At 40.7% G+C, this 70,719-nt stretch overlaps 4 protein-coding genes across 8 annotated transcripts in view; 3 read left to right on the forward strand and 1 right to left on the reverse strand.

Moving 5' to 3' along the window:
• Positions 1-391: 391 nt before the first annotated feature.
• FBXO9 (F-box protein 9) lies at positions 392-19,622 on the reverse strand. Its single transcript, XM_021551126.3, has 13 exons — positions 19,407-19,622; positions 15,593-15,670; positions 14,440-14,598; positions 13,953-14,010; positions 11,046-11,145; positions 7,850-7,980; positions 6,599-6,713; positions 5,957-6,075; positions 5,592-5,682; positions 4,492-4,587; positions 3,694-3,787; positions 2,844-2,998; positions 392-1,799 (listed from the first exon to the last, which is right to left on the reverse strand). The coding sequence occupies exons 1-13, from the start codon at positions 19,407-19,409 to the stop codon at positions 1,691-1,693; spliced, it is 1,308 nt and encodes a 435-aa protein (XP_021406801.1). The 5' UTR covers positions 19,410-19,622; the 3' UTR covers positions 392-1,690.
• A 202-nt stretch (positions 19,623-19,824) lies between these two features.
• CILK1 (ciliogenesis associated kinase 1) lies at positions 19,825-45,081 on the forward strand. Of its 4 annotated transcripts, XM_077782379.1 has the most exons (15): positions 19,825-20,089; positions 20,187-20,249; positions 25,626-25,809; positions 27,633-27,687; positions 29,154-29,275; positions 30,508-30,587; positions 32,974-33,106; positions 33,552-33,723; positions 34,285-34,452; positions 36,692-36,988; positions 38,057-38,247; positions 38,790-38,944; positions 40,287-40,418; positions 40,974-41,087; positions 41,451-45,081. In XM_077782379.1, the coding sequence occupies exons 3-15, from the start codon at positions 25,709-25,711 to the stop codon at positions 41,603-41,605; spliced, it is 1,875 nt and encodes a 624-aa protein (XP_077638505.1). In that variant the 5' UTR covers positions 19,825-20,089; positions 20,187-20,249; positions 25,626-25,708; the 3' UTR covers positions 41,606-45,081. The 4 variants fall into 4 exon arrangements, with proteins under 4 accessions (XP_077638505.1, XP_077638503.1, XP_077638506.1 ...); XM_077782377.1 differs by having other exon boundaries at positions 19,825-20,249; positions 25,547-25,809; XM_077782380.1 differs by having other exon boundaries at positions 19,825-20,249; positions 25,547-25,809; positions 41,434-41,529.
• A 1,462-nt stretch (positions 45,082-46,543) lies between these two features.
• LOC110482153 (glutathione S-transferase 3) lies at positions 46,544-55,487 on the forward strand. Of its 2 annotated transcripts, XM_021551139.3 has the most exons (8): positions 46,547-46,651; positions 48,422-48,517; positions 48,989-49,095; positions 50,827-50,878; positions 51,619-51,751; positions 52,894-53,035; positions 54,031-54,162; positions 54,730-55,487. In XM_021551139.3, the coding sequence occupies exons 3-8, from the start codon at positions 49,009-49,011 to the stop codon at positions 54,871-54,873; spliced, it is 690 nt and encodes a 229-aa protein (XP_021406814.2). In that variant the 5' UTR covers positions 46,547-46,651; positions 48,422-48,517; positions 48,989-49,008; the 3' UTR covers positions 54,874-55,487. The 2 variants fall into 2 exon arrangements, with proteins under 2 accessions (XP_021406813.2, XP_021406814.2); XM_021551138.2 differs by lacking the exon at positions 48,422-48,517 and having other exon boundaries at positions 46,544-46,651.
• Positions 55,488-64,131: 8,644 nt separating this feature from the next.
• The window catches only part of LOC110482162 (glutathione S-transferase-like), a 10,470-nt gene continuing 3,882 nt past the window's right edge, over positions 64,132-70,719 (forward strand). Inside the window, exons 1-3 of the mRNA XM_077782376.1 lie at positions 64,132-64,245; positions 68,509-68,625; positions 69,299-69,350. Coding sequence (XP_077638502.1) covers positions 68,539-68,625; positions 69,299-69,350 — 139 coding nt within the window. The 5' untranslated portion in view covers positions 64,132-64,245; positions 68,509-68,538. The remainder of the gene's footprint in view (positions 64,246-68,508; positions 68,626-69,298; positions 69,351-70,719) is intronic.

Here is a 70,719-nt window from a genome sequence, read left to right on the forward strand (position 1 = left end):
TGAAGCTGATATTCTAAGCAGTTATTCTCATTGCTTTTCCTTTGAGCAATGAGAACACAACAGACTCCTTATTAAACATACTGTTTATGAAGTGATAAATGAAACTGCAGTCTAAGGATGCAGACCAAAGTCTTGTAGGCGGAGCCTTATTACAGTAGCTAGAAACATCATCAACTTTCAGATATACATATCCTTACTGAGAACCCATGTACCTGAAAACTTCTCTACTTTTCTCAGATAATATGTAAGTAGTGTAATAAATAGTCATTAAGCGGTTAATTCCACCTGTCAATCTTGCCTGGCATGTAGTTTATGCATGGTAGCTCATAACTAATCGCCATTAACTGTATGAAAATAAGATCTTCTTGGGAAAATAAGAAATTGCAAGGGATTGCATGTTCAAAATAATAATTTATTGATGTATTTTTAACCATGTAGCTCCTTGCAAAGATACAGTTTATAAATTATAGAACAAGTATAGTTCTTTCCACAGCTTTCACGTTTTAGTCCTCAAGTCCAGGTCAGTATTTTGAAACAAGATGGTCAATAGTAAATTATGCAAAATGGCTTAAAAAAAAACTACACTAAAAAGCTTCAGTTCTTCCAGGATCCAAGATACACACATAACAAGCAGCATTACAATGTCTGCACTACACCCCCAAGCGATATATGCAGGAGAAGCAGCATACAGTACCTGCACCAGACCTCAAGGAACACTTCATGATTAGCAGTACACAGCACCTGAACATCTACAGCAGCTTCAAAATTTATTTAGTAACAAATGCTCAAAGGGTTTACAGCATGTGTGGCAAGGGTAGATGATGGGTTGCAGCACGTTACAATCATGTCCAAGTGAGCCCTGCTTACCTGTATATTCACACCAGGCCAGTGCACAAGCAGTACACATCACCATTTCAGCCCAGCACTGTGACAGTCCCCAAGCAGGGCCACGTACCTGCAAACTCATCCTACAGTACAAGGGAACAAATCACTGCCTGTATCCCTCTCCCCTCTACGCATATCCTGTGGAGAACGAAGGCTACACTGAACTTCTACCAAGATCAAATTACACTGATGACCAACTGCCACCATTGCATTGGTGGGGATGTACCTCTGCAGTTAAATTTTATATTTTGTGCTTGCTCACCATTGACGGTTTTTCCTTAAGGTTGATGTCAACAAAATGCCAGATCTTAAAGGCAAACAAAATAAGTTTAATTTAAAGAAAACATTTATTTCAAGTTCTTTTAAGTCACAGAGTTTAACAGATGACAACTTTCTCCTTTTTCACATTTCAAGTGTTCAGCAGAGACCATACACACTGTCCCATGGATAGTGAGATTTTCCTATTGATTCCTTTTGAATGGATTGGTGTCTAGGCAAATGAAGATTCACGTTTCAAGCAAACTGATTTAAAAACATTTAAAAAAAAACCCCAACACAATAAATCAAAATTTTGTTATCAAATTCTTACCACAGATAAAAGGTGTTAAACACTCATAAGTTTCTCAAAACAAAAATCAAAATCTCCTAACAAAATCCCAGCCATTCACAATCAAATAGAACATACTGCCTTCAAGAAATTTCCCAGAATTTTAAAATGCTCCAAATATATACACATTTATAACTTAAGTGCTTATTAGCTACAACCTTTTACTCATGCAAAAGTTGTGAGAGGAGAAGGTGTTTCTTAGAGCGGCTTTTCTGAATATGCAGTAAAACTCTTCACTCGTGCAAAGAACAAAGGGGTGTACATTTTGTCAATGTCAAAAGTAGTAACAGCTGTCTCACCAGTCGATCTGCAAAGAGCATTGTAAAAATTAAATTAGACACAAGTTGCTGTTTGAATCCCTCATGCAATCATGTCCCATAGTACAGTGTGTGCATCAAACTACAGTTGGAATAAAGTCTTTTGTAATACCTTGTTCTGAAAGCAATTGACTTTTAACTGAATCACACTATACAGAATCCACTTCTACATTCATACCTAAGAAACCACTTTCCCTTTCCACTCTTATTATGAGCTCCAAGACCTGAGCAGTACAGAAACTTTACACTGAAAAGAATGTCTGCAATATAAATTAGGTATGACATCATTAGCTTTTACAAACACAATTTTTATGTTTATGGACGTTACCTATACTCCCAACCCACAACTAGTTTATTTCCTGCATTTTATATTCTCACAGCTCAATAGCTGAGCTATGTTCCTATAAAAACACTGAATATTAAGAACACTGGAAGACAAGGACTAAATCTACCCTAACTGCCAACACCAGTTCTGGAAAGCCAACTTGCCAGTAATTTGAAGCGTCAGGTGCAAGAACAGTGGTCATGGCTCCTGCCTAGTAAGTGATCAGAACAGCTGGTTACATGCCCATATACTGCACTGCTGAATTATAAAGTTAGTAACATTAAAGTCCTCACATGAAAAGTACAAACATCTTTAGTCTGCACATCTACAGTGGAAAAGATATATATCTTCATGAATACACACTTTCCACACCCCCTCACTAACACCACATTAAGTCATTCAACCCTGATTCAGTTCTGAAATCAAACACTCTGCATAGATCCTTTAAAAAGCAAAAAAAACTATGGTTATATTACTTAGGAAACTTCCTATTATCATTAAAACAGGTTACTAAAATATTGGGATTTCTTTACATAAAAGTTCATTATGTATTTCAAATCAGGACCAGTTACTGCTTTCGTTATATTTTGTTAAAGCCATCTAAGTCTCTGACTCTTCACATTTTATGTACTTAGTACTGGACAAATTAACATCACCTTTAATTCTACAGTTTAGTATCTTTCTTTACTCCTGTTCTCCATTTACTCACCTGCAAGTGATGTGACAAGAATGATGTATCCACACAAGTTTGTTGAACCTCTGGCGCCCACTGGAGCACAACTGTAGTCCTACATGGAAACTGTGATCTGTTTCTTGAGCAGGAACTCGGCGGAAATACCTGTATTTGTGGTAATCAACTGGTTTCTGTACAGAGAAATAAGAAGTTTCATGACCTACAAAGAACACATTATGCAACTATTTATCCTAAGTAACTGTGAGATCAGATTGGTAAAACTCTCATACTTAAAAACAAGTACAACTGTTCCTTCAAAGTACAAAAATGTGTATGTTAATGATGAAAGAAGTTTTCACAGAAAGCAAAAGAAGCATTCAGGACACCATGCAACTGTGCATAGTCACTGTAACACTTCTTACTCTTCACAAGTTTCTCTTGACTAGCACTTTGGTAATCAGAAGAATTTTTAAGTAAGCTGATCAAATAATTCAGAGTTCACTTAACAAATACTGCTTATCTAGTTTTACTAAATGTTGTGGAATATAACTGCACACAGTCAAATCTGTTCTCAGAAAATGAGACTCATCCTTCTTTCCCATTAACAATGCTGACATCTAATAGCACCATAAATGGAAGCTAAGCCTAAGGGGGAGAAAAACTGTTTAAATTTGAACCAGGTATTTATTTGCCTTAATAAATTACTACAGATGTGGGGACAAATGTAAGTGACATTACCATGCTTATTTATTTATATTTTATTTTTAACCATTTAAAAATTAAATTAATTTTTTAATCTTTTGATGTAAGGCAAATCTTTGGGTCCCTTAAAACACTCAGTCTGAGTAAAATCTTGTTAATCTATTTATTCTATTTTCCTACCTACCTCTTCCTTTTTCTTCATTATTACAGCAAATACTTTGGTTTGATTGTCTGTTTCCTGGGAAAGGCGATAATGGCCAAGCAAGATTGCATCCGTTCTGGAAAGTTAAAAAGGAGGATAATGTCAAGGACATAAAAATACTCTGTGTCTCAAAAGTGTGATGTTCTTATAATACAAGTATCATCAATGAAACAAAGACTGACTACACAGCATAATGATACAAACGATTTCTTATTTCCATTCAGTAAAGCCTAATCAATGATATTAAATGATGAAATAATTTTTAAAACTTGCTTCTTATTTTCCCAAACAGGACAGTAAATTTAAGTAGCTGGTTCTACCTAGCCTACTGCTAAATATTTACAGATTTCTGGTGAACAGCTCAAACCTGTTTAAGTTGCAAATGATTTTCGATGTTTTTAGGTCCAAACATCAAGAAGTATTAATTGCAACATATCCCACTGAAATCTTCACTTTCCTTCAGTTGAGGAATTGTGAGAATGCAGGCAGTAACAAAATAGTATCTTTAAAAAGATTGTTCCATCTACTTGCCTTAAAAATTCCAAATCACATAACTCACAAAGGAAATCTAATTACATTATCAGGACCCTAAAATGAAAGGTATCTTTGCATAAAGATCAAAATTTTTTGTAGTTTGTATGAAAGAATTATAAACATATATAATATAACACAAGAGATCTATATCCTAAGAGAGCATATAGATCTGAGACAAAAGTAAATAGTAATTGCTAGGTAAAAGCAAAATGAATACTGTAGAGCCAAATACTTTATTTTAATAACCTTGTGTTTTTAGTCCGTAAGCGAGGAACTATAGATTGAGGATCTTCAGGAGTTGTTAGCATCATAACTTGACCATCTGGAAAGAATCTCAAATACCTGCAAAAACATAATTACACAATGCAAACCTAGAAAATATATCCTTTTCCTGCTTGTTTTCTTTTAAAATCACAGGATGTTACCTAGAAGGATTTAGAACTTAATTGGTAATAACATTTGAAAACACATTTCTTCACACATAACAGAAAAAAAAAAGAGATCAGAAATCAAAAGAGAGTTATGAATAGTGAAAGACAAAGTTATGAAGAGTTATGAAGTTTTGTCACCTCTACCAAAGCAAGGTAGCTACTCTGGGATCAAAACTGACCTCAAGTTTCTCCTTTCCTATCCACTGAGACCAGTGCAACAAAATCTCGATTACAGTATCAGTACAGAATTACTAATGTCGTACAGACATTTTCAGGTTCTGCAACCTGATTGATTTTTTTAGTACTGAAGTACTGTGCTAATGTTTGAGACTACAGCAATAGCCATCAGGTTCAATGGCTTCTATGAACTGTTTCCAGCCTCAGAAAAGACAGCAGAATGAAAGAATAAATGCTGGGAGCAGCAAGGTGAACAACAGCAAAAAATCAGGCTGAGGAAACAAATGGCAAGGCATTTACAGTAAGATAAGGAAGACCAGCCTCTTGATTTTTACAACTGATTATACATACGCTCAATGACTGATCTTGTATAATCACATGTATTCTCTTTGCTGAATTGCATCATGTATTGTATCAGACATGTAAAGCAAAAGTTGTTTAGGGAAAGAAATCTGTAAGTAAGTATTAACTGTTATAAGCCTTCAAACTTTTGCCACATTACATGGTTTAAGTGAGGATGAAACATGTTTCTAAGCTCATTTCTAATTATCATAGAATTCTATTATTAGATCTATTATTAGATTCTATTTCTAAAACCTGTTCTCAAAAAATACACATTGCTTTACACACTGTTGCAGTCCCACTCAGTTTTACAGAATGATTATTGTCTGTGATAGCCAGGGGTGGATTTAAAGAACTTAAGAAACATTTCACTCACTCATTGTACTACAGCTCTACCTGTAATATTCCACTTGGTGCCATGCTCTATAGAAACCATCAAGAGACTGTTCTCCTTGACGTATATATTTTGTCTTGCTGACATATACACCTACAGAAAAGGAAGATACATGAACAAAAACTAAGAACATAAAATATTTCTGATGAAAAAGCCAATATCTAAAACTTTTGAGTATAGTTTTGTTACTTAAATACATGGAAGTTTTATTTTCATTCCTTGCACCTTTCCCTTCTCTTTGCAGATAATCTACAAATTGAAATGCACAAACTAATTCAAATTAGGTCTAACAACATCAAAAATATCAAACCCACCTGACTGTTTCTGTTGTCACACAGTTACAACTATTTCCAAAAGTACAGCTTACCATCAAATCGAACGCGAGGCCTTTCCAAAAACATGTCCCTCCAAGATGCATATGGAACAAGTTTATTGCAGCTCCTGCCCCATATTTTCAAACAGACTTGATGCCAGATTTCAGGATCTCTAGTGAAAACAAGAAAAAAGCAAATCCTGTAACCTCCCTGCAAACCCTGTTTAGCTTATATATATGAGAGTAACACTCTCTTACTTAGTTTGGTTGCAACTAGAAGAAACTTTCTTTAACAAAAATAGCTCGTAATTTAAAACCCTTGACTAATTTGCTTAATCCTGGAGTGTTTGAAAGCCTTTTCCTCTTCCCAGTGAAACTGAAGAACAGAGTGTCATTTTTATCCAAGTACAGAACCACAACACTGCAACACCCTGGCACTTCTTTGTGTGGCTATACGAGCATGACAACAGACCATATTTTGGAGACCTGAAACACTAATTTGCAAACAAGGTAGAGCAAGTAATACTTTCTGCTAGATTTTTATTACAGTAAAGTCATCTATCTCACATACCATTTCGTAGTGTACTCAGAAACTGATTATTACTGTGAGGAGCCTAACATGAAAATGTCCATGGGAAGGAAAAGCAGGACATACTAGTGCAAAAAGTTTCACTCTGGATAAATTATCTACAATACCTGGCACAAATGTAAAATCCTCGACAAACAAGAGATAATTGCTCCAATGATCTTAGATCCAAGTCACTTGAAACCACCCATCGGAAAATGTACATTAGTACTTCCATAGGCAACGCTAAAAAGAGAAAAGAAATCCTTGTTAGATGCAACCTGTAAATCAACAGGTTATTTATAATTCCAGGTTTGGCTTGACTTTCCAGTAAAAAATCCTACTTCCCACATTGTAGAGAGAGAACAAAAAAAAAAAAAAAACTTAAAAGGTTACTATAGATGCATCTTTTTGATCCTTTTCAGACTACCAACTTCTTGAGCCGATGTGATTTTTTTAGAAGTTTTCTTTGTGCTATAAAGAAGTGAATAAAAAAGATCAACACTTCTGCTCAAAGGACACATCTGAGATAATTTTAGAGTAATGTCTGCAACATCTTGTCTTTACTGATAAAAAAAGAAGATACATTTTCTCAAGTGACAATACACCAGTTATTAAAATAAAATAATCTTTAAAATCCTGTTTTCTTTATGTTTTGATTTGCTTCTCTTTATTTTCTTTCCTTGACCAGAACAAAGGAGATCAGGCCAAGATTTCAAAGTGCAACTGATAATTTAGGATGCAAAACAAAGGCATCTGTGTTTAAGAGAGATCACAGCTCATATACAGTTTCTACAATTTAGATCGCATAAGGAAGTCTCAGGATAACTGTCCTAGAACTGAAGCACTGAAAGTCATTAACCTTCAAAAGACTTTCTAGCTTTGTTATATAGTTTGTCTGACCCTGAAAAGACACTTGTTGCAAAAATCTCATACAGAATCAGATAAAATCAAGAAATATAAAGATGCATAGTCTACAAAACAATTGTCTCTTACTCACACTTAAATATTGCAGTACTAATTGTATTTGCAAACAAAACCAAAAGAACTAGAAGAAAAACTGGAATACACTTACTTCAGCAAGTCCATTCCTAGAAGTGGCTACTTTTAAGTATGCCTCTGATCCTGAAAATTCTACTCAGAAATACTACATGGAAAAAGCTTGTGTGATAAAGACAAGATTTTGTATGAGAACAAGATTTGTTTACCTAGTTGATAATTTTTTCTCTTTTGTATCTAACTACAGAAGTAAGTAAAGAGATAATGTATGCACTTCTTCAAAGGTGGCTTTTGAATGAAGGAGATAAATGTTTTGTCTGAATGAAGTGAAACATCTATACAAATTCTGCCTCTCAACTCTTACAATTTATCTTAACTCTTACCTGAGATGTGGGTCTGGCTGACATAAACTTCAGGCTGACAAAGTTTGACTGAAGATTCCTGAAGAGTTAACTGCTGCTGGAAATCCGTCAGGAGATCTGCCATTTTGTCATCCTCTTTGCTATCCTCAACACTAGAAAAGGGGCAATGCCAACACTGTAATATTGGACAAAACATACCAACAGATGTCCTCATCTTGGCATCAATCCAGTGGCATACTCCCATTCAATAGTTGTTTCCTGTACATTTTTAAAGCAATCACATTTCATCATACAATAAAACAACTACTGAACTATGATCAAGGTCATTAAGACATTGCTGGAATGCCTCTGAGAGTAACAACTGGGGCTTTTTCATTAAATTCCCATCCCAGTTTTTTATTTTGTATTTGAGTTTTTTATTTAAGTTACTGACAAATTTCTTGACCTCACGAAAAGAAAAATCTCATCTTTTACTTTGTCTAAGATACGGCATATGCAGGAAATAAAGTGTTGTTAATGAAAGTTGTATTTTGTAATCCTTCTCATGATGTAAGATATTGGAAACAATTAAGGATTATTTTTCACGCTTGTGTTATTCACTAAAGAGTGATCCTTGGTGGGTCTATTCAACAGTAATGAAGGCAAACTACTTTTGTACCTATTCTGTAAACAGGCAGAAATAATACATTTCAGGAGCCAGAACAAGATAGCAGAGCAGAAACAACAAGCTTGCTACTCATCAGTAAATTTGAAGGATTACTAAGTGATAAAAGAACATTACCCGTTAATAAAAGAAATCTAAGTTATATATCATAATATGATCTTCTAATAGCTGCTTGCTTGCTTGCCCCAAATAACCAGAAATGACACAAAACTCATAGCGCACATCACAAACCACTTTTTTACCCCTGACTTGGTATACAAGCTAATTAAGAAATCTTACAGTCACTTTTTAATACTGTTCAATTCTACTCTAAACAAGCTAATAGAATGTGTTGAGAATATAAGCAAGCAACTAGTAGACCAACCAACGGGTTTTGAAGTATCACAGAGAAGACAATTATGTTTGGGCCTGTCCTAAGACTACAGTAAGACGTTGCACTGAACATACCTTCCTTTATTTAGATGAGTATGGTCAGCCCCAGTACCTACAGGTCACACTGTAAATTGTTTTTTTCAAATCTAAATGTGTAATTTGTTTTTTCTCATCAAGGCAGTATGAAACACCTACAACAGTAATTCAGAAAGCACTAACTAAAATCTCTCCCAAAAAATTCATCTGTACAAATACTGCTTTTAAACAGTAGAGTAACAACTGAGACTACTGGTTATTTTTCCCTCACTGACACAAAGTGCTGAAAACAGTACAGCAACATTAAAAAAAACAAATAAAAATCCACAGAATTGTAGAATCATTTAGGTTGGAAAAGACCTCTAAGATCATCAAGCTCAACCATTCACCTGGCATTACACCATGTCCCTAACTGACACATGTACACATCTTTTAAATACCTCCAGGCATGGTGACTCAACCCCTTCCCTGGGCACCCTGTTGAAGTGCTTGACAACTCTTTCTGTGAAGACTTTTTCTTAATTCTCACTCCAAAGCACACCCTGAGGCCATTTCTTCTTGTCCTGCTGTTTGTTATTTGGGAGGAGAGACCAACACCTACCTCAATACAAACTCCTTTCAGGTGGTTGTAGTGAACAGTAAGATCTCCCCTGAGCCTCCTTTTCTCCAGGCTTAACATCCCCAGCTCCTTCAGCTGCTGTGCTGCAGACCTTCCCCAGCTCCATCACCCTCCCCTGGACTCACTCCAGCCCCTCAGTGTCTTTCTCACAGTGAGGGGCCCAGAACTGGACCCAGCATTGGAGGTGTGGCCTCAGCAGTACAGGGGGACAATCCCTGCCCTGGTCCTGCTGGTCACACTGTTGCTGACACAGGCCAGGATGCCACTGGGCTTCTTGGCCACCTGGACACACACTGGCTCACGTTCAGCCAGCTGTCAACCAGGACCCCACAGTCCTTTTCCAACAGGCAGCTTCCCAGCCATCTGCTCCCAGCCTGTAGCTCTGCATGGCGTTGTTGTGACCCAAGCACAGCACCCAGTACTTGGCCTTGCTGAAATTCACACAATTGACCTTGGCTCATTGATCCAGCATGTCCAGATCTCTCTGCAGAGCCTTCCCACCCTCAAGAAGGACCACTCCTGCTTCAGGTCAGAGAGGCTTAATGGAGTAGAGAAACTGATGCTAAAGTAAGAAAAGAATCCTATAAAAAACAAGGTTTTTACATTACTATAGCGCATGATCCAGTAGTTTTCCTAGTGCGCAAATGCACGGCAAAGATTTCATGCCAGCAACACATTCCGATATGAAACTAAAGGATGGAAATAAAGCACTCAGCTCATCTTGAACTCTTATATTAAGTCCACAGCTACACTGGAGCTGTACTGTCCTGGGGCAACAAGGCTGAGCTAGCAACACCACAGGAACACAGTTGTGCTTTCTTTTTTCCTTCTCCATGTTAAAATTCTTGATTTTTTGATGCAGCTATCAGGAGCACTAATCGCTGCTATGAGTAAGCAAGAATTTGGGAAGCTGTTCCATAAGCTTGTCCATGTTATGCTGCGGGGACTGGAACAGAAGTTTTGGCCATCCTTAAACTCAAGTTTTAGGCTCAATGAATTACGGCAGCCCTAAGTCACTGCACATCCCTTGTACTGAGGTTAGGGGTATTCTGATGTGTGTAATGATGAAAGACTAGATCACTCAGAATGCAGTCTCTGAGCTTCTAAATGTATTGCTCTACTGCAAATGCTCTCATTTGCCTGTGTTAGCACAGGAACAGATTATTCCTTTGCTTAATTAAGATGCTTATTTTATTAGTATGAAGCTTTAACTAATTAACCATTTTGCCATCCTATATGATCCTAAATCTGAAAATCAAAAATCAAAATAGTGGCTGATGCTTTTTTTTTTTTAATTAAGCAACAGCATAACTATTTGTAATCCCTCCCCCTGAAATTAGCTAGCTCCAAACAAGCCTGTTACTGTCTTCAAAAAATATCATCTACTCAAGTGAGAGTAGGTAAGTTTTCCAGATACTAAGAGACTTACAAGGGCATGTTACAGCAGAATATCGATATCCTTCAGAAACAAAATGTCATGTGTTTCAGTACTCCTATGCACTTAATTAGTAAAATTTCATACTTACCACCTCTTTCCAACTGCATCACCATCTGGGGACCGTGTATAGGTGATCTTAAACTCTATATCAGGTACAAGCTGCATGGCTAGACGATAAAACTTGATGGCTGAAAATAAAGGTTTGATGTTCACACATCAAGCAAAGACTGTTTTCAGGGAGATGGGTTCAGCTAAAAGCACTAAAAAGGTGGAAAATGCCTTTGCCTAGGAAAGCTTATTTAGTCTAAACTGTTAGGTTTAAATTCAATACAGAAGAGAGGAACATTAAGTACCTGTTTTCAAAACTAAAAACCTCATGTACTTTTTTCAGAATAAAGAGTTATTTCATATGTATTTCAGCTTTTACAGATTTACCTTAATTACTACAAATTCAACTATAGTGTAGAAAATCTTACATTAAAACATTATGAATTCCTGATGTTGTCTAGTGCCTAGCACTTACAAAGATTTCCCAAAAAGCTGTAGAGCTTTTAGACAGTATATCCGTAACTACCCATAAGTTAAATGAAAGAGAAAATGTATGCAGGTACCTTAAGTCCCTGGTATAGCACAGACAGGCTTTCAGACATATACAACACTATAAAGGTGAGAATGATGAATAAAATATAGTTGCAATTTTAAAATTTCAACAACAGATGCAAAATATATCAATTTCTCTATGTAAACCCCTGGGAACTAAAGAAGGCAGAGATGCAAGCCACTCAACACGCCAAGAGTATGGAAAGCAGCCTTGTCACAAAACTATGGGACATGAAGAAACACCTGACAGCTTGGGTTTTGCAGTTTTCTCACACATACAGAAAATTCTTCTGCCATTAGCATTACAAAGATCCTACAAATGCTGAGTAGAGAAAGAGGTTCAGGAAGATCACTGTGGTAACAAACAGTTATTAAGCTGCAGAATGTCCTTCTGAGTCAGCTCTGTGAATCCTTCTTAATTTAAATTAATTCAATTATGCACATTCAATCTATTTCAATAAGAGTAGTAAGCTCAAGTGTGCATGCATACGTTCCTTCATATTCCCACATTGTGATACCAAGATCCGAGGGCAATTCTTCTTCAGCTTGGACTCTTAAAACCAAAACTCAAATAAAACATCAGTGAGTGCAGAGCTCAGAATTTGTATGATGACTCTGAGAAACTCGAGTTTGGGGCTAGTAAATGTTCTTGTTTCCTCGAGTTCATGTCAAGGCCAGTGACTGACAAATAGTATCCCTTGGCTGTTGAGGACTGGAAATACCAGCAGCCAACTAAACAGAGATCAGTCTCAACTTCCACATTTAATCTTGCAGACAAGGCCTCTACTGTACTTAAGCAAGAACAAGCTGTAGGACATAACTGTCTCACAAACATCAGGTATCAGCAGATTTCAGAAGCAGGCTTGGATTCTGGTGACCTGGGCCAGGTCAGCAAATAAAAGCCTGGCCTGCAAACAGATGTCCCAACATGTGCTCAGTAATATATCTGTGTCTGGCGTAGGACCATGCCTCTAAGGTATCATACAGATGTAGAAATAATTCAGTTTAGCTTCTCTAAGTCTCAAATCAAATTCAATTGAAAAAGATGAATTCACATTCATGCAATCCAGATGTCTGAAACACTTTTGTAAATGGAACTATTAGATATTAGTATTTCTTTCCTCCTATGTTTGACATACAAGGAGTGCGCTGAAGCAGATGAAGCCACAGCTTTCATTTAATATAAACAATGTTTAAATAGACTGCTTTCCTCACCTTTTTTTTTTCTAATTTATTCAGATGGAACCTTCACAATCGACTATATGATTTTCTAAATATGTACCAGATTTTTAGTGCTGACATATTTTTTACTGTGCATTTAATCCTTTATCAAACACCCACCATATCTTAGCCTAAAGTAATTTTGCCCTGTAAAAACACATAACAAATTAGAAACTGAGACAACTGATTTTATTAACTACGGGGGACTCATATTTCTCTCAGCTAATATGAGATATGAAACAACCAGAAATCCCTTGAAAATGAAGGAAAATTCCCATGGCGAAGTGGGAATTTTGTATTAAGCAGGTGGTTGAGTTCAGGAGCTTCCAGAGTTCTCTCTCAATTTATTTTGCACCTGCACTTTAAACACGGTGGCCAAACCCTCTGGTGGATGAGCAGGATGGTACACACATTCTGCTTCACTTTCTTTCTCACATGAAAGAAAGAGCAAATTGGTATCTTCACTAACTGACCTACAGGTCTTGGAAGTTAGAACAGACTTCTTGCTCTCTAGACTCTGAAAACTAAATATATGAAAGAAACCTTTGAATTTCCATTTTTACTAGTGCTGATAGCAAGAGTGCAGGTAAGCAAGCTAAATGCCTTAAATATTTTATGACAAACCTCAAAGACTACCGGATCTGAATGTTCACTGCAGAAATTCTTCAAAAAGCTATTTTAGCATGCTGTGTTAGTCAAAAAAAGAAACAAAAACCCCCCAAACCCAAAGAGCCCTCTCCAAAAAAAAAGAGAAAAAAAAGCACCAAAAAAACCCCACAACCAAACAATGAAGCATTAAAGCAGAACATTAGTTCATAGTGGTTTTGTTCATAGTGGAATTATGAGAACTGTGAGCACAGGAAATAGTTTATTGCCTTGATTAATTACTATGCTAATTTCAAGTTGCAGAAGTCACATAAAGAGGCGTTCTAACATTATTTTGCTTGAAAGCTAGAAATTCCTTCCTTGATCTAATTTTTGCTTTACCTCAACCTTAGAACTGTGACATGATGATTCCTTCTATAGCATGTTTGTTTGCTTATCTGAATGATAGAGCTCTCAAACCACGGTTAGCCTGTAGTTTATGTTCACTGGCACCATGAAGATTTGCCCATAAATCACAGATGTTACATTTCTCAACAACAGGGGTGTTCATTGTAGACTTCCATATTACCTTCATAAAGGGCCCCATTTTGTTCTTCTTCCACTGCCTTCAGGAAAAGTTCTTTTGCCTGCACAATAAATTACACAGAGCACTTCTTTAATTCCTTATAAAAATAAGTGCAACGTCACTTGACTTAGAATTATTTTTGATCTCACCTACTGTACCTAGGACAGAGATAACAAAATAAGTCCATAAATAGAGAAGACATATTCATGTGCTACAAGACATAACTGAAAATCCCAGTCAAGGAACTATTGTATTCCTGCTGCTTGCCCCTTACATAGTCTTTCATAAAGCAGATTGTGAAGATGACACCAAGGCAAACATAAAGACTAGAAAAATCAGTGTAGGATTATGTAGACACTAGTATGGAACTAACAAGATAATAAGCTCTGTTGTTTCTCCGGATTTAATTCAGCATTAGCTTACAGAAAAGTTATAGTGGAACAGTAATACAGATAAATAAAACCTCAAAATTATGCATCATTTTCTGTACCTTTTCCTCTTTTGCTATCTCCTGTTTTCCCCTGGCATCAACAGACTTTAGTCCAAGTTCTTTTGATGATGCTCTGCATGGCACAGGTTCCAACCCACTAGAACTCACACCTGGGGCAAGCTCATACATCCACTGAGCTCTGAACATCTGAAGCTCTGCCTAAAAAACATTATTAATTTTACTTAGTAAGACATATTCAGACAGTGAATCTTCTGAGAAAAAATTAAAAAATACAAACACAAAAAAGAATTTCATAACTGTGCTTTACATTTGCAAGTCTTAGATGGCTCCAGTGAATTTAGGCACAGAGAATAAGCAATTGTTTTATAGTAAATGAAAACAAAAAAAGTGCACAAGTACTTGTTCAGTCTCATTCAATAACAAAAGTGCTTTTTTTCTGGACTGTTCACCTCAGAAGAAAAACTGATGTTTCAAGAAGTGGTTGTTAGTACTATGATTATGACCTAAGATTCCATAGAAAAGTGCATGACATGATCGTATTTGCTCTTGTTTATGTAGAATTCTAATAAGCAAGAAGTCAATTAGCTCTTAAAATTAAAATTTAGAAAATCCAGGCTTTCGTACACAAGCATTCTAAGTTATCTAACATTCAAAATAGTAATTTATATAGTATACAAATACGACCTTACTCCTTTCTCTTTTAAAAAGTATGGACTATGTTCTGTGAAATAATATAAGTTACAACTCCTACCATGCCTTTTTTTTCAGCATCTTTGAAGTTACACTTAACACAGCTCTTGCAATCATCACAACTTCTGGTGAGCAACTACACAGAAATCTAGTCTTGTAGAAGAATACACTTTTCTATTACACTCCTTTTATCAGCTTTCTGGTCCAGTAGAGAGTGACAACTTAAACTGGAATTTGATCACAGAAACTGCTGTCTAAGTTCTACAGTTCTTCAAAGAAATTCCAGATCTGTCACAAGCTTTCTTTTCATCACACAGATAGCTGAAGAGACTGAATTTTGACACTTGGAACACAATGGAAAATCTGTCTCATTTCTGGAGGGGCAGGCAGATTAAGCATTTGTCAGATCAACAAATACGTAGTAAACAAATGAGAATAAGTGATGAAGTTTGAATCACAGCAGAACTATGTTTGTAAAAACTCACTAGCATGAGAGACATACCTGAAGATTTGCTTCACCAGATCTTTCACTGTCATCAGTTCTTACCAAATCAGCGTGACAATCTTCTTCAGCTTCTGCCTAGTAGAGAGCAGTCAAATGTGATTACAGGGTCTGCATAAGTCCCTACAGCCCATTCACAAAGAACAACTGTCATGGACACACATTAAAAAAAATTAAGCATACTTCCTTTTTGATGATAAAAATTAATTTTAAGACTAATGAGATCAGTTGTACTTCCATATTAACTAAATGAAAATGGGATTTGCATTTTAGACTTGTTACTCCAACAGATGAGCTGTGTATCACTTGAAGGCTTCCATGCTGCAATACACTGGCATACCTGACTAAATATACTGTGTCTATGTCAAAGCACAGAGCAAATGCTTCAGTATTAAACAAAAATGCGCTTTGTCCAACAAATTAAAATTTGATCACTATCTTCTCATTGTAAAGATAACCAGTAGTTTTAATTTGTTTAATCTTTGCAAGAGCACAAAAGTGCTTTGAATAACAATAGATACTTTACATATACATGTGAAACTAAACAAAAAATGGTATTGGAAGTACTGGAAAATACAATGCTAGCATGAGAGCTTGACAGTTGGTTTTATTTACAGTACAGCTGTGAGACAGGTTAAACAAATAAAACCTGAAATAAGACCTTTGACTAAACCTAACATGGCTCTACATAGGAAGTTAAGCTGGCTAGTTTAAGAGGAAAACTTTAAAATATGCAAATTAATTATCATAGTGAAATATACTGAGATTTATGAAGTCTACACTAAAACTAATTCTGAGCATTACTGACAAGCCATTACAATGACAACAACATGCCAGTAAGGGGGAAAAAACACCCCAAAATCTCAACCAAGATATTTTTTTAAGGCTCTTCCTGCAGCTGAAGCAAACCAGTTTTTCTACCATTCTGCACTGAAATTCACATCTGTAGTTCTGCAAGTAGATAATGCAAAGTAAGATTACAAGAAGGCAAACCTGACATTAAGATTATCACAACTACTTTAAAAAGTTTTATTTCCCACTCCTTCCTATTGTACTCTGTACTCAGAGACTTGAAGTGACATTCTGTCAGTGAGATTCTACCAAGCTCTCAAAAAGAAATCCCTACCTCCTGCACAAAGTGCAGAAATCAAAGCATTCTTGTACTCAGAAAATTTATACCATTTTTAGAGCATCTGGAACTTCTGATCAAACCACGGAATACTAGCAAACATGATGGGAAGGCAACTTTAATCTCTCTGTCTTGGTGACAAGCACCTCCCTGGAATTAGTACGTGTCTTCAGATTCCCCAAAGACAATAAACATATTGGTTTGTCATCTGTAAAAGTGTTTTCACTGATGTTTCAGATAATTTATCATTTACAATTGATAGACATGGTTGGTTGGCTGAAGATAAACAGATATTGCATCTACTTCTACATTCTCATTTTTAATTTTTGTACATTTTTAATTTCCCAGTAGAGGAAACAGGTGAGCCAGAACACTATAAAAGACTAGTGGCATTAAATCTCAGCAAGAAGTAAGTAACTTGGAAATTTCATGGGCTTTGATTCCAGAATTTAATTGCAAGCAGTTAATACCCTATGAGTTGTTACAGTCCTACCACATTACTAGCATCCAGGAATATTTTGTTGGCCAAGCAGGGCCAGTCTAGGAACAAGTTAGCTCTGAAATGGGTATCTGTAAGTGCATTATTATGGCACTGGGCTGACAGAAATATGGCCTAATTCTGTCTGTGCACAGCGCAAGTCTTCTTGCTTGCAGCTGAATTATGTCCAGGTAGCTCTCCAGTCTGGGCAGAATAAGCCTGGCTTTATCTGCAAAATGCAGAAATTAGCAACTTCTAAACTAAATCAACACACTATCTTCTTGTGCATAAAGCCACGCCCATTAAAACCTTTAACTCCTGAAGTCTGTAAACAAACTGATTTAAGCATTGAAACTACTTAGAAGCTTAGGAAGCTGTATTAAGTTTACCTCATTCAAAAATTTTGTATTTCACTAGTCTGTTCAACTCTTGATTTTCAACCCCTTCTCTCTGTTCAGCTGCCCTACTTCTTAATTTCTGAGTCACTGTCAGACATTGTAGTGGACCAACTGTATCCAAAATGTCATTTAATGCTCTTGAAACTTAAATATGCTCTCAACTAAAACCAAAAATACTATGAAAGTATTTCAGGCTAAAAGTTGTCAAAACCCATCATGAAACTGATTACAACCGAAGTGTTGTCATTACTTTCTCTATACTGTATGCATGTGTGATCTGCAACCTCTCATATCAAAGGTCTGTCTCTGGCAATAGTGGCAGCCTAAGTGGCCAGCCCTCTAAACTTACCGGTAAAGGAATTAATTCATTGCTACAGCAGAGGAATGAACTGGAAAAGTGAAGTTTATTAAACCTTTCCACTATTTATTTGACCTGCTGAAACCCTACGATTTTGCTAGGACAAGTGAGTAAACAGAGGTACTGTGAAGCGAAGACCTTCACCAGCAGACAGCTCATGAGATCACACCTAAAGAACTTCACAACGTGTAAAAATTGGCTCTTTGCCCCCACTCTGAGAATACTTGTGTTGTACTTAAGAGTTTCTAAAATTCAGAGAACGCTATGCTCTAACTGCTACTTAGGGGATAAATCTAGATTTTTCATCGTTGTGCTGCTGGCCTTTCCCCTGATACAAGTCAGCTGTCACATGGAACAGTGACTTCATTCAAAGGAAGACATCCTACTGTGTACTGGCTGACTGGCTTGATTAATTTTCCATGAGGAAAGTAGTAGTCTGTCAAGCTACCAAAAGGTAACATGTCAAAAGTAAACATCTGATTTAGGCAGCAACTCATAAAAAATGAAGTCGGCTGAGTAGATTCAGAATAAGTAGCTGATTTGCTTGCAAAGCTTTAGAAACCATTTGCCAAATGCAGAACTAGTTTATTTGCACAGCTCAGTTTTGTTTTGCAATCAATAATTGCATGCTGATTTCCTCAGAGTACATTAACCGCTCACTAAACTGTCTGTAATGTTTAATAGTTCTGATCTCTGTTTCAGCAAAATAAAACCAATATCAGAAACAGTCTGAAGCTCAGCGTCACCAGTTGAACAGTTATGTGTGAACCGTACAGAACTCAGGGAGGAGCAAGCACGGCAAAGCGAAACAGTGACTGCCAGCTAACATTCCTCTTGGTTTTATAAAAAAATGAGAAAGCCACCCTATTTTTCTGTAAATGTTGTAGAAACAACACTGTGTTCAAAAATAAGTGATGAAACATTTTAACAGCTCGTGTGTGATGGAAATGGTTTAACTTTGAATGATCGAGCTCTCATCATGGATACTTGAATCCATGTTGAGGCGCAGTCAATAAAGCAATGCCGGACCAAGGAGTATACCTGATATGTTAAATGACAAACTCAACTCGAGTCCGTGGCCCACGGAGTCCTTTGAATTACTGAGTGACTTTATGCCACCACATTTCTGAGGGAGGAAAGGGAAAGGAAGGGCACGCTCCCCTGTAATGACACAGGGATTTTGTTCACGCGTTCCTACGGAGGGCTGGATCGCTCCAGAACGCGGCAGCCCCACTCATCAAAACCCCCCGCGGGAGGCGGCCGTGCCAAGCCGCGGTGGGGCGGGGTCACGGCCCGATTCCCACCGCCATCGCCCGGTGCCGGGCAGGGCAGGGCAGGGCTGCCAGCCAGCAATTCGGCCAGGGGGCCGCTCCCACGCACACTCCCCTCGTCCTGGTCCCGCCCGCTGTCTCTGCGCGGCAGCCGAGCCCCCGCCGCCCGGGCCCGCTCACCATGCTGCCGACACTCGGGCGGCGCTGTCCCGTCCCGGGGGCTCTGCTCCCCCGCTTGGTCCGTGTGTCCTCCCTGCCCGCGAGGGGCACTTAGCAGAGTTCTCGGTCGGAGAAGCGCACCACGCAGCGGGAGTCCCTGCGGGCCCTGCGGACGGCAGCCATCTTCCCGGCGAGCAGGGCCGGCGGCGGGAGCGGCGGGACACGGCCCGGGCGAACCCGCCAGGTCAGAGCGCCGCCTCCCGCGCGGGCCGCTACGACACGAGACCGCACAGACTCCCCGTCCCAGAGCGCACCGCGGCCCTTGCCGCCTCTGCCGCCAGCGGCGGTGCTGTGCAAGGCCTGCTGGGGAGCGTAGTCCGCGGCGGCACACCAGGGGAAGGGCAGCAGAGCAAAGGCTGCCGGGAGCTGTAGTCTCCGTGAGTGGGAATCCCGGCAGGCGCGATCCCGGGAGCGGGAGCCGAGGTAAACAGGCGATGTCCTGGAGCCGCGATTTCCGCTGTGGCTGCGGTCAGGCCGGGACCTTGGCACAGGCAAATTGCCGACGAGGTAACGGGAGAGCGCTCAGTGCCGCGGCTGCGGAGATAACAGCGGTGCCGAGGCCATTGAGTCTTGTGGCCCTGGTCATTTGCCCGTCCAGTTCAGTGAGGACAGTTATCACCTGCTGTCAGCACACGCCTTGTCAGGTTTTCTAAAATTGGACGAAACCTATTTCTTTAAAGCGTATCAGAGTCTTTTTATTCCAGAAGAAAACCACGTGTATGAATCTGTGAACCTTTGCAGCTGTCTACTGCCTTGAGCGTTTTGAGGAGGATGAGGAGGTGTGTGTCTTCTCTCGAGCGGCAGGTGAGCGCTCAGGCTTGGGCAGCGGGGCGGGAATTGGGGGTGCAAGGGCTGTGGGGGCCGGCATCGGCCGTGGGCTGCAGAGCTGCCCTGTGGAGAGTGAGAGGCAAGGGGCTGCCCGACAAGGCCGGGTGCCGCTTCGGGCAGCCGGAGGTGGTGAGGAGCAGGGGAGCTGGGTGCTGCTGGCGTGCTGCCTTGCTGGGTGAGCAGTGATGACACAGCAAGGCCACCTGAGGCTTTGAGACGGGGTGCTCATGGCTACAATGGTTATCATTAGCGCTGCTTCTCGTTTGAAGTTGGAGTCAAAGCTGATTTTCTCCTACCTGGGTGTGCCTCTTCTTAGATATTAAACATGACATATTAGTAAAAAAAATCCTTTACTATGAGGACAGTGAGGCACAGGTTGCCCTGAGAAGCTGTGGATCCCCCATCCCTGGCAGTGTTCAAGGCCAGTTTGTTGGGGGTCTGAGCAGCCTGGTGTAGCAAAAGGTGTCCCCGCCCGTGGCAGGGGGTTTGAAACTACATGATGTTGAAGGTCACTTCAAATTCAAATAATTCAATTATTCTATTGGGAATGAAAAAGCCTTGCCTGTAACAACAGAAAAACAGTGTTCTGTGGGGGTTGAGTGCTAATATGTGATTGTGCACGTGGGATGTAATATGGGTGGCTTGCAGCAGAAATCTCATGTAAGTATACACTGCTCCTCCTGGCTTCACTGAATCATGCCTGTCTGTTGGAGAGAATTTTAGTCTTTATAATATATTCGTGTAAATATAAAGATTAGCCTCTGACTAGATAGGGTGGGGGAGGCCCCCAGAGCTTTTTTTATCCCCACATCTGTTTTAGCAAATTAATGTCTTGTCCTACGCTGTACTCCTGAATTACAGCACTAGTTCATCCTATATTTCCAAACCCTGGGAATTAATTTGATGCTTTACTTTGAAAACTTAAGGGATGAAGTGTAAAAAGAAGTTGACACTTCCTGAATCACTGTTACAGTCCTGATAATAAATTGTTTTCCTTGTTTTCCTTTTACGGCCCTTCCCATTATGTCTTAGGCTGACCGTGTCAGAGCCAGGGTGAGCTGCTGGTGCTTGGCTGAGGAAGGCACAGGCCCCCACTTAAAATGTTGATATTCTTCCCATTTGTTCACAGCTTGCTATTTCTGCTTTCTAGTTTTGCTGTTTAAACTCCTCTCTGAGATGTGAGAGAGGCCTGTCAGTGTGGGGATCATGTTTGTTCGGCTGGGTTTTGTTTTCACAGAATCACAGAACTGTTAGGGTTGGTAAGGTCCTCTGGAAGTCATCCAGTCCCACCCCCCTGCCAAAGCAGGGTCACTTAGAGCTGGTTACACAGGAACACATCCAAGGTGGTTTTTCAGTGTCTCCGGAGAGGGACGCTACTACTTCCCTGGGCAGTCTGTCCCAGTGCTCTGCCACCCTCAGTGTAAAGAAGTTCTTTCTCACAGTTAATGGAACCTCATGTATTTCAGTTTATGGCTACTGCTCCTCGTCTTGTCACTGGGCACTACTGAAGAGAGTCTGGCACCATGTTTTCGGCACCCACCTTTGAGATATTTCTACGCATTAACGAAATCCCCTCCGTGTCTTCTCCAGACTGAACAGGCTCAGCCCCTGCAGTCTCGTACGAGAGATGCTCCAGAGATAGCTCGGTTTGTTTTACTCTCGTTACCACGCAGCTCAGCGCCCCCTCTGCGAGGGGCCCGGCCCGGCGGCCCCGGCCGCAGTCGTGGGGCGCTGTCCCCCCGCGGGGAGCCCCGGCGGCCGGGCGGGCCCGGGGCGGGGGCCGGGGCCGCGCCATGGGCCGAGCGGGGCCGCGGCTGCTCCGCGGGGCGGCGGGGCCGCCATTGCGGGCCTGTCCGCGGGCCGGGCCCAGCGGGGACACGCGTCCGCCGTGAGTCTTGCCGGGCCCCGGCGCGGAGGGCCGGGACACCTCGGTCCCTACGGCGAGGAGCGGGGCACGCGAGTGCACCGGGGCCGAGGCTGGGGGTCGGACGCCGCCGCAGCACGGAGGCCGGGCAGGAGCCGGGCCCCGGCCTGAGCGGCGGACCCGCCATCGCCCGTCTGTCCCTGCCTGGGTGTGCAGCTCACGGGGCATCCCCAGAGCCCTCTGTGACGAACGTGGCAGCCGCTGGGACCGCGCCCGTGGACACTCGCGGCTTTGAACTGCGCCTTTCTCACTGCTTCCTCCTAGTAATGCCTTCGAGTGATTGCCACAGCGCAGGGCAAGTTAAAAAGGCACATGCTGTTTGTTTACTGTCTGTGTCTCTCAGCTGTGGCAGAGTGAGCTAGTTTCGCTTTCCGTTCTCGGCGCTTCAGCACTTCAAACACGAGTGGATATGTATTTAAAGGGTTCATAAGCGAAATACTAGGTTTGAGTTGTACTTAGTTAGAAAGCACTCTCGATATATTGAATTAGGCTTTCTGTTAAAGATGTTTTGCTGTTCGTTTTCTGCGGGGAGAGAGTGTATAAGTGAGGTAGAATCTGAACGCATTGTTACAACATGGTGGAAGTAAGGGGCTTACATTTTACTCTTTAGTATCAACACAATTTTTACTTCAAGATATTTTTGCAGTTTATATTTACATTCTCTGGCGATGTGAATTTATGTAGATTGAACTTTTAGATGATACGTGTTGTAGCTCTGGAGACTGCAGAGGCTCATGCTCTTTTCAGTAATTTCAGTGGGACTCAGGTGAAACAGTCTGAAAGCCGAGTAAAGCAGATTTTAAAAACAACCTCACTATTAACAAGAAATGATGCTGATTGAGTTAACCAGAGAAGATTTCATTCAGGGTTTGTGAGTGGGTTTTCATACAGGTGGATTTGTGCTTCCAGGGGACCTGGGTTAACTTCTGTGCATCCTGGCATATTTTTGACATTAATTCATCACTGAAATAAGTGTCTTCTGACTAGTTTAGTTTTTTATTGGTTTTGGTTTTGTTGGTGGTTTTTGTTTGTTTGTTTTGGGGGTTTTTGGTTGGTTGGGGGCTTGGGGTTTTTTTTTTGGTTTTTTGGGGGTATTGTTTCATTTGGGTGGGGGTTGGTTTTTGTGTTTTGGTTTTTTGCTTGGCTTTGAATTTGGGGGTTTTTTGTTTTTTGGGGTTTGTTTTTGTATGTTTGGGCTTTGTTTGGGTGTGGGTTTTTTTGTTGGTTTTTGTTTACTCACTTTAGTCCTCAAAAATACTTCATTTAGTCTGTTTTGGTCATGTTTGACAATTGCAAAGATAATTTCATACAAGCTTTTTGAAAATTGGTGGCTGTGGGAAGGAGAGGCACTTAATTTAGTATCCTCATTAAGGAATAAATAGTTAGGTTCACCACATCAAACAATCTATCTAGCCATTGGTGATTATTGCCAGTAGTGTTAAACATCTTTAGTTTTGCTGTGGTTATCAAACATGAGGGAAGGGTGCTCCTCCACTCTTCAGTCACAGTTCCCTGAAAGGGATATGCAAATGGTGAATCAGGGACAGCATAGGAGTCTGTGAATTTTAAGACATCACTGCTGTTAGGATCATGGTTTCAGAACTCTATCAGAATAGTCCACAAGTCCCAACTGTGTTGATTTGAAATTCCTGTATAAAATTGTTTGGATATGAATAAATTTTAGGTTTTCAGACTAGGAGAATGTTCAAGATGATGTCATTGTTTGAAATCTTGTTGCCAAGGATCTGAATAAAGGCTTCTGAGTTGCCATCCAGTCACTGACCAGTTGGAGTAAGCAGGTTAAGGCTTTTTAACCTGGATGCAGACCACTGAACATAGCTTTATGCTATTCAGGTGCACAATCTGAAAACTAGCCAAAAAGGAACTGGTACTCCAAACTGCTGTTACAGACAGGTTCTGTGTTCCTTGACAAGTAGTACAAAATGTGGGATTAGGTCTCTAATGTATGGTGCCCAGTCCTGGTTCTCTGTAGTAGTGAGTGTGTGGAAAGGAACAGGTACTGCTAGAGGGCAGTTCCTCCTGCCTGAGACACTACCCAGTGTCTGAGATAGATTTAGAGACATGCTGCACAATGGCTACATTGTCAAGAGGTCTTCTAACTTAAAATTTCCAGGTCTTTATTCCTGTATCAGTATTAGTAGGGCTAGTAGGCTTAGAAGATGGAAAATAAAGGATATTCACAACATCTTGCAGCTACAGGATTGTGGCTTTGCATTGATGTCAGTTCAGAGTTCCAGTAACATAATCCCATTACTTCTAAAATCATAATACAGCTTTGTGAAATAAGGGAGATATAAGGCTACTACAAAAATTGTGAAAATGTAGTTAAAATACACATTACAGAAGGCAAAAGTCACAAGCCATGAATACTGTTGTCTTTTTAATAGGTGAAGAATAAGAGAATGCAGTGACCAAACTTTCATTGTTGGGGAATTCTATTTTGTTTCAAATGTATGGTTAATTTACATAGACTAGACTACATTTTTTTTTAAACTGTAGTGAAGGAAATATGAGCAACAATTACATTAAACTAGAAACAAGAAGATTTTTGCTTCATATCCAGCAGAGATTCCATGGATGCCCCATCCCTGGAAGGATTCAAGGCCAGACTGAGTCAGGCTTTGCGCAGCCAGGATACTGGAAGGTGTCTCAGTCCAGGGCACAGGGATTGGAACTAGATGATTTTTAAGGTGCCTTCCAACCCAGACTGTTCTATGGGATTTTTTTTTTGTTCATGCAGTGTCACAACAAAAGATTAGATAAATAATCTGATGTAGCCACTACTTCTAGAGACTGATTCATGCTTGGAGTTACTGTAGTAAAATACATTTAGTCTTGCCTCACGTTAATGTAATATTCTTCCTCTGCACACTTTGTTTAAAGACTATGCTCCTTCACATAGGACCATATGGGAAATTTAGGATATTGGTTTAATTGATGGCAGTGTGACATATAAGGTGGTGACTTACATGCCTAAAAATCTGGCTAGGACAGATTCCCTCCTATTGTATTGTAAAGCTTCATTTTTTTCTGCTAGCAGATGGTTTTCTCCAGGCCGTGAGACTTTATCCTATTACTTTAGTAGTAGTGTCTCCCATCAGGGCTGCCTACAAGCTTTCTGTAAGGTACCTTTAGCTTTAGCATGGGACTGGCTTTGGAGATTATACCTAGTTACATGCAGATACAGGCTGGCCCTTTCTGGTGAGAGACTAGGATGTGTGTTTGTTTATGACTGACGGGGACTGTTCTCTTGGAGGAGAGTGGAGTTTGCAAACAAGCAATTTCAGAAGGGTACAGAAATGAAATGGATTATATTCTGTGCTTTCAGACCAAAGGCTAAGTCTTGAAAACATGATTCCTGCAACTGTTCACACTGTCCTGAGTGCTCTGTATTTATGCTGCCACAGAAAGAAACTGGTTACACTTGGAGGAGAAAAAACACAGGAAACGCCTAGGACTGAAATGCGCTTGCAGCTGAAGTATCCGCATCATGAATAGGTACAAAACTATCAGACAGCTTGGTGATGGGACCTACGGCTCTGTTCTCCTAGGGAGAAGCATTGAATCTGGAGAGCTAATAGCTATTAAAAAGTAAGTGTTCTCATACATTACTTAAGAATGCATAGTCCAGGTTTTTCCTTTCTAGGTCTGCATCAACTTGGTCATGCTGGTTTGAGTGCTTCACGTTCCATGCAGCTTTTTAATATGGAGCTGTCTTTAGCCAGCATGAAAAATTCCTTGTATCCCCCAAAGCCTCAGCGGGAGATAGAGGGTGAGATGTATAGGCTTATGTGTAACAGCACTCTGCTGATATGTGCAGTCAAATGTGTTTTATGTATTAAGAGTATTCTGCAATGCTGCTTTGGAACCTTCAACCCTTTTGCTGCTGCTTACATGGAACATATATTTTGTAGTCTAATTTTCAATGGAATATTAATACTGCAGTGATAATTAACACAACTAATCTCATTGTCTATTGTCTGTATATTTTATGCTATGACATATTGTCTTTTCAACTTAAGATTTTCTTGAAATCAGTTGAGAAATTCACTTGATTTTCTCTTCTGTTTTGGCGTTGACTTTAATTTGTAAATGGCTTATTTGTCCTAGCTATGGTAAGAGACAGCTGTAAAGCATTGCAGGCACCTTCCTGAAATACCGACCATGACCATGACAAAGGACAGGCTTGTCAGAAGAGCTTTTAGCACAATGCTGTTTTGTATGAGCAATCAATAGCTGGCTTTATCAACTTTCTAAATCCCCACTGCTAAGGATATTTTGCCTGTATCAGACCTTGCTTAGAAGGTTTTGCTTTAATTTTCAGTTTGCAACATGGGAAAAACTCAGAAAAAACAGAACAAGCTAGAAGTATTCTCTTACTTAGGTGTTAATGCCAGTCCTTTGTTAAAAACAGAAGTGGCCCAGTAACTGAGTGCACAAGACAGTAACTGCAAAAACACTGCTAAAAAAAATCCAGACCCCCTTCATAACATGAAGGGCTTGTAGTTCTTAAGCTATTCTAATTGTGAGAGCCAATTTCAGACTGGAAACTTTCTACAATAATAAGTAGTACTGAATTACTAAAGGCAAAGCCTCAGATCTTCAGAGAGTGCCTAGTTCCCTCTGAAATCCAGACTCTACACAGTTGAGTATTTTTGTAAGTTTTAATATGTGATCTTATGTTTGCATGTATGTGTGAGCCTTCATCCTTTTGGTCCTAGAGCATAGAGTTACGTCTCAAAGAACTGAGTGGTAATCAGAATGTGTATGAACACACAGGCTGGCTTAGGAGAAAACTGCCACACAGTTTGTTTCTGTTAGAGCAGAGTTGCTTATAAGCTTGAAGGGGAAAGCAGAATTTGAAAAGTAGTTGTCATGATAGGTGGACCTTGCAAGGGAAGGAGAAATGTGTAGTGAACAAAGGAAAATGTGGAAAATACTAAATGGCAAAATGGCAAAATACTAAAGTCACAGAGAAATCAAAAATAGAGAAGAGGGGCAAGGAGAATATGATAAAATTTGAGACCCAGTGAAGTGATTGGATCTTCACTTGATTTGTTTCAAAACTACCCTTGTTCTTTTCTACAGTTAGACTCTTCCACATTGTTGTCTCAGAAAGAAAAATAGCGTGCCTGAGCTTGTTGTAGACTCTGAATTATTTTCAACAAGATATATATATATAGAAAAATGCAATCCCGTGTAATAGTAACTGTTATTTGACTGTTATTCTATTTGAGTGTGTATTCTAGTAAATGAACTATACCTTGTCTAGAGATGTAAAGTTTTTTGACAGGAGCTAGCACCTTACGTTCTGATGGAAGAACTGAATTGTTAAGACACAGTGAGGCTTTTGGTTCTAAGAACAACTGATGTTTTCAATGCATTAGTCATTCTTTTCTTCTCTACTTTTGTAGAATGAAGAGAAAATTTTATTCCTGGGAGGAGTGCATGAACCTTCGAGAGGTTAAGGTACTTGTTTTTTCAATAGTTGACTTCAAATTAGACGATCACTGTCACATTTGGGGGTAACATCAAATTCTTTATGACTCTTGTGTCAAAACACCACTCCCAAAGTAAGCTGTAGCATATGACATTACAGTTCTGTTTCCTCACTCTGCATTGGAAGGGAGTGTCGGTAGTCTTACAAAAATGCCTATTGAAATTCTGTAGTCTTACAGAAATTATTTGGTTGTAGAGAACTGCTTCCTTCCTGCAGTGAGGAGTGTGTGAATGAGAGCTTTCCTGTTACAACACCTGGAGTTGCATGGTGTTTGTTTTTCAGAGCTTGAGAACACGTCCTTTGTTTGCACAGCATTAACTCTTGTGCGTGTAATTGTTTCTCTATAGTTGGCTTGGGGACAGACATACAGCATGAAATTCTTATGCCGATGAAACATTGGGGGTAGGCTCTAGGGGTCTTCTTAATTTATAGTCAGCACTGAAAATATGCAGAAAACCTAGGTCATTTTTCTTACAGTACCATGTAAAAATGGACATCAAAAACACTGAAAATCTAAAAAGAGAAGGAAGACCCAAATTTGCTAGTTTTAGCTAGGGTAGAGTTTGTTTTCTTTGTAGCAGCTTCTGTGGGTCTTTGACAACACAGGCACGTTGTAGTTATTGTTGAGCAGTGCTTTCACAACCTCAGGCCCTCTCTGTTTTTCATGCTTTCTTGTCAGTGACTAGGCTGAAGGTGGGCAAAAGGCTGGGAGGGGACACAGCCAAGACAGCTGACCAAAGGGGCATACCATGTGACATGGTGCTGAGCAACAAAAGCTGGGGAAAGGAAGAGGAAGCAGGAGACCTTCAGAGTGATGGCATTTGATTCCCAAGTAACCATTATATGTGATAGAGCCCTGCTGTACTGGAGGGCTGAGCACCTGCTTGCCCATGGGAAGCAATGAATTAATTCCTTAGTTTGCTTTGCTTGCATGCTTGACTTTTGCTTTACTCATTAAACTCTGTAGCTCAGCCTATGAGTTGTCTCATTTTCTGCTCTTCTGATTATTTTTCCTATCACATTTGGAGGGCTGAACAAGCTCAGCTGCCTGCAAAAATTAATCCACAGAACCAAGGAAGACTTTTCCAGGGTTGTTTTTAGTCTTGACTCTAACCTGACTGTTGCCAGTGCAGGTGCAAGAAGAGTGTGAATTCTGTCATTAGGAAGGTTCCTACAGAGAGTATGCAATTGTTTTGGTGTTTATGGTGATAGGAGATAGCTGGCTTTTGAATGACCAGCACATTAAATTGCTGCATAGACTGTATATGTATATGGTAATACTTGGAGATCTGGTCTTTGTTCTCAGAGCTGTCTGATTATTTAAGACACCAAAGAGTTTTTGAATCCTTCTGCAACAGTGAAGTAAGTTGGGGTTTTTTTCTCCTTCACTATATTAAGACCCTTGTAAAATCCTGTTTGTATTTTCCATTTCTAGTCTTTGAAGAAATTAAACCATGCCAATGTGGTAAAACTGAAAGAAGTTATCAGGGAAAATGATCATCTGTATTTTGTGTTTGAATACATGAAGGAAAATCTTTATCAGTTAATGAAAGAGAGGTATGTAACAGCATCACCCATTCCTGATATAAATTAATTAGTTGTGTAATGTGCTTTTAACACCCCTGGAACTGTTCGAAGGACTTTGGATTATTTGTTTAGGCTTGGACCACTATAGCTTAAAGCTGCAGGCTGCAGTAGGAGCTGTGACTGTCACCTTCATGTTTGAACATATCCCAGCCAGTCTAGTGAGAGTTTCCAGTGTCTTGTCCCAGATTAGTGTGTGAGAGGGGAGTAGGTAGGAACTGTGGGCTTTTAACAGTGCTCACACTGAGGAGGCCTTGGACCTAGAACTTCTGATTTCTATGTAAGTACTCCAGTGGTGCTTTTTTATGAGAGAGTGGTATCACCAGCTCTTCTTTTATGGCTTCCTCAAATAAATGAACAAATAAAAAGTAGTTGGAACAGTAATCAAGAGGTGTCAAATTTTGGATTGCTTCCAGGAATTGCAATTTTTCCTTGCAATTTGAACTGACATGACTGAAGACTGCTTGTTTAATTTGTCAGCATTCTGAATAAAATCTAGCTTTTTGATATTTGCTGGAGCATTAAGAAGTCTTAATTTTAGACTTTGGGGCATGATAACACTCATCAGAGGATAACGGGTCCAAATTTCCTGCTTTGAATTGTTTCTCTCTATGGACCATAGTATCAGCCTGATAGATGATTGATTTAACAAAGTAAGATATTATTATAATATATCTATGTGAATGCCACATGAAATATTTTTTTATGCATAAAAACACTGTGCATGCACAGGCATAGAAACTGTAATTTAATTTGGCACATATATGATATAATATGAAATAATGAACTTTGAAGAAATGGTTCAAGTCTATAACAGAAACCAATTATCTTTGGGAATTTCATAGAAATGCTTGATATCCTACCTTCTTATCAAAACAAAAAGCCCAGATGTCTTTAAAAGCATGCTTTGCATCATACTGTCTACAGTTTAGCTAGGCCATGGACTTGTTAAACATTGTGTAAGTCAGACCTTTAAGAATGCGATTTATTTCCTTAATTCATAGTTAAATTGCTGGTTTTATGCCAAGGGACTGTAGAGGAAATAAAAATTTCTTCTGCAACAAGAAAAGAAAGTAGACAAATAATGAAAAGCTGACTAGCAGTTTTATTTGTCACTGCTACCTTTTATCTTTGATTCATTGTATAACATAAGTTAATGTATGAATTTAGTAATTAATATTTGTTTCTTCTCTTTTATTCCACAGAAACAAGCTATTCCCTGAGTCTACAGTTAGGAATATTATGTATCAGATCCTGCAAGGGCTTGCATTTATTCATAAGCATGGTAGGTTATGTTTTAGCTATGAACCTTCTGAATTAGAGACAGATAATGTTTGTGTAAGTTTTTGGATTAATACACAAGCAATTACATTAATGACTTTAGTAGAAGGAATGATCAAAAGAATAGCTTTGTATGAGACATTCAGATGACTGAAAACACCTCTATTTTATAGTTGCCTAATACTTCATTCTGGAGGTCTTAGTTCCTTTTCTATAGGTTTCCACTTACACAGTCTGGCAGCTGGCCACTCTCAAACTTGTTGGATGTTAATGAACACATTCCTTGATAGATTTAAAGATCCTCTGAGACTGAGAATAAAGAAGAAATTACTCTTTTCTCAAGGTACACGCAGATACCTGAATAAAACACACATTTTCTGTAAGATACATTTAATGCAATAAAGTCCGAGTGACAAGTAGCTTTTGTTGCATGGGCTTCCAACTAATATATATGACAATGGTAAAAGCTAAAGCTGATGTACCAGCCAGTAGTAACAAGGCCCACTTAACTAGTAAAAAAAAAATCTCAAAACAAACACCTTATTTTAACAGAAGCTTTCTAACTTTTTTGCTGACCTTGGCAATTCTGTCTGCTAGATACACTGAAGGGTCTGTTGCTGGCCAGCTCTCTGGCTTATCAGAAGAGAACTGACATTGGTGGCTAGAGTCCTGGAAGCAAAATTCTTACAAGCATTACAGTTCACTTGAAAAACACATTTAACTGTGTTTTGCAGAATACTTTCCAGCTAATGACTTTATTCACTCTTCAGATGGCTACTCATCTGAAACCTAATCATAAATTCTAGTCTGCTTCAGTAATGTACCTAATATGTAAACACAGAAAAATACTATGATTGATTTGCAAAAATCTAAGCCAGCTTTTTTCAATGAATTGTCAAATAGATCATAGCCTTTCAGAACAGCTTTTATTGCTATTTAACTTACTATAGCTGTTAAGACTGAAAATGTTGAAATTATATTTTTCATTGACTTGTTACAGTGGACTTGTATTTCTGCCATGATGATGCAAATTTGTGTTTAAGGAACACCTAGAAATGTTTGGCAAGCCCAACAGAATGGTTCTAATGATATTGTGGCTCACAGTATAAGAATGAGTGTCCTAAGATTCTCTCCACAACAGTTCTGGAAAAAAAATCACATGAGCATTTTTTTTCCCCTCTCTCTGTTTCTCTGTTCTGCTCCTGTGTGGCATAGAAACGCTTGTCATGTAAACGTCTTACATTCTTTGTCCATCCAAACTCTTAAGCATCTTTTTATATTTGAATGCACAACAAATTGGTCTTTCTACAAATTTGTCATGAAATAAATTGCCTCACAAGCATTCTGTTAGTGCATGTCTGTGCAGCAAAATACAGAAGTGATTATGCTAAATGCTAAGAACAGCCTTGATTGTGTTGCCTTGTACCTTTCACAAAGAAGCAGTAATTCAGGCTGGCATCAGAATATGAGGTCAACATCCCTAGGAAGGATGCGGTCTCCTGGTTAGTATATACCTACAGCACTATGTCTTCAGTGCTGTTATACATTCATCTAATGAACAAAAGCTAATCTAGTTATACTGGACAATGTAGAAATCCCCTATGTCAATGTTTAGTCCAGTCTCTGGGAATATATTCAAAGCCATGGAAAAAGTAATCATATTGGAGTCTCTGAAAAGGTGCTCAGAGAGCTTCAGTTAGGGTACAACAGAGGGAGCTGTGTCTCGGAACGTTTGTTCAGACACTTGCGAAAAAGAAGCATAAGAACAAGATTTCTGGGCTAATGGTGGAAGCAAATTTCAGAGACAATACTCGTGATACACCAGTCCTTTTCTCTCATTTATATTAAAAGAGCTCTTTCCAAATATTCATTCATGATCAGTTTTTGCTGAATGCAGGGTGCACTAAAAAAATACACTGAGATCCTCTTTCATGGTGTTGAGTAGCTCAGTGCTTGCAGAGTATGTTCTCAGACTTAAAAAGAAGTTTGAAGTGCAAAAAACCCCTTGTTTAAATTTATATTCTGTTTAAAATAACATTTTATGTAATTGATTGTTAACTTCATTGGACAGTTTCCAGTTAGGATGAAACTAGCATTAAAATGGTGGAAATTTTTTAATGTTAGAGAAGTGTCACTTGAAAGAGAGCTGTCTGAATAAATGCTTTGAATTGTTACAAGATAGCAAACTTGTGTATACTGTTCTTCACAACCTGACTGAACAACACTGTACTGATCAGCTCTGCTGATCACATCTGACTTTGATATCTGTGTGGTGCTATTTCAGCTTCAATGCTAAGAACTAAAGCAAAACAATCCAGTTGGAAAATAAAGGATGCAGCTGTGAGTGAAGTGACATTGCAATCCACATCAGTATTTCATTTGAATTTCAGGGTTCTTTCACAGGGACTTGAAACCTGAAAACCTGCTTTGCATGGGACCAGAACTTGTGAAAATTGCAGATTTTGGCTTAGCCCGAGAAATCCGATCTCGACCTCCTTACACCGATTATGTATCCACAAGATGGTAAGTGCTAGTACTCAGCTTCATTGTAGGAACTTGCAATCAACACTTGAATGTAGTACGGTACTGAATTCATGCTGATTGTCATGCTACTTTTGATGCCTCTTCAGTATGAAACTTCTATTTAAGCTTGGTGTGATTTAAAAACCTTCAATTAGTGCAAGATAGTTTATAGATAGCAACAGCAAAGGAGCAGAGTGGGAGTGTAGTAAGAGGTGGGAACATGCTAGGATTACTGTGTGTCAGGAAGGTGTGAGAGAGTTTACAGAAGATTATATAGTTTTAATACTAAAAAATTTATTACATTCAATTCCTCTCCTATGTACAGGAGAGGAGAGGAGGTTTTTAAAGAATGTTTGCTCTTAATAGCAAAGAATGAAGAGGTGAGTGATTTCTTGTATGTTTGAATTGTGTTGATTGTTGGGATTTCCTTTTCTTTCTTCTACAGGTATAGGGCTCCTGAAGTACTTCTGAGATCCACCTGCTATAGCTCTCCAATAGATATTTGGGCTGTTGGTTGCATAATGGCAGAAGTTTACACGCTGAGGCCTCTCTTCCCTGGTGCCAGTGAAATTGATACTATATTCAAAATTTGCCAAGTCTTAGGGACGCCAAAAAAGGTAACTGAAGTGATATTCCAGACTGCAGTATTCCTGGAGCTGTTCTGCAATACACAATAGCATGGTAGCAGTAAGCATAAAATAATAAATTTTCCTCCTTACTGTTAATTTATGGTATTGTTCTCAGATATAATAGACTAAATTAAAACTTATTTTCTGTGCAGTAAGCATTTCTGTGCAATAATTATGCTATACCTGACACAGAGGAGGAGAAATAGACCCCTGCATAGCAAACAAGTCCTTAGACTGTGATTTCATTAGGTGGGAATTTAATTTTCTCTTGTGTACTTGCATAAAAACCTATGGTTTAAGAGGGTAAAAATTGGGATAATGGAAAGATTACTATTTCCTGATTCCATTTGTGCTCTTGAAGATGTCAGATGCACAGCAGGACTTGCCTCTCACCAGAGGGGTTTGGGGTGAAGTTTTGTAGTGAAATTTTCAACATAAGACCAGAGTAAGCTGGATACGGTCTGTTATGGGTAGAATATGTGCTAGTGTGCTTAGGCACTGATACTTTACAGCTGAACTTTTTTGTGTTTGAAAATCTCATTCTTCCAGAACGACTGGCCTGAAGGCTACCAACTTTCAGCTTCCATGAATTTTCGCTGGCCTCAGTGTGTACCTAACAACCTAAAAACTCTAATACCTAATGCTAGCAGTGAAGCAGTGCAGCTCATGAGAGACATGCTGCAGTGGGATCCCAAAAAGCGGCCAACAGCTAGTCAGGTTTGATTTTATTTTCTTTTTGTCTGCTTGTGATTTTTTTTCTTTTACTGCAAGGAACAGTCATTTAGCAGTTGCTGAGGGATGCCTTCTTAGAAGGGAGAAGAATCCAAGAACAATTTGGAAGACAAAGGAGGGTAATTAAGAGAGAGAAATTAATCTTTTGCATGAAACATCAGCTGCTTGGGGTATGTGCTCAATAATGAAAGGTGTGACTGCAGTATGTAAACACACTTGAATTAAATGTAATCCAGTCACTGTGAATAGCAGCAGAGATAAGGTAGGATGTATGGCTGAAGACTGTGATGCTGTTCTTTCATTGTGGTGTGCCACAGAATGACTGGGATCTGGTTCAGTCACCTTGCCCTAGGCAGCTTGTGCCAGTGCTCAGTTACTCTCAGAGTAAAAACGTGTTTGATGTTCAGAAGGAGCTTCCTGTGTTTCAGTTTGTGCCCATTGTCACAGGGCACACCTGAAAAGAGACTCACTCAACCTCCTTTGCATTTTCCCTTACGGTTTTTTTGCATACTTTGACAAGATGCTCAAGAACCTTCTCTTCTTCAGGCTGAACAGTCCCAGTTCTCTGTCTTTTCTCATATGTGAGATGCTGCAGTCCCTTAATCACCTTTGTGGCCCTTTGCTGGACTCTCTCTACTATGTCCATCTCTTTCTTTTTTTAGGGAGGCCAAAACTGGACACAGCAGTCCAGGCATGGCCTCACCTGTGCTGAATAGAGGGGAAGGATCACTGCTCTTGAGCTGCTGGCAGCACTCCTGCTCAGGCAGCCCAGGACTTAGTCTTAATTGCAGCAAGGGCACATTTGGTGCCATTCCATGTTCAACTTGGTGTCTACCAGGTCCTTCCCTGCAAAGCTGCTTTCCAGTGGTTGACCCTAGCATGTACTGGTGCATGTGGTTATTCCTTTCCAGGACGTGGTACTTATCTTTATTAAATTGGTGAGGTTCCTGTCAGCTGGTTTCCTCAGCCTGCCAAAGTCCTGCAGGGTGACAGCACAACCGACCAGTGTGTCAGCCCCTCCTTTTACTTGTGTCATCAGCAGATTTGCTGAGGGTGCAGCAACATCATTAATGGAGGTGTTGGAACAGTATTTGCCAGTAATGCCCTCTGGGGACACAGATACTTCCTGGCCTCCAACAAAGACTGCCACCCTTTGGGCCTGACCTTTCAGCCAGCTGCTAGTCCACCTTGCTCTCTGTTCCTCCAGCCCAGTGTTGCCTGCGTAAGGCTTGCTTTTGCTGGGCAGCCTCAGCTCAAATGCATTGCAGATATGTTCCAACATCCTGTGCATAAGCATTGCCCAAATCATCAGTATTGCACATACAGGTGGTGGTAGCTGCTGGTTTTGGGTAGTACTCAACTAATACAATGAACAGGGCACCTTCTGGAAAACAGATGGGATTCTTGACACTTTACTTCAAGGGCCATAGCTGAACCTTTTGATTTAATTCAGCCTTTAGTACAAATTGCAAGTAAAAGCTTGTATTAATGAAAACAGTTAAATAGATTAAGAACTCTCAAAGGTAATGAAGAACAAAAAACACTGACTGTAACAGTATTAAGAGCATTAACAGATGTTTTATAGTAAAGTACAAATAGAGTGAGGAGTCTGAGTTTTTAGAAGCTTTCTGCAGTAAGAAGTCTTTGGAAAGGGAAGATGAGCGTGCTTGAAACAGCAAGGTAGATTAATTGTCTTTACTGACAACTTCCTAATTACATGTAAGGCAGATAACAGTACTTTTACTAACTAACTTTACTAACCTGTCAGAAAAGGTAGAGGCTAATTTCCATAAGGGTTGTCTTTCTTTCACTCAATTCATTCTCAGAAATGGAGAATGCAGGAGATGTCTCTGGGGTCATTGAGTTTGCTGGCCGAATCTGTAATGGTGAGGAGGATGTGTTTCACATGCATGCATGAAGAGACAGCATGTGATGAAACATGCCTTTAGATGCCATATACCTGGTTAACTATCTTAATTCTCTAGAACCTTTCCTTCTGTAGTAGTCCACAGAGGATTTGACAACTCAGTATCTCTTGAAGCTTCTCTACTATTGCGACATTTTTTTGAAGTGGATTGTGCTCACTAGAACCTAGTGTTGAGAGATGGGTCTTCTGCTGTTTCCTACCTCACAAAAAAGAGAAATTAGATTTGTACTGATACATAGGACTGGGGTAAATGACAAACTGTGGTTTTCTAAGCCTAACATCTTTATTACCTTTTAGGCACTTCGATACTCGTACTTCCAGGTTGGGCACGCCCTGGGCATTCAGGATCTGGGAAAACAAAAGGAACTGCATAATAAATTGTCTCTGCATATTAAGCCTGTCCCTCCAGCACAGCCCCCTCTGAAACCTCATGCCCGAATTTCATCAAGGCCTTTTCAACAAAGTCAGTCTTCTCAGCACATGGTGTACACACGTAAGACAGATAACTCTGGGACTGAGCACAGTAACTACTTACAGGAGGACAAGTCTAACCAGGTTCTTCTGCCTGCAATACACAATAAGGTTCCTCAGCAGGTAAAGGTCCATCTAACATCAGCTTTCTCATATACTGCCTGACTTTTTTCCTTGTGTTTCTTTTTCTTATTCTCTTTCAAGGTTCTTGTACCTGGCCAAAAGTACAGCAAGTGGAACTAAAAAATTGTTCCAATGTTCCAACTTTCTGCTAGAAACTGGAATTTCCTCTATTGAAATCTAAATCTGGTTGCTGTAAAGCAAGTCAGTTTCTCATTTTAGAATAATTGTGGTACCCTTTACACCTGCACCATTTACAGGATGACACTGATTTCATATGAATAAAACGGATGTACAGTGTTCAAAATATTAATGAGATTGATGCCAGAGAGAAAAGTATGAAGGTGAATAGTATTGAAATGAGGGAAACTATTGCCTTCATCCATTTAAGGCATCCAGTTTATTGACTGGGAATAATAGTCCCTTTGGTCTTCCAAACTGGACTTTGAAACCAACAGATTCTCTTTGCAGCATGAGAATGTACCCTTTCTGTCTACTAGTGAGGATACTGGATTCATAAAATAGGTCATGAGAGTAGACAGTGTGAATGCTTCTGTGACAGGGTCAGTCATAAGCAGGGTCTGTAGTAACCAGTGTCACACAAAGTCTAAATGTACTGCTGAGTCTGACTGAAGAGACACAAATTTGTGCCTGTACTGTCCTGCAAGAGAAAAAAAAAATTAAATGTCTAGACACAGGCTCATGGAAACATAAGAGTTCATGCAGTTTTATATTCCCCACATGGGTCTAGAAGTAAAACTTGAGCCTAAGGTAATGGTTTAGGAGGTGCATACTGGAACATGAATAGGATTGGAACTGAGATCCAAGAAATTTCTTCTTCTGTCAGTTCAAGACACTTTATTACAGGACAAAATGAAGAAGATATATAATAGTGTCAGCAGGCTACAGATTGTGTTTTTAGCCTGTCTAATGGAAGTTGAAGACTGTGTTGTTACAGCTCGACTACCACTATTGCTCTTTGAGATAGAGGGGAAAAGAAGCCTGTTTGTTCCTGTCACCTAGATTGTGGTCTAAGCATGTGGGTTTGTTTCTTTTCAATCTTTATAACAGAAACCATCTGCTGGGTCTGAGAATACAAATGGTGAACTTAAACCAAAACCTAGGCGAAGATGGGGACATCTTCCCAGGACAATAAAGAATTCTGAAGACTGGGATAATTTGGAAGACCTTGATTTCAGCTCTTCCATCATGAGAATGGACTTGAAAAACAAGAAGAGGCAGAATGATGAAACCCTTTGTAGGTAAGGGGTTTTTTATGTGTATGTGCTATTTGGTCTATTCCTTTGCCCTTTTCCTCTTTAGTAATGTTGCTCTTCATGCTTTCTTTGTATCTAGAAATGTGTATCTATACAATTTTGTGTTCTTTTTTCCCCCCACTGAAAATTATAACTGGCTTAAGTCTCTTGAAGTTAATTTTTGAATATATACTTTTGATTTTACGTGTGGACCATTTTGACATATTCCACGATTCCACTCATATAAACTGTTTTGGGCAAATCTGAGCTGCAGTTTCCGTGGATGGTATAGAGAAGAAAGAAACTTAATGAGTGATTTATAAAAACTTTAAAAGCAGTATATAAGGGAACTAGAAACACAAATCTGATTTTCAGGGGCATTTGCAGGACTTTGGGTTGATAATATTCCCTGTTGCCTGTGTGTTTATGGTGTAGCAAACACATTACAAGGAAATGATTCTTGGAGATGGGATGTAATTGAAAAAGTCAGCTGTGAATAAGCATGTGTTATAAGAATTGGACTATACATAACAATTTTTGAATTACAGATTTGAAAGTATTTTGGACCTGAAGCCTTTGGATGCTGTAGGCTCTGGCAGCAGTGCACGAACTTCCCATGCGGCCTTTTTGCGGCAGGACACTCCTACATTGCGAGTTTCTGCAGCAAAGCAGCACTACTTAAGCCATTCTAGGTATCGACCTGGTTAGTAAAATACTTTCCTTTTCTTCCTGCAATTCCAACAGGAGTATGAAATAGTCATTGGTACATTAGCTCTTATCCTTTGAACTTGTGGAGAAGAGCTACTGCTCAGAGAACATGAGAACAGAAAGAGCTTGTAGTGTAGATGGCCACGACACATACTAAATTCTAGTAGTCTAGCAATACAAACAAGGGGACAGGATTATTTGTACTTCTTCCTCCTCATGGATACTTTTATACTTGGAAGTGCGTTAGAAAATGTCTGTATATGTGCCAAACTACTCCTTGTCTCCCTAAAAAGTGTAAGATTGGTCTTCTAGATTGGAAAAGAAAGTGCCATGTGTTTACTTCATGAGCGTATAGTACCATGAACAACTGGCAAACTAGTAGTGGGAATATGCTTTGCTGTAGTTGGGAGTTAAGTAAAACACAGATATGTTTCTCAATAGAGAATTACATGTCTGTGTTCATAACCTCTGCTATACTGACGCCAGTGCTGAGGCAGGGTGAAGTACAGGAGGCAGACAGCATGTATGCCAATATTTAAAATTAGATGAATATAAGTGCATTCTTTCTCATAATTTCTATTCATAATGGTAGTGTTAGCTGTTTATTCACTTGTAATACTACTTCTTCAAAATTAATTAAGTAAACTAGAAAGTATTGTGAGTGCAAACTCAGTCTTTTTTCCTGAAACAATAATTGACTTTCAGTTTGTCTCAGATAGAGTTTTAGTAGCTAAAACTTGTTTTACTAGAGGAAATTGTAAAACACATTGCTCCCAAGACTGCTTAGCCATATCATAAATTGTGGGTGCCTCCTTGAATGCTAGGTACCCTGCTTAAATACGGGAGCTGTATTAAATAAAAATAATATGTGTCATCTGAACTGTACTGCAAATTATTTGCACAGTCCAAGGTTTCAGTAGAGACACTGAAGAAGAGTACAGTGCTATGAGAAATAGAATTGCCATCATTGCCATCATTGCCTCTCAGGTTATCTTGTTGCTGTTAGGATTTTATTAGAAGCACAGATTTCATGTACATAGCAAGGTTCATTTTTTGCGACATGAGAATATTTGTGGCCTTGATGTAAGGACCCTGTACTGTGATATAAGCAGCCATTGATGCTAGTGGAACTACTTACATTGTGATGTTTGCAGTATTAAGGCCTGTCTCTAGTTCCAGCACTCCTATATTATGAGAGGATGGAGAATGACTCAGAGAGGTAGAGGTTTTGGCTAAGTTGAACCAGACATCTGCTCTAAGATAGTGCATCAGGTGGAATGAATGCAGGCCTGTGTGGGAGATTTTAGTGAAGTAATCTTTATATTTTTGCAATATAGGAATAAGCACCAGGAATAGCATAGTTTCCACTTCAAACAAAGAGTCTGTTCCATCTAATTGCTGGCCCAGTTCTGGTTTGTCTGGGAAAACCTCTGGTTTGGGAGGAAGTACTACCAACGGGATGAATTCAGGTAAGGTGTGCTTAGGACTCTTAAGAAATGATAATAAGTGATGTCTGTGCAATTCCTCACCACTGTATTTTGGAGTCATCCATTTCCAAAATGTTGTTAGCTCTGAAGACACCTGCTTACCCTGTCTGTTCTTTGTGTTAAAATTGGTTATGAGGCTCTTCTTTGGGAGACTGCCTTAAAGTGAAACATAGTAATTTCTTCTAATGAATCCTCACAAGTCTGAAGTACTCCCATAGAAGCCTAGACAGCTTAGGTCTGTTCAACCTGAAATATTTCGTCTTGTTTTCAGTTTCCCTCTTCAGTTTCTTTAAGTCTTATTTTCTTGTTTCCAAACTATTTGTATTCCACTCATTTGTAACACAGTCTGATGCTGATAGTCTCCTGAATGCAGGTGTATATATAGGAGTTCTGGATTTCAAGTGTCTTCAATTAAGTTCTTGTTTTGATCAGTCCATGATCAGGCTTGATCTTGAAAATGATCCCTTAGGGCATTTGTCTCCTGTTGACAGTATGGGAGATCCATTGTGTTCAGGTGTTCCTTACCATTTCTTTCAGGGCCCATAGGATCAAGTGGTCTAGCAAGTGCTTATGTCCCTTCATTTCGGAAGAAGGAAGTAGGTTCTGCTGAGCAGAGGGTTCAGTTAGCACCAGTTGTGGACCCATCCTCAGGTAAGTCCAGTACTAAAGTTCTCTTGGTCCCTTGGTCAGTACTCCAGTAATGCTGTATGTATGCAGCACTGAACTATTGATCTTTGCTTTCAGTCAGTATATGACTGACTGGAAGTATATTGTTTGTAACCTTGCAGAACTTCATATGGAGAAGGATTTGGTTTGTGTTTACTTTCGTTTATTAAATATGTGGGTTTATCTACAGCTTATTTCAATGGGACCTAGAAGTCGGTGTGAGAGCTGGCAGAATTCACATTTGCCAAATCCTCTTAGTCTGCTAAGGTTTATGGGATTGGATCTGCTATTGTTCAGTATGGACAGCTCTCACCCAACCTTTGTATCACAGAATTCTTTGTCCTTTAGAATTTGCATCTCTGACATCAGTCAGACCCCTCCTCGGATGGCCATCGCTCAGTTCACCTACGAAAAGCTCGCCGCGGTTCATGCCTCTCCCGCCGGCAGCGGAGCCGATCCACGGGCGCGTTGACTGGTCTGCGAAGTACGGTGCTCACCGGTGACCTGGGAAATACCCTCTGAGCAGTGCATACATCCCCAGAAACGGTGTCCAACATGAGACCATTTCATACTGCTTCATATACCTGTATATTTAAAAGGAACAGATCTTCCACAAATGAGACATTTTGAAGGGTTTTTTTACTTATTTGCATTAATCTGAATGCAATCTTGTACCGTTTTGTATAAACATGTTTTGTTACATACTTGGGTCCATTTATTTTCATAAAAGTGATACATTTTGTATATAAGGCTTAGGGTATTTGGCATTTTTATACAGTAAATTTTTATAATGAACTTTAAAAAAATTTAACTTTTTTATTAGACTCAATTTTTTTTTATAGAAGTGGATAAAAAAACCATGGTGCAATATTGCGGTGAAGGAGAAGTATTGAGGAAGGGGCATTCATTAGACATTTTCTGAAGTTAATGTGCTAATTGAGGCTGTGTAATTTCAAGTGGTGCCATATCTCAGTGCCACACTTCTGTTGTCCTATACTCATTGCTTCGTACTGACATCAGAGGAGTGAGTGACTTAACAGTCTAAACTCTCCTTCGCAGTCACTCAGAGACTGCTAAAAGAGCGGGAGGCACCTTTTTTAAAAATCTATTTTTGCCTTTGAAAGGTTTTTTGTTGGACTGCTATTCAAATTTACCAAATCTGAAAACTCTTGTTTGGTGAAGAGTAAATACTCTTCTGTAGATCCGTTTTCTGACACAGTGTTCATTTTTCTTGCTTAAAAGTTTTTCTTTGGCATTGTTCACTGTGAAGTAGAATGTGGACCTACCTCTGTTAAATTCATGTAAATGGTCTAATGATTTCTAAGAAGAAAAAAGAGATTCTATTTCTTCTTTCTCTTTTGTTGCAAATGTAAGATCTGAAGATATATTAAAGACTGTATTAACAATAAATCAATAAAACTAATAAAACTGGTTTCAGAGTAACAAAATATTAATGATATGCCAGCAACATAGTTTAAGGAAACAAGATCTATGCAGCTGACTTACTTTTCACAACTGTTTTAAATTGCTGCTGTTCTAATCACTTAAGGGAAAAAAAACTCCAAACAAAACAAAACCACAAAAAACAAGAGGAAGTGGGTCGGTCTAACCATACTTATGTTTATACTCAGTTCTTCTTCACTCAATACATCTTCTTTTACAATGTGAAGAATATGTCAGCTTCCATAAATTAGGCCCAGAGGCTCTACAGGAAAAAATGGGATCTTATGTGGTCCTGTTAAGAAAATGTTGTAAAACTGTGGTTGATTTCACAGAAATTGATACAGTTCTTTGAAGAGCAGTTTAACTCAGATTTTGAGAGTATTATTTATATCAAGGTATAGAGAAAAGAAAGTAGCCTCATAAACTGGTTTAGTTCTACTCTGGAAAGAAGTACCAGAGTCGGCCATCAGCAGAAGATTCTTTTAGAGCACAGTCAGCATTTTGTCTGTTCTACATCTCCTTCTACAGAAAAAAGATAAAACCATTCAGTGCTGTGGGAGAACACCTTCCATAGCTGTGTTCTGGAGCAGTGCTGCCAAAGCTGAAATGTGCTGACAAAATGCCCTGCGGAAGTGTGCAGAAATGCTTATCTTTCTGAGTTCATTGTGTGATCAGCTCAGGAAAATAGTTTATTTATGAGACTTAAATCCAGCCTAAAGGGATCAGAGCAGGTACAGTTCTTAGCTTCCACACATTTCACAGGAACCGAATAGTTTGTGTGTCAATGAGATCCTCTCCATGGGATCTGCTGGCACACACAAGGGGCACCTGTTGTGGTCTTGAGACTGAGAACAAATTCTGGCCTTTCAGTGCTTCCCATGGCAAACGTGGGATTTTGAGGAAGCTGTACCCTAGGGTAGGCTGCTGGCTCAGTGCTGCAGGCGGACCCACAGGGTGCACTGGTCACTTTGCTTTTATGAGCTCAGCCCACAGTGAGACAGTATCAGATAAAGCAAAAGTGTGCATGAAACTTACACATGCCAAAGACATCTTCTGTATCCTGCTGCCCTGTTATCTGAGCATAGCAAGTACTAACTCCAAACCATACCTAACTGTTTCCACAGCAGTGATGCTAATGCTTAGCAGTAAAGCAAAGCAGCCATTTGATTTCTAAAGTGCACACTGACGGGTGTCAGTGGGTAGGTGGAAAGCAAAATATGTATATTCGTGATAGAACTGGAAAGATACTGTTTCTCTTGGAAATAAATACCTGTATTTATGTCTATGTATAATTTAATATATTTTATCACCGGGTGATTTGTCTTAAGAATAAACACCCTGAACCTCTGCCAGTATCCCTAGGCCTAAGCAGGCTATTTAAGTAGTCTGGTTTGTACACTTAGTTCCTACGAGTGGAAGGACACAAGTCATGAGAACAGGCAGCTGAGGCTTGGATTCATCATACCTAAGTGTGAGCTCCTGTGTTGGGAGGTGACTCACTTCTGGTGAGTGAGAACCATGTCAAAAGAATTCTGTCTCATTTGAGAGCATACTAACATTCTGGAGATACCCGAGTCTCTCCACTAAGGAGGGGGACAGCTCTGTGATATTTAAGTAACACAGGATGAATCTGAATCTGGCCTGTAAATCTCTGAACCTTTATCAGACTGCCAGTGCTTCTTTTGACTATAGCATTCAGACTTTAATCTGTTCAGTCAAGAGATTAGAAAAGTAAGTTCTACTTAAATTTTTTTTTTTTTTTAAAGCTCCTGTTTTCCTAAATTAGCCTTTTATTTTTGAGGAAAAAACTAATAATCTTGACATTGAGAATCGCAGCTAGTTTTAACTTAGTGAAACAGAAAATTAGCTAGATGTCATGGCTGTATCTTTTACTCAAGCACCTTCTTACTGAAGCTGGAAAAGTTCTTTTTGAGCAGGACGGAACTGAGTTTATGTATTTTACTGTGCTGTCTCTGTGCAATACAGATATGGACAAGATGGAGGTCTTTATATACTGAAATCTGGACAAGCAGCATATCTGAGAATTTATTATATGTAACCTACTACTTTACACTTTAATATTTAGCAGCATCTTTGTGGAAAATGTTTTTAGAATTGTACTGTTTACATTTTCTCAGGCTTAGGCATAACATGTAATAATAAAGGAGTCTGACAGTGGATTTATTTACCCCTGTAATCCAGATTTTCCAAAAAGTAATGTAAAAGTGCCATGATGTTAACAAAAAGAAAAAAAAAAAAAAAAAAAAAAAAAAAGGCAAAAATATCCATTCCCATCGTGTTCCTGTATCTGATATGGCTGTTGATATGAGCAGGATGTTCCATAATGTGAGGAGGAAAACATGTACTGAAAGACAATTTTAGAACTTAATATGGAAGGGAGGTGTGGAATTGTCAGAGATGTGGAGGAATAATGGTTCTTGTTTATTCAGTGTTTTTGTTCAGAAACATTTTAAATGTTTTATTCCTTGTGTGTTAAATGTCCTGCCCAGAATAAAGTTATCCTTGAGGAAGCACTGACTGACTTACTCTTTTACTCAGTTTTTAATGAAAGCACTTTAGTTTGCCTTTTAGTTTGGTTGGGATTTTTTAATTTGGGTTAATTTTTTTTTTTTTAAACAAGCCGTCTTGGAGGGGCACTACACATTCAGTGGGCACGTGGTTTGAGTCTAAGCATGTAATTTCTGCAATATGCTGTAAGTTCCCTGTAAAACAGATTGCTTAGTCTGCTTCTCTGAAACTACCTGCAAGACTGAATTATAATATGTATAACACTTCAGGAGGAGAGGCAGCTGAACTAGATTGTTGTGGGTCCCTTTCCAAGGGAAAGTATTCTGTTCTGTTCCTGTTCTATTGTTCTGTGTCTTGTGTCACTTCTATAACCTTCTCCCCTGACTTTCAAGGCAGTAGAAGCTGAAAACAGTTTATACGTTATAAGGCCAGCCCTTTTGTTAGCTGTTTAAGTGCCCTGAGAAGCATTTTACCTCGTGGGGGGGGGAAGGGGGAGTGTCATGGGAGTAGCTCACGATTTTTAGGTGGGTGTGGGATTGGAAGAACCGATAAAGTGAAATAAAAGACACAAGTTGCATACACGCGCGCTGACTGCACGAATGTGAATATAAAGCACAAAACAATGGCAGACTGCCCCATGCAGCGCCTCACTTGGATGTGTCTGCAGTCTTGGAAGCTTGACTACCCTACGTTCTCCTACAAATGGACCTTGAGCTTGTTTGGAGGTTCTAGCAGGGGAGCGCAGCTACCGTATACCCTTGACCGATGAACGGTACCGTCTCTATCGGGGAGGTCGTCCTCTTCGACCGAGCGCGCAGCTTCGGGAGGGACGCACATGGAGCGTTGAGGGAGGAAGGGGACACCCGCCTAGCCAGCCAGATCAGCCGAATCAACCCTGGCGATCAATGGGGTGACAGATGTCGCAGCCAGATCGCCCTCACATCCAGACAATGCGTGCTCCCAAGAACGTATTTATAGCTCAATACTGCGGATTCCTTAATGTCACGGTTTGTGAAAATGCCTGAAAAACCAGTGGCACAGGGCATGGAATCATCACTTTGCAGCGACAAAACCACCCGAGAGAAACCGGTTCTTAACCCAGTTAAAAAATTTTAGCGAAATTCTCTGGGGTGAATTGTCTCTCCAGAAGGCTTTGCGAAACTTGCAAATTTACGGCTTCCCATTGGCGGCTGCTGCGCTCGCCGCCGTCCCGTGGCCTGGGCGGGAGGGCTGCGGGCGGGGCTGAGGGCTGCGGCTGATCGCGGCTGCGGGCGGGGCTGAGGGCTGCGGGCGGGGCTGAGGGCTGCGGCTGATCGCGGCTCCGGGCGGGGCTGAGGGCTGCGGCTGATCGCGGCTGCGGCTGATCGCGGCTGCGGGCGGGGCTGATCGCGGCTGTGGGCGGGGCTGAGGGCTGCGGCTGGTCGCGGCTCCGGGCGGGGCTGCAGGCTGCGGCTGATCGCGGCTCCGGGCGGGGCTGAGGGCTGCGGCTGATCGCGGCGCCGGGCGGGCCGGCGGCAGTGCTCTGCGCTGGGGCATTGCGTGCTGCTCTCGGCATCACCGCTGAACCCTCCGTGTGTGTGAGTAGTGTGGGCCCCTCGGATTTCTCTCTTCCTGCTCCCCCCGCCAAGCGGTGCTCGGGTGGGGCGCGGAGCCGGGAGTCCGTGGCGGGCTCAGGCCTGAGCCGTGGCTCCGCTACCGCGGACGGGCTCCCCGTGTCCCCGCTCGTCATCCCGTGCCTGCCGAGGGCTGTCCCGGGAGCGGCGGGAGCTGATGGCCGCGGGGGGGCTGCCTGTCACAGGCTGAGCGCGGGACGTGCCCCGGGCCGGTGCTGAGTGGAGTGGAAGCGCTGCTGGGCTGCTGAATGCAGGCGGGGAAATCGGGCCCCGGAGTCCTGGACCTGCGGGACGTGCGAAGCACAGCTGCTCCCCGGCCCTCTTCACCCATGTTCTTCACCCATGTTCTTCTGCTCCGTGTTCTTGCGCGGGAGCGATCGCTTCTGGCCCTGATATTCATGTTCCCCCATTCCCCCGTTAGCCCAGATGGCCTTCACAAATCACAGCAAGGGAGCAGATTCTTCACCAAGTCCTTCTTCCTGTTGAGCTGTCGGGCTGAGGGGGATGGACAACAACCTACCCGCAGTTGCAGCTCCTGGCTGCAGATTGCCACTTTATCTCTTTCTGATGAAGGGCAGAGAAGGGAGAAACTCTTTGCCCATCACCAGAGTGCTCTTTCCATCAGATTTTAGTTCACAAGTTGGACTTTCTCTTTCAGTATGGCATAGCAGGATCAGTTCTAGGGACCTGGAACGCTACAGCTCATTTCAAAGTTTGTTGATCTCCTGGTATTTAAAAAGATATTACTTATAAAGTATTACAAAAGAAGCAGCCACCATGCCTTTACCTTCCTTTTCCTGTGCTGCATTGAGGCGTGTTGGGCATCAGTGACTTGCTTATGTCCTGTGACCTGTTCACTGGCCTGTTAAGAGCAGGTCTCCAGAAGTGGCATTGAGGACGAGTGGCTCTTCTGTTTCTTTAGTTTTTTAAACTACAAGGTAAAAATCACCTTTGGCTTTTTTCTCCTTTCTCTGTGAATGTAGCTGTATCACAAGTAGCTCCTGTTTCATTCTGTTCTTTTGTATAGTTCACAGTGATACTTTTCTAATTCACTGCTATATTTATCAGTGGTAGAGATAGTACTTGTCAGTGTTTTAGTTCCCTGTGACTTACCTAAGAGCAATCAGAGGCCCCTGAGCAGGTGGGGGTGGAATAGCCTGGTTTATTTGAATTCCTGTGGCCTGATGCAGTCTCATATTTTGTGTTCTCTTTTCATGCCTGTTGGCTAACAAGCAGATCACTTTGTGCGTGCTCAAGGTCTTCTTTCTCTCTGCTTATGAAGGAGCTCTTGGAACTTTGGAAACTGAAGGTTACTGTTTACATGCCAAGAGCCTCTTTTACAGAATTACTTCAACTGTGGATTGAAGTGACAATAAATCACATTACACAGGGAAAACAGCTCTCAGTTGCAGCAAGGACTTGCTATAAGGGTGTTCTGCATGTGAAGTGCCAGTATGATTAAATTTGATTGCTCTCTTGGCTTATGGCTCTACAGTGGAATCCAGTTCCTGCTGAGGCCTAAACAGTAGTCTATTCAAAAAATAACAATTAATAGCCTCATTTATGAAGTCATTAAAGAACTAAAATGCTGCTTGCAAAGCAGCATTAGATAATCTGAAAAGTCCATAAACTTTTGCATAGCAACAGGGTTTATTAATAGAAAGAAGTGTAGCCTGTAGAAGGACAAGTAGTGCAACACTCTGAAACTCTGTATTTTAATCTGGATTATTACAGAAGAAACAGGCCATTCTGAAGTTTCTACTGATCCTCATATTGTGATATTTTCGAAGTTTCTACTGATTGCTGGATCACCACAGCTAGAAAAAAAAAGTGAGAGGCTTAAAAGTACATTCCTATTCTTCACCTAAATGTGTAGAATTAATGTTTAGATACTTTTGGCATTCCTGGATACAAGGTCTGCTAGTTTTGGAAACTTCATTTATTGCCTTTTCTGTTTGATCAAACTTGGCTGTTAGTGGTGTCTGTGTAACTTCAGTGCTAAAACTTATATTTTCTAAAAATTTTAAGGTTTTTCTTTGTGGTGATTTTTTACATTTTTTCTATTATGTCCTCCTTAGCAACTTGATGCTTACTTTTGCTGAATTTCATGGGGATGAAAAGTCTATGAAGTAGTTTGACTTGATTGTGCAGCAAGAAAATGAAATCAGTTTAGTTATTTGCTAAATATTTTGTCAAAAATTAACTTAAATTTTTGTTCTGTGAGTGATCTGTGAACCATTATTCCAGCTGCCATCAGATTTTGTATCATTATTAACTTACTATCTCTTATAACTCTTTCAGGTAACAGAAAGTTTGAAGTCATGTCTGCAAAACCAAAACTTTACTACTTTGATGGAAGAGGCAAGATGGAATCGATTCGTTGGTTGTTGGCTGCAGCTGGGGTCGAGGTTTGTTTTAGAGCTTTTTTAACCTCTAGCTGCACATTGGTAAGCTTGTCTTTGAGGCAGATCACATGTTATTAGTCAAAAAAGAAAAGGCATCCCAAGATGCAGTAGTAAATTAACTTGGCTTTCAGTGTAGTTACTTTTACTTACACAAAAGCATGGCTTCAAGTTACATGTTTTCTGAGCAATGACACTATAAGCAGTGATACTTGCTTAATGTAATCCGTAATTAAGCACTTGATTACTGAGCCAGAGCTGCTGAGCTCAAAGCTGTGTTCCTCGCATAACAAGTGTTATCTGTGCCTGGTAAAACAGCCATTTACTTTCTCTAGTCTTCCTGTTTTCAGTTGAATGCTCACACAGATATTTTTGTTTTATTTTTCACTTCACTGGCTGCGTCCTCCATAATAAGAGGTAAGCTTTCATCATTTAGATGAAATTTAGCAGGGTGAAGAGAGCAAATGGACCCACATGTGTAGGGAAATTAGAAATCTCTAAATACTTGGGTAAAACAGAGAAGGAAGACACCACTTTAATTTTTTCTAATGGTATATGATTTATTTATTCATTTGCTGGCCATCTTGGTGGTAAACTGGTAATACAGTTTCAGGACACAAAGGACTAGTATTTGCTCTGAGTGTCCTCTTTCACACAATAAGCTGTTACAGTACATAGAGTTACTTGTGTACTGAGCCAAGTTTTTTAAAAAGACCACCAATCTTTTTTTGAAGACCTTGCAGAAGACAGAACTGTCTGCTTCCCTCCATCATTTGTTCCTATGTTTTAAGTCCCTCTTCTTGATAAGTACCAATTAATACTTTTTTTTCCTTGGAATATTTTTTTTCAGCTTCTCATCAACAGAAACCTGGGTTCTGAATTTTAGGCTGTGATCACACTTGCTATGGTTGAACATTGGCAGTGTGTTAATGTGCCTAATCTTCTGGGGTTTCTCTAGTATAGCAAATCTTAATTACTAACATGAGTGGCACACATGTTATGAGAGAGGCTGAATGAGCAAGGCATTAGGGATTGGTAACATCAACCATTTTCTAGTCTCCATGCTGTGCACATGATCACAGACATGTATGGCACATGCAAACACATACATGTAGATATCTAACTTTGGGGTCCTAATCTTGAACTCGGTTTCTCCATAAGTAACACTGATTGGACCAGCCATCCTCAACCATATTGAGTACAACTACATCCATCTGATCACCTGCAATTCTGTATCTTTTTGTTTCTCATCTTGTGAATATTTCATCTTCAGGTGTCTGAAACATGTATCTGTATCAAACTTCTGCAGGGCTTGGTACTTGTACACTATTTTGTAAAATCTTTAACTTCCGAAGAATTTGTTCCTATCTAGCTCCCAAATCAAAATATCACACAGCAGATTTTTTCCACATTCTAGAAAGGATCTTAAGGACAGCCTAGAATGTATTGTTGATTGTTACACATTACATTGCCTGTTGAATACCAAAAAAACCATCCTCACTCTAGTTCTTATTGCCTGTTAGTCTGCTAGGGTTTTCCTTAGCAGCATTTATCAAGTGTGACACTCCAGGAGATACTGCCAGCACTTCTGTCCTTGGTGTGTTCTCCCTTAGAGTCATACTGAAATGAAAAGAACCATGATGTATATTTTTTTTTCCTTTTATGGTGCTTTAAAAGCTTATCTCTTCCAGAAATGTGAAAAGATTCTTTCTTCTCTTCCTCACTCTCTTTTGTCAGTTTGAAGAAGAGTTTTTGGAAACCCGAGACCAGTATGAGAAACTCCTGCAAAGTGAGTCCATGTGAAACCACAAGAAAAGTGTAACCAGATGTAGAGAAGATGTGTGAAGTCTTTGAAGACTCTGTGTCCTTCTTTCCACACAGAAGAGTAAAGCTGAGAGCTGTGGGCAGCTGCAGAGGCTCGGTTTTCCACATGTAGACAGATGAAACTGCAAACTGAATATCTTTCCAACCTGGAGGGTTTGCCAGGCCTCTGGATTCTTCTGTTCTCCATTTGTCTATGCATTCCACCTGGTCTCACAGACTTAACCATGGACTTCAGTAACCAGAAAATATGTATCCCAACATTTCATGTTATGTTCTGATGTAGCCTAAAGATTGGTCATAAGAGAGAAATTTGTCAATACAACACTTGCTTCAAATAGTGTTTGAATAATGGAACAGAATTTTTTTACATTGTTTGCAACTAGACACTTTTTACTCTGTTGAGATGTTTAGTGTGATTGTCTCCACTGCATTTCAATTTCATTTCAAAATCTGCTGTACACAGGCCTGACTGAAACGTCGGTGAAATTTTTTTAAAGGAAGGATGGTAACCCACAATAATTGTTTTTCAGTTTAATTTGTCTGCAGCTCTGTAATTTATTTTTTGCATGGAAGAAGACCAGTTTAATACAATGACTACCCACAGCAAGCTCACCATAAAAGCAATGTTCCTCTGCCTCTGAAGACAGCAGGAAATCTGACATGGAGTTATTAGGTCAGTCAAATAATGTGTGTCTGTCCTTTTAGGTGGATCCCTGCTGTTTCAGCAGGTGCCCATGGTGGAGATGGATGGGATGAGGATGGTGCAGACCAGAGCCATCCTCAGCTACCTTGCAGCAAAGTACAACCTCTATGGGAAGGACCTGAAGGAAAGAGCCTTGTATGTAACAGTATTATTCTTCTTGAATTTAGTATAGTAGTTCAGATACATCTAGAAGTAATTGCATAATTGCACACACACCTGTACACAATCACCTGTTGGCCTCAGTGATAATCAACTTGCAGTGAGCTTGAGAAGTCACAGTTAGATTCAAGTGAACTGATTTGTTCTAACTCAGTTACTTTTCACATAAAAGTATTTGAGTCATGGGTTTGTTGTGCCTTACTGAAAGATTAATACAGACTGACATAGGTATTCAATAGGTGACTGGCATGTAGATGCTGAACTACTTTTGCAACCAGAAAACTCTGGAAAGAAATGCTTAGTTTCTAACTTTTGGCTGCAAAATAATAGCTGTCATTGACATTATCTGTGGTTACATGATGTCCCACTGCACTGTAAAAAGTGTGTGGTTTAGATCTTTGGAAGCTGGGGAAAGAATAGCTAAAAGCTGTTGAAAAACTATTGGTTTCATGTAAAATAACATACATGTGAAAATACATCTTGATGTTGTGTCTGTGAAGAAAAAAAAGTATGATGGGGCTGTCTCAGTATGTAGCATTTTAAATGTCCATCTACAGTACAAAACCTGCTCTGATAGCTCTGGAAAAGGGACAATCCAAAGAACTGCTGTACTGATTATTTAGCTGGATGAAGAAACTGGTATGCTACAGACTTACAACCACATTATTTATCTATTTGGCACTACTTGGACTTTGGATGAAATTCTGAAGGTGAGATACATCCAAACAATTAAGTCAGTTGGGAATGACTCCTTGTTGTGCTGTGTGTTTCTTTGGTAATTTTGATCTGTAACACCAAAGGTACACACTTAATCTCTGTGCAATCCTGTTTAAACCTGTACAATGAAGCAAGTAAAGAGCCAAAATACACTACAAATAAGACTCCCACTGTGACATTTTCTTTTAATTGCAGAAATCATTTCCATGAGGGGATGTGTTTGAGATTGCTTAAAAAAGCATTTCTCAGATCACACTGCAGCCTGGAAAGGAGTGGAGGGGGGAAAGGCACCATGACAGGGGGATGGGAAATTCAATGTTTGCTATCCTAAAACAAATATAAAGTGATTCAGCTTGTGAAGGTGCCTTCTATTTAATGTTTTTGTTTGCTTTGGTTTTAAGGATTGATATGTATGTTGGAGGAACTGATGACCTTATGGGCTTCATTTTGATGTTCCCTTTCTTATCAGCAGAGGATAAAGAGAAACAACGTGCATTAATAGTTGAAAAGGCAACAAGCAGGTATTTCCCAGTGTATGAGAAGGTATGGAGGAGGATCATTTTCTTTCCTGATTCTGGAGGGATAACAATGGGAACACTTGGTATTTCACTACAACCAGAAGCAGAAGTGTCAGTGCAGTACTTTACACCAGAACATCTATTCTGTCTGTTGGCTGGAGGGGGGTCAGAGCAGTATCAGATACGTTGGGGTGGGTCAACCCAGGAGACCTTCAATGCATTTTTTTCCCCATGTTCAGATGAGGAAGGGAGTGATAAAGCAGCTTTGATAGACTTCTGGTACCCAGCCAGGCTCAATCTGACCACAGTAATTTGCATTGCAAAAGTAGTGCTAATTGTCTTCTTTGTTTAGCATTTCAAATACATCTCAGTTGGGTTTTTGTAAACACAGTAATACACAGCTATCACTGCTGACTTCTAGCCATACTGGAATCTTGGTGTTTCTCTAACTGATAATTTGAGAGATAGGATCCAAGAGGTACTCTCAGTGGAAATTAATATGCATGAACAGGATGATCTAGCAGGAATAGCTTCTCTCCACTTTAAAGACCAAAGAGAAAAGTTTTTCACTTTGCAAGGTCTCCTATAGGTGGTTGCCAAGGTTGCATTCTGCCCTATATTCCACTTGTTGTATCTTAGCCCTAATGCTTTAGGCTGATCATCCTTTTATACTCTCTATTTTCCCATTGAAGCTGTAAAAACGTATTGAAAAATTCCAGATAAATTAAGACTTGAAAGATGTGAATACCAAGAAGGTATCTAACCCTATAGTCTAGAACACAGGGTTACCTAGAGCTATAGGAAGAAAGGACTGGTAAGAAAAAACCTGGGATTCTAGATTTCCGCTGTAAAATGATCAGTGACTGCTGGCACATCCCCTGTTCCCCCTGTTGGCTGCATGGGAGAGAAGGGTGAAAAGAAGACAGTAGTGTTGCCAAAGAAGGCATGCCTATGAGTTTTGAAAACATGAATCTCAGCTGCATATCCACACCTGAGTGTTTTCATCTATGGTATTTTTAGGTTTTGAAAGACCATGGGCAAGACTTCCTTGTTGGCAACAATTTTAGCTGGGCTGATGTTCATCTTCTTGAAGCCATTTTAATGGTAGAAGAGAAGAAGTCAGATGTGCTGTCGGGCTTTCCTCAGTTACAGGTACCTTGCACTAATAAGTTGCTCACATGGCTGTAAATGTTATAAATAGTATTTCAGTCTAGTCTGTGTAAATAATTCCAAAAAACATTTGTTACTTTTTCACTGTAGTCTTGCTTTTCCTATTTTGGGAAGAGCTTTGTAAAATGTTTCATCTAGAGAAACTGTTATTTTCTGGAGTAACCCCCCCCCCCCCCCCCCCCCCCCCCCGTACACATCTGAAGAAATGCACCCTCCCTTTTTTTGAACTCTCACCAGTTCTGTGATACTGCTAAGTGGAAGATACTTTCTGGATCAGAAGAATGATCTAAGTAATGTACATATTGCAAGCCACAGATAATTTAACACTTCATGCCCTATCAATGCAAGACAGATGGCTCATTTTTTACTGTGGAAAATAAAAGGGTTGAAGTGAGTGGGAGTAAAATTCATCCACACTTAAAACCATATTTCCTGTCTTGTCTGCACATACAGCTTGTTAAAGGATGTTACACAAATCAGTAAAATAGGGTTTTTTCTTGTGCTACTTTCTGTTCTTTAAATACCATGTACTTGCTGTTTGCCTTTTAGGCATTTAAAGCAAGGATAAGCAGCATCCCCACAATCAAGAAATTTCTTGAGCCAGGAAGCCAGAGGAAACCTATTCCTGATGATAAATATGTGGAGACTGTCAGGAGAGTTCTCCGCATGTATTACAATATAAAAGCAAATTAGCTTGCCTGGTTGCAGGCTGTAAGAGAACTGCCAGACTGCACACGGCCAATTACAACGCGAAGGAAGGCGAAGGGGTGTTCCAGAGGTGTTTCAATGGGCAAGAGGTCGTGCCCTCACACAAAATAAAGTAGGCAGGTATCTTTTATAACACTTCAGTACTAGCCTATTTTCTCCTTCGTTCATCTCGAGATTTCTTCTGGTAATTTTAAGCAAGTGAAATGGCAGCAAGTACACTGCCTTCCTAGAGACTTTGTGGAAGAGCAAAGGGAAATGTGAGTTGCTGACTGATAGCTTCAGTATGTCATGCTATTTCTGAGGACTTTTTTCTAGATCCAGATCAGATTTTTATATGATGATTGCTTCCAAAGTAGGCCTTTATTCTTCTATAATATCCCTGTTGGCAAATGAAACAAGTGGTTTTTAAAGAATGTAGGAATGAGGTCTTTCTTTTACAGTTCTACTGGACATCAGTGACTTGTCTAAATGTCAACACTGTGCCTTTATAACTAAGCTGCACTTCTATTACCGAATTAGGAAATAAACTGACAAATGTTTTTGTTTAACTGCTGTATCTAGAGAACCTGCACTAATCAAATAAACTTTTTATATAGTCACATTGTCCCGTTGTCTTGTGAATGAAAGCTGGGGCTTGCAAACATAATTTTTACTTTTCTTGGAGGATAAATTCTTTATATTTGATATGAGGAGGGTCATTGTTAACCCACATGCCTCATGGAAAGGTATATTTTGTTTGTGTTTATGAACAAGAGGATGGAGATGTGAAGAAGAGGTAGACAGAACGAGAGGACACAGTCTCAAGCTGCATCAAAGGAAATATAGGTTCGACATTAGGAAAAAATTTTTCACAGAAAGAGTGAAGAGTACTGGAATGGTCTGCCCGAGGAGGTGGTGGAGTCACTATCCCTGGATGTGCTTAAAAAAAAGACTGGATGTGGCACTCAGTGCTGTGGTTTAGTTGAGGTCGGACTCAATGACCTTGAAGGTCTCTTCCAACATTGTGATTCTGTGAGCTTCTATATTCTGGGCAAACTAGGGATGAAATCAGCTCAAATCTAAGTGTTTTACAGAGTATCTTTTTTTTTACTGAGCAACCTTGAGTCCTGGTAAGCACTCTAGGAGTAATTATTTAGGGTATTAGCTGATTTCAGTAGTGCTTTTACAACAAATGAGAGCTCTTCAGTTCTGTTACCAGCTTTCAAGACAGTAGTAAACAAGTGAAATGTACAGATATTTGTTGCTGTTTCTATGTCTCTTAATTTATAGCTGATACTTTTTCAAGTCTCCTGCGTGCTTCTTGTGGTACAACTTCTCACCTGACTATAGCAACATGAACCAAAATAAGGCAAAATGCCAAATTCAGGGAAAACTAGCAAGGTTGACTGGAGGATTCCTAACACTGCTTCTAGCAGGCACGTGGCAGATATTTCTATGTTTAGTATCACTTGCCAGTTGCCAAAATAGACTTGATTTGGGGAAAATTTCTTTATTACCAATTAATATAGTTGGTGAGAAAGAAAAAAGTTGGAACACCTTCCTCCCACTCCTTTTCTTCCCAGACTCCCTCCCTCATTCCCGACTCCTCTGCCTTCTCCCCTCCTCTTCGTGTGTTCGCAAGGCACTTTGTCCATTGTTTTTCCCTGGCACTCTGCCGTGCCGTGTTTTGCCGCTTGTTAAACTCGTTCCCCACCGGCCCGGCCGTGGCTCAGCCGCACCCTGCGGTGAGCGGCTGTGTCCCGCTGGAACCGGCTGTGTCTGGCTGGAACCGGCTGTGTCCCCCTGGAACCGGCTGTGTCTCCCTGGAACCGGCTGTGTCCCGCTGGAGCCGGCTGGGTCCCGCTGGAACCGGCTGTGTCTCCCTGGAACCGGCTGTGTCTCCCTGGAACCGGCTGTGTCCCGCTGGAACCGGCTGTGTCCCCCTGGAACCGGCTGTGTCCCGCTGGAACCGGCTGTGTCCCCCTGGAACCGGCTGGGTCCCGCTGGAACCGGCTGTGTCCCCCTGGAACCGGCTGTGTCCCGCTGGAACCGGCTGTGTCCCGCTGGAACCGGCTGGGTCCCGCTGGAACCGGCTGTGTCCCCCTGGAACTGGCTGTGTCCCCCTGGAGCCGGCTGGGTCCCGCTGGAACTGGCTGTGTCTGGCTGGAACCGGCTGTGTCCCGCTGGAGCCGGCTGGGTCCCCCTGGAACCGGCTGTGTCCCGCTGGAACCGGCTGTGTCCCGCTGGAACCGGCTGTGTCCCGCTGGAACCGGCTGGGTCCCGCTGGAACCGGCTGTGTCCCGCTGGAACCGGCTGTGTCCCGCTGGAACCGGCTGTGTCCCCCTGGAACCGGCTGTGTCCCCCTGGAACCGGCTGTGTCCCGCTGGAACCGGCTGTGTCCCGCTGGAACCGGCTGGGTCCCGCTGGAACCGGCTGTGTCCCCCTGGAACTGGCTGTGTCCCCCTGGAGCCGGCTGGGTCCCGCTGGAACTGGCTGTGTCTGGCTGGAACCGGCTGTGTCCCGCTGGAGCCGGCTGGGTCCCCCTGGAACCGGCTGTGTCCCGCTGGAACCGGCTGTGTCCCGCTGGAACCGGCTGTGTCCCCCTGGAACCGGCTGTGTCCCGCTGGAACCGGCTGTGTCTGGCTGGAACCGGCTGTGTCCCCCTGGAACCGGCTGTGTCCCCCTGGAGCCGGCTGGGTCCCGCTGGAACCGGCTGGGTCCCGCTGGAACCGGCTGTGTCCCGCTGGAACTCCCCCCACGGAGCCGCCGCTGCAGCCAATGCCCCGTAGAGCCGTGCCTGGATTGACACGCTGCTCTCTCCGCGGGTTTCCACGCGGGTCGCAGGGATCACTGGACCTGCCTGTGCTGGCCACACCTCTGAGGTCCAAGAGGGTTCGCGTTCCAGAGGCGTGCAGGACGTGGACACCAGGACGCCTGGACACTGCTGGTGCAGAGGAGCTCGCAGGAGGCTGCACTCGGAACCCAGCCTTGCTCCTAGGAAAGGCTATTTTATTTGCTGCTGGGCAAAAAATGGAGTCGTAGGCAGCTCCTCGGCGTGTCCCCGGGTTCCTTTTCCTCTGGGCATGGAATTAGCCTGACATTACTTTTCCTGCCCCCAGGTGGGGCCCTGCGCTTTCCACAGGGGCCCGCGGTGGGTCTGGCTGGAGCGAGGCGATGCATCCCTCGCCATCCTCAGCCACAGAGCCCCAAAAGCACACCCGCCCTGGGACGGAGCTGAGGGACAGACCCTGGTGCAGCAACTTCAAACCCCTAAGCACCAGAATCTCGGTTTTAACATGTGACTACTTTTGGAGTCAGTGGAACAAATAATATTATCAGAATGCAATTCATCTGTAAGGTACGGTTAACCTCTGAGCACGTAAGTGGAAGCATGTCTGCAAGCCACCTTGGAGCGTAGGGCAGAGAAAAGGATATATACAGACATTTCCAGCAGCTCCTTCCAGGCTTTGTTTCAGTGCAGATACCTGTTGGAATTTCTCGTGCTGCAGCCTGTGCCTGTTGTCTGTTCTACTTTCACTATGGTTCTCTGAGGAGAACCTGGTCCTTGCCCCTCTGCAACTACATATTAGGTAGGTGAAGAGAGAAACCAGATCCTTGGCCCTTCACTATTTCACATTTTTATCAAAGGGCTAAAAGAAAAATTAGCACATTTCATAGCAGATAAAGTGATAATAGGGAGGAAAGTTGAAACTCAGTGATCTGAATCAGTATTCCATACATAGGAATTAATAAACTAGAGGCACTTAGTCTAGTTGAATGCACTTTGCCTAAATTCCCACTGATGTGAGAAGCAGGAACTAGGAGGAGGTGGAGCTAAAGAACACGATAGATAATCAGCCATATGCCAGCTCCCAGCGTGCCACTGACATCTGAAAATGATAATGTGACCTTGGTGTATAGTGGAAATTTTCAAATAGCATCATTGTATGTCTGACTCTGACACTGACCTAAGAGCTACCTATCTGTAGGCATCACTTAATCCTAGTGCAGACCAGGGGACAATTTTCTAGTTGTGCTGCAGATTTGTGTTACTTACCCTACAAGCACTACTTTTCATTTCAGACCAGTTTAAACACTGCAGCTGCACCATTAAATCTCACACCTTTAAACATCATCCAAGAGAAGATGGAATGGAATGTTAGCCTTTTTGGCAAGAGAAAGGGAGCTTCACCTCATCATTCAGCCTCAGATGCCAGAGCTTAGTGCATACAACCCCAGGCCTGCCAGCCTACTTGGATACCCATTAGTTAAAGCAGAGAATATCCTTCCACTCACTCTTTCAAGGACATAGTTCTTGTTTAGCTTAGATCTTATTTAACTCTTATTTATCTACATTCTTATTTAAGGACGTAGATCTTATTTCATTCTTGCTATTATTGAACAGATATTTTGCTGCAGAATGTTAGTCAAGGGGTGATCTGGGATACAACTCTTCTGGATTCCTTTGAAAACTTGATTTGAACAATTATTTCTGAGAAGTTTCAGAATGGGTTGCACAGAGACAGCTTTGAAATAAGCAGGGTAACTCTGACATTTTTCAGAGCATCTTGTTCTACATTCTCCCAAAGTAAGCCGACATAACAAAACAGCTGTGACAGGAGTGTTTGTGCCTTAATTAAACAGGCACACTATTTTTCTAATGCCATGGTGCTTTTTTGCTAGTAGTAACAGGTGCTAAAATGAAGTGTAGGGCTGAGGCTGGAGAACGTGTTATCTCCAGGACATGGGGGTCATTTTTACCCTACAAGACACCGAGTAAGACTTCAGTAGTTGGATAGTGTCCTGGCTCCCCTTGAAGCAAGAGGGATGCCACTTCAAAACTGACAACTGAACTGCATAGGTTTGGGCCCCAAAGATTTTTGTGTCTTTTCAGCTCATTCCAATATAGAAGATTAGGAATCTCCAGTTTCAGCAGTGAAACATATCCCCATCAACACTTTTCAAATGTGAGTGTACATCCTGTATTTTATTTTTAAAACTTTATTACCTTCTGTGTAAAGACTACAGGTAGTTTCAGCATGGTTCTTAAGCACACCCAAGGCATTTTTCAATATTGGTGCTATGGTAAGGACAGTTCAGGTCTCTGTGTACATCCATTCAGTTTAACCTCTCAGCATTCAGGCTGATGAAAAGAGGCCTGTTTATGTGTAAGGGAGCTGCTGCCTTTGTGAACTGGGTGCTGAGGTCTATAGTCCTGCTAACCAGCTGGGCAAGATGAACCAGATTCCTATTCCATTGTCAAACTTGCATTGAGAACTTCCCCTGAGAACAAGAGAACAAAAGCACATGAAGGTTTATATCTGACCCAATGCACTTATTTTTCCCTTCACTTTTTATGTATCTTGTACCATATCACCAATTTCTTCTGATACTTTTTTCATTTGTAGCTTTTATGGAAATATAACAACAGTTCTACATGTGTAACCTACGGAACTGACTAAGGATGCAGAAATAAACCTGAAATAAAGGTTTAGATTGTTAATAACTTAACTGCTTCTGTTCTCGAGCAAAACTCAGAAAAGTCATTAGGTTTTTAATTCCTGTAAATATTTTTCCTCTTGAATCAAGATGGTTATAATCTTTCCTATCTGTCAAACTTCTGTGCACAGAAGTCCAGCAACTGATGGAAACTGTCCTGATATTAGAAGAGAAAGTGCTCTCCATTCTTTCCAAGTTTCCTTTTCTGCTGGAAATTAAATCAAAGAGTTATGCACACATACTCATTTCAAGTTTTGGGGAAGACAGAACGCTTGGCAGTTTCTTGTACTCTTACCAAATGCAGATGTAATCAAGAGAGAATCAGGAAATACAACCAACAGAGTAAAATACAAATAATACAAAAGGAAGAAAACAGAGCTGAGAAATGCATGTAAAAAGTGAATTACAAATCAATTAGTTACAAAAATTATTAGATAAATTATTTTTTATGCATGTGATTTCAGTACAAGAGACAGAGAAGGGCTTTCATCTCCCCTGTCTTATAATAGAAGTGGAATAATACAATTAAAAAAAAGCATCAAAATACAAGCAAATAAAAACAACATTTCCACACTAAGCCAATGGATCTCATTGTTAGAGGATGTCATTGAGGCCAGGAATTTAAATGGATGAAAGTAGTGTGAAGGATATAATGAACGCGGTGGAATCTTGAAAGATATTGAACATTTAGGGGCTAAGCAGCTTTTCAGTGCAAAAAGATTAAACTGTGAAAGGCAGGTTATCCCAGTGCTGATCACTGACTGTATGGCTTGTGCCATCTGACTTTCATCTGCTTTTCTCTGAAGTTGGGCTATCTGCTTCTAGGAAATTGCCTCTTCCCTTATCATCAGCCCTGAGCCACCATCTGATGAAGCTGATTTCACTGGCTTTTGTTGGCTCGATTAAAGGTTTTCCCACCCCTATTCTTAGTAGTAGAAAATAAAAAGATTATTTAAACCTAAATTTAGATTAGTAGTAGTTTTAGTTGTAACAATGTGCATAGAGTCTTAGAAAGACCCCCAGAACACAACAGATACCAAACAGAGGAAATATACACTAATACAAGTTTCTATCAAAATATGAAGCGATTCCAATACATGAGCTATTTAAGTTAAATATTTTACAATGAAATTTGTAAAATATACTAGAGGCATGTTTCAGTTTTTGAAACCTATCTCATGCCTTGATAAAGCAGCCCTTTGACCATGTTGAGATAGTTAGATCAATAAAGACTAAACAATCCAAGTAACAGTGTACTGAAAACCAGCTCTCCATTTAAACTCTCCTCACAGCACTACAGTGGGTGTAAATCAGAATTAGGGTTATTGTTTTCAGACTTTCCTATGCCAGCTGAGAGTCAAAGAGCTCAGGGAAATATGTACAGGTTTGGTTAATCTTTGGGCAGCCAGTAAAGCTTCCTGCATAGAACCAGAGCAGTGACTGAAGGTTTCCAGCAAGGCTTAAGTGATGCATGACTTGTTTGAACTATTCATGTGGACTCAAATCATGTTTATCACAGTGGTATGTTGCATCAGTTTAGGAGCATGCATGTTTTGGAGTGCAATAAGCAGCATGGGGAGAATCCTCCTACCTTTCTGTGTTTAATTCTTTGGTGGCATTTTGTGATGTACCCTGTGCTCGCCTCTGAGGGGATGCTCCAATTAGACATCATTCCCCAAGCCAGCTTTGTGGTGGCTTGTGAGGATTTCAGGTAGGTACATTTTGAGAAGACTTTGAACTAACCTCATCTACAGTACAAGGAAGTGTGTCTGCAGAGCACAGTGGGAAGATGGCATGCCAGGGCATGGCATACTCAGTTAAAATCTGCCTTTGCCCAAGCCCAGATCACTTCAGCGGCACCTGGGCCCCATGCCTGCTTCTTGAGTACTCATGGGTGTGGCTTAACAAATCATGTAAAGAAACATATCAAACAAAATGTAAAGAAACTAATCATGTAAAAGAAACTTCTTTTCTGCTCTAGAGGTTTACAGAACACCTGTTCAAGTTATAGATAACAGCAACCTCCTTGATATGATTACCTTTAGATTCCAAAGGAGCTTTGTAATTACATTATGAAAGGCTGTGCTGGAAGCAAAATAAAAAGAGAACAAGAGAGAAAGTCTTTCTGCCAAACAAGAATGGGTAGAAGGGGAACAACAAACAAATCTGGATATGGCCATATTCAGCAAATCCAACAAGTATCAGAATGCTTTGCTTGACCACTCAGTCATCCCTGACCCTTAAATTAGGGACCCCTCCCTCCCATTCTTTGCCACCAAGCCTACTGCTGTCCTTGGCAGCTTTTGAGACTGCAGAGAAGACAAAGAGACTACAGTTACGTGCATGCTCTTCTGTGGTCTCTCTTCCTGAACCAACTCTTGCACTCAGGTGCACACTGATATTAAAGACCTCAAAACCAGGAATAGATTACTCTTGATTCAGTACTGCCATCATGGATTGGTATGAACAAATGCTCCATTCCTACTCAGCTATCTTTTTATGTGCTGCATTCCTACTGGAGCCACATCTGAATTACACGGGGATCACTGTGCCCGTGCTTAGTACAGCAAAATAGGGTACCTATTCTGCAAGCTGGGGATTGTTCTGGGCCTCTGCTGGACTTCTGACCCATATTTAGGAATTTTCTCTAGGGTAGCCTGTAAGTAACTGGGTTTGACGTAGAAAACATGCAGACACATGCATTTAATCTCATGCTTTACTCAGTATATTATGAATGTACGAGAGAGTTAGAATTAGGCGAAGTGTAAAGAAGCACCACACAGTTGGGTTTTGCTGACAGCATCAACCTTTGAAGCACATAAAATACAAATTTGCAGGAAGCCTCTAAAGGAAGTGCATCCTCTGGAAGAAACTGCCAGCAATTGCCAGGCAGGGAAGCCATTACAGAACTCCAACTGTGAGGAAAATGTTATCTACAAATGTTTTGTGCCGAGATTCCCCATAGTGAGGTGCTGTGTTAATAGAGCCATAGCTTTAGACAGACAAATACAATTTTGATAACAGTGTGGGTTTTTGAACAGATCTTCAGATTAATTGTACTGATGTCTGCTGCAGGGGTGTAAAGTAATGCCCAATATCACACGTGGGTCTGTGCTTGAGGGTATTAGCCGACTATCTTGGCATCCAAGTCCCATTTTCCATTTGCTGTGCTATCCTTGTGTCGGTTCACATCCACTTTCAGTTTTGGGATTTTTAGCTGAAATACAGATAGAAAAGCTGAAACAGATGGGTAAGAAAATAATAGTTTATTTAATCTCTGAGCATTAGCCATGTACATTCAATTTCAAAAATTAGTGCTATTACCTTGAGACATAGGGTGGGTTGTGACATAAACTGCTCATCCATTTTTTTATATCAAGTAAGCTTGATACTGTATTTCAAAGTAATTGAGCCCTGTTATTCCATATTTCGAGTAACTTCTCTATGCCATACAGCAGCAAAAATAAAAACCTGCCAAATAATTAAATAAGCCTAGAAACTTTTGTGGTTTTTCTTTAAATGATTTCTATTACCTTAAATATGACCCAGAAAAAAATCTGTAATTTTCTCAGTGTTTTCAAATGTCTTGCAAATATTTGGGTAAAATGCCCCCAGAATTCCAAGAGAACAGTTCGAATAGATGGCTACCTTAGAAACTGTGAGGTTAGTGTCATGGTGCAGTCAAATCAGCAAAGACTGTCTCTGCTTGGGTGTCAGTTTTCACAGCCATACGGCTTTAAACGGGATAGTGTCAGTTTAAGAGCACTGGGAAGGTTTTTTCTCTTATTGGGTATGGCTGGAAACTCCCCCAAGCTGCACAGTTTAAACAGCCCTGGGGAACCCGCCTGTGCTGGGTGGAGTCTGAGTTAAGGTCGGAAGGTAAGGGCTTAAACATTCCTTTTTATTAAAGCATTTGCATAGCTATTTTTAAGTGAAATGGCTAAGTTTTTTAGGGCATCTCTTGGTGTAATGTAAATTCTCTCCTCTCCTTTGTCTGTGTACCAGGTAGACTAAAAATGGCTTGATAATTATTCACCAGTGGAAGCTGCAGGAGAGAAAATGCCAGAGAAAGATGTGTTTTAATCAGTAAATTAATTCTGTGGTGGAATGTGGAGCTAACCAAGGCAGCCATGAAACAACTGAGAGGACAAAGTACAAGTTGAGCACTGTGTTGTTTCTTCTAGGTTTGAGCAGGAAAGCTGGCCCGTGGGATATGCTGGACTCTAATTAATCTCAGTTCCAGGGCTAAACAGCATTTCATGCTGAGTGCTTCTGTTTTTGGAAGATGATGATCTCTTAAATTGTTCTTGCATCCCTGAGATGTGTGCTCAAAGAAATTCTGGACAGGCATGTTACTAAGGCTCACAAGGCAATAGGAAATAGGATAGAATTGTGGATTTTAGATGAAAACAATTTAAAAAATTGTATGTAGTCAAATTTTTGTGTTGAGGCTTTTGCTAGATATCAGGGCAGTGTATGCAAGATGCAGTTATTTATTTTGCTGCAGCATAAATTTATAACATGAACCAGTTCTTCAGCAGTGTCTGGGTTAGTGCAGTAGTCCCCAAACGTCCTGAGTAGTGATGTATTTGGCTATAGGAATCAGATACTGCTTAATTTAGAAGGATTTCCATGCCTTTTCTCAACCGTCCCTGGACATTTGACCATTTGTACCTTTTCTGAGAGTCAGTTTTCTTCAGCAGGAGCAGTCAGACATAGCTTTTCAGGAGCAACACCAGCTCATACCATGGACTGGTTGTAAGCCTGGTGGTTTGTACTGTTGTTGTGAAATATATGTTAGACCATTTCCTATCTCTTTTTTTTTGTCCTCCTACCATATGGTCTGGCTGATGAATGATAACACATTTCTCTGGCACTTGTATAACTTTAACAGTTCAGTAATTAATGGAGCATTTGATAGTTTACTTCTACTAGAAGTCAGAAATCCACACAGCTTCCATAGCTGCCCAGTGGCATGGCATGCTCCAAATGCATATTGAAAATCAGCGTAAATATTTACAGACTCGGAGCAGCTGATAGATCTAAGTTAATGCAATTAATTCAGCTGCTTGTGTGCTCAGCTTTGGACTGAGTGGTGGAGCTTCCACTGCTTCATTTGCAGTACTTAGTCAATAACCTGTATTCCAGTTGCTGCTCAGATAATATGACCACCCACAAATAACAATTCCAGATAGGTATTTAGAAACAGTGCATCTGTTACATCTGCTTGAGCCTTTTAGGCTTTATGGGTGGTTACTACACAGCTGTGATGTTATTCCTTTCCCAGGTGGAAGGAGTAGTGTAGTGAGCTTTAGCATGTCAGTTATTATCCCAGAGCTGTTCCTTGCCTTTCTTGTGCAAACAAAGTGAATGATTTACTACAGTCTGGCAGTCCCAGGACAAGTGCAACTAGCTTCAAAATCCTCAATGTCTATGTTGTGTGTTGCCCAGTTCTTCATCAGCTTAGTTTATCCGTGTCAAGGGTTTTTCTGTTTCCTTGAAGGAGCTGTCTGGTGGTGGCTAAATCCTATAACTTCTGAAAAGTGTTAGCTTTTAGTACTGAGTCTTGGAAGATTTTGAATTATTTTAATATGATTTTCAGAGAATAGCTACTCATCTTACTGAATAATGTAATACAGATATTCTATACTTCTCTTACAAATTGTAACTTATACAGAAAGGCCCAATGACCATTTTTAATTAAGGCAAACAGTAAGGAATGGTTGACAGATATACAAGATTACTTGGCTACTAATAAAGCATCAACATATTCTATCAAAAATGGATCAACTTTTTAAAACAGTACATCCTGAAGGTCTCTTAGTAAAACTAGAAAAATTTAGAGGTCTGGGTGAAATCCTGAGACCTTGGTTCTGTAGGCTGTACCTTTTCCCAGATAAATGAAAAAAGGTGTTGAGAACCTGGATGAATAGGTTTGCTTTTTTAACTTAGAAGTTGCCAAGTTTCTCATTAGTCAAGGGCTGTATCTTCTGATCTTTAGGGAATCTCAGGTGTCAGTTCTCAGAGGGCAAACTAAACTGAGCCCACCAGACAAGACTCAGGTCCAGACCCACTAACTGAAAGTAGCTGCCTGTATGTGAGCTACAGGTGTCAGGTCCTGTACAGTCAATGGAGATGTGTTCAGCAGATCTAAAGACTAAGGTGGCTTTTAACCAAAACTCAAGAGGGCTTTTTTTGTCTTGGGGATTTTTTTTTTGTTTAGTTTTTTGTTTGTTTGTAGGTTTTTTTATTGGTGGTGGTTTTGGGGTTTTTTTGTTGGTTTTTTTTTTCTGTGTTGGAATGTTAAGGTAACTAAAATCCACTCAAAGCTGACAGAGTTCTTTTAATTAAAAAAATATTATGGCAAATTTTAATTCTATGTTTGTCATTGTTCTTCTCACATAATTTAATGCCGCATAGAATCTCTTGTTCATGTGAAGTGATAAAATGATACCTGAGGCTTCTTGTTCCTATTCTTCCTCTGCAAACAAAAGATAATGTTTCCAGGAGAATTGAGGTTCATATACTTGGTATTTCAGTAATTGGCTTTTTTAGTTAAAGTCTTATTTACTGTAAGTTTCTCTGCATTACAAGGTGGGGCAATGTGTGTTGAAATGATAGATATGCAACGAAGCTGAAAAGTATGATAATGAAAGAAGCACTAGCTAGTTGTTGTGAACTATGTTGATGAATTGCCCTACAGTGAAAAGTAGGCACACAAGATGCAGAAACTAATAAAGCACTGTCCCTAGAGCCAAATACTCTAATTGGGAACAACTATTTGCACTTTAAAACAGAACATACTTTTTTCCATATTATGTATTTGGATTATATTTACTAAATTACCCCAAATATCCCTATTTATTTTAGTAACATGACTTGGTTCTTACTGGAATTGCTCAAGGGAGAACTCTCAATCTTGTTTTGTATTTAAGTCAAGTTTGGGCAAAATATGTTCCAAATGTACTTTAAGTTCACCTACAAAGCATTGTGGCTTGAAGAAAACATATCACTGGAATGTAGTGAGGCTGATTCAAAAAAGAAATGTCAAGTGGATGCAAGGTGTGACAAATGCGATGTTGCAGCTTTGGCTTTAATTCTGGGAAAACAGGAGTCATCTGGAAATTTTTTTAAGTAAGGCACTCTGAACCATTAGGATATGATTAGGAAATCTGTTTTAAAGTGTTTTTTCCCTTCTGACCATCAGTATATGATACAAGCATCTTTGTGAAGGGGAATGCTGTTTGTGTTCTTTTAGTTAGGACACGAAGCACAGAGGAATTAAGGCCTGGAGGTGGCAATGCTTCTGCCCACACCTGAGCACTGCCAGTGCAGCTGGTTGCCCCGTGTATGAAACGGCTCGGTACGAACGCGGTCTCTGCCGCGTGCTGCGGGAGAGGCGCAGTCACAGCAAAGCATCAGCAGCCTCCGTGTGCCAGTCCCCCTGGAAACACAGGACCCCATGCCCCAGGGGGTACTTCTCTGGGCACATGAAGCCAGTGCAGCTGGGCTCCACATCTGGCTTGAAGGGACACCTCAAGGCTGTCATAAGCAGCAAGGAAATGGGCTGCAGCCATGCAGGATGGCTGAGGAAGCTCATCCTGTTTCATGGAATAAAGGGAATATCTACAATTCATTCACCCCATTTGAGGAAAGAAATGGTCTGCATATGAATCTGCAAAATGCACATATGACAAACAAAGTTAGAAAAATTTCAGCCTATAAGTAAAACATGTTTTCCTTTCCTTCTTTTCTTCTTTTGAATGATGGTGATGGCAATGAGGCTAAGTGAGTAATTTCCCTGAGTATGTGGAAGGATTTTCAGTAGCTTTGTATAATTGTTTTCATAGGCAGCAGTATTCCCCCTGTAGCTAGGGGCTCATACCACTTGTTTAAACAGGTCTGTGTTTGCTTGCAATCATAAGAAATCTCCCCAGCAGCACTGAGGAAGGCTTTACAGATTCACGTATCTTTCCTTTCCTAGCACTGGCTGTGTGGTGTCACGGGTCTGTCTCTCATTTTATGTTTTGAACCAAATGAAGTTTAAAATTCAACAGGCATAGTGAGAATAAAAGGTGCTACCTCCCCTCAAAATAATGGTGCTTAAAACACCAGTTTTATGAGATACTGTTTTCTGCTTAGTATCTTTCAGGGAACCAGGAGCTCAGGAACATGTCAGGGAAGCCCAGGCTTACCTACTTGAATGGAAGGGGCCGGATGGAGCCCATACGATGGCTGTTGGCAGCAGCTGGTGTGGAGGTTGGTTGACATTTTCAGTAGAGTGCTACAGACTGGTGTTCTCTACTTTCCTTAGTGAGGGACAATTTAACATGCATGTGGCTGATAAAAGCTGCATGAGGGTAGCTAAACTCTTTTGTCCAGTAGCACTGCATGTTTGTCACTACCTTTTTCCATGGTTGATACTTGGGGTGCAAATTCTGTGGCATTTAGAGTTTATTAGAAGTAGTAGCAATTTCCTGAAGTGATTAATCATAAGGGGACAAAGTGGGGATTTATTTAAAGGGCCTTTATTAATCGTAAGTTATCTAGCTGTGCTAAAGCACCTTAACTCAATCTTTTTTGCAGTTGCAATGTGTGTAAACTGGGGTGGGGTTAGAAATACTTGCTATACTTTGTGCTTCCCTTGGCACTGGCTCCAACCTGTCTTGTTTCTGTAGATGCCTGTTTGTGCTTGGTCTTCAGTTATTTCTGAATCAGTGCACTGATGCAGAAGTGTCCAGGCCCTCCTTCTGCTCCCCATCAGCTGTCAGGGAGTGTGTGGGATCCTTGGGACATCTGCACCTAAATAGTGCAGCTGAAGATCTGGTCCATTACTTGACTCAGTAATTTTGGGCATGGTTATGTGCTATCACTTAACAGAATTAAAATGTTCAAATACAGCAGTGTGACACAATTCTCACTCCTTTTTCAGTTTGAAGAAGTTTATTTGGAAACAAAAGAGCAGTATGACAAGTTAATCAAAGGTAAGAATCCTGATACCTGAGACTTAGTCCTTCAAAATAATTGTCCAGCCTAGCTAAACTTATGGTTTGAAATAGTTTATTTAAACCAGTGGAAACTTCTGGGTGCACACCTTGAATAGTGCAATACTAATTTTGAGTAACCTGCTATTTCCAGTGCCAAATAACTGGTATAAGCTAAAAGCCGGAGTTCCTGTGGTTGTGTTTATTGTAGTACATTAAACAGGAAAACACTTACCTGTGCTGTTGAATTGTTAGCATGGTACCTGGCAAATAGAACTCCCTGAGCCTGAGATTGAAGCTCCCCCTAGTTAAAAAGCATGGAGCCAGCAGGGAGACCTGTGGAAAGCCTGGCATGGTCAAAGCAGTATGCCACGAAGGCTTCATGCCAACCTTGGGAGCATGACCAGCTCTTCCCACAGGCCAGTGCAGACCCCGAGCCACTGCCCTTGATATCTAGTCAGAAGAAATCCAGCAGTGAACCCCTCTACAGACATCCTGGAAAGAGAAGACCTTCCTGAAGAGTGGGGAAGGAGTTGGGACAGTGAGGAGCAGCAGAGAGTGTATATGCCCCACAGCTTACCTGCTGCCCAAGACACGTGAGCAAAACCTTGGGGCAGACTGAGCTTGCCATACAAAAAGACTTGGAAGAGGTCTTGCCTGCATTGTGGCTGAGCTCAGAAGGAAAAAGCTATGTCTAAAGAAATTCTGTCAGGGAAAACTAAATGAACAAAAATAAGATAGAAGTGGTATTAAGTAAATCAGAATTAAATTTGCAGGTCCAGTTTGCTGGGACTCTTACAATTTGGGAGGAGAGTGCAGTGTGCACAAACCAATTTTAGCTCTAAATGTAAGAGCACAGGTACTGAAACCCCAAATCTCTATATCCTTCACAAGAGTAGGTTACCTAGAAAGAGTGGTACTGTGACCAGGATTGTATCTGAGCTTATTGATATCCAGAGAAAAGAATTAAATGGTGGTGAAAAGGATAGGGAAGTTTTATAAAGAAATAAAGCATTTTATGTCTATACATTGATCTTAAGACAGTGAAAAAACAAAGAAAAAGGGTGTGGTTTAATAGAATGGGTTGAAGAAAAATAGATGAATTAGTCATCCTGATAAAGGGGCCTCTGGAATGTTGCCAGTTGTGCAGGGCAGGACTCAACAAGAGCAACTCCACATTACTTCTCCCTTAAACTTTTTTTCTCTCCCTACTGATTTGATTTTTGACAGTTTCCTGTGTTTAGACGCCACCACATCATTAGACTAGCCTAGGCATGACTTTGGCCCGTGCCAGCTGATGGCCCTGCAGGCAGTGCCCCAGCAGTGTCATGATGATGCCTGGGCCAGGGGCGTTCCCAATAGGCAGCTT

This window comes from Lonchura striata, chromosome 3 (genome assembly GCF_046129695.1).
Source record: "Lonchura striata isolate bLonStr1 chromosome 3, bLonStr1.mat, whole genome shotgun sequence".
Lineage (NCBI taxonomy): Eukaryota > Metazoa > Chordata > Aves > Passeriformes > Estrildidae > Lonchura > Lonchura striata.

Coding starts and splice junctions, on each gene's coding strand:
- FBXO9 (XM_021551126.3), bottom strand. Junction 7,981..11,045: donor GATGCAGTTGGAAAGAGGTG/GTAAGTATGAAA, acceptor CCCCTTTTCTAG/TGTTGAGGATAGCAAAGAGG. Junction 1,800..2,843: donor TCTTGTCACATCACTTGCAG/GTGAGTAAATGG, acceptor TGCTCTTTGCAG/ATCGACTGGTGAGACAGCTG.
- CILK1 (XM_077782377.1), top strand. CDS start 25,709: ATGAATAGGTACAAAACTATCAGACAGCTTGGTGATGGGACCTACGGC. Junction 30,588..32,973: donor TGCATTTATTCATAAGCATG/GTAGGTTATGTT, acceptor TTTGAATTTCAG/GGTTCTTTCACAGGGACTTG. Junction 33,107..33,551: donor GATTATGTATCCACAAGATG/GTAAGTGCTAGT, acceptor TTTCTTCTACAG/GTATAGGGCTCCTGAAGTAC.
- LOC110482153 (XM_021551138.2), top strand. CDS start 49,009: ATGTCTGCAAAACCAAAACTTTACTACTTTGATGGAAGAGGCAAGATG. Junction 53,036..54,030: donor ATTTCCCAGTGTATGAGAAG/GTATGGAGGAGG, acceptor TGGTATTTTTAG/GTTTTGAAAGACCATGGGCA. Junction 54,163..54,729: donor CGGGCTTTCCTCAGTTACAG/GTACCTTGCACT, acceptor TTTGCCTTTTAG/GCATTTAAAGCAAGGATAAG.